Source organism: Arachis stenosperma, chromosome 6 (genome assembly GCF_014773155.1).
Source record: "Arachis stenosperma cultivar V10309 chromosome 6, arast.V10309.gnm1.PFL2, whole genome shotgun sequence".
NCBI lineage: Eukaryota > Viridiplantae > Streptophyta > Magnoliopsida > Fabales > Fabaceae > Arachis > Arachis stenosperma.
The window spans coordinates 138990146-139062234 of NC_080382.1; the positions used below are offsets into that span (position 1 = coordinate 138990146).

General features: G+C 31.7%; 4 protein-coding genes across 8 annotated transcripts; all 4 read left to right on the forward strand.

Moving 5' to 3' along the window:
* The first annotated feature begins 38082 nt into the window (after positions 1-38082).
* On the forward strand, positions 38083-40783 carry LOC130934795 (wall-associated receptor kinase 2-like). The gene is made up of 4 exons (XM_057864329.1): positions 38083-38518; positions 38686-39120; positions 39191-39352; positions 39582-40783. The coding sequence occupies exons 1-4, from the start codon at positions 38083-38085 to the stop codon at positions 40781-40783; spliced, it is 2235 nt and encodes a 744-aa protein (XP_057720312.1).
* A 5245-nt stretch (positions 40784-46028) lies between these two features.
* LOC130934796 (wall-associated receptor kinase 2-like) lies at positions 46029-49078 on the forward strand. The gene is made up of 3 exons (XM_057864330.1): positions 46029-46896; positions 47436-47597; positions 47868-49078. Exons 1-3 carry the CDS (start codon positions 46029-46031, stop codon positions 49076-49078), a joined length of 2241 nt encoding a protein of 746 aa, XP_057720313.1.
* A 5937-nt stretch (positions 49079-55015) lies between these two features.
* Positions 55016-57556, forward strand: LOC130936315 (cell division topological specificity factor homolog, chloroplastic-like). Of its 3 annotated transcripts, XR_009068089.1 has the most exons (3): positions 55016-55259; positions 56434-56628; positions 57110-57321. XR_009068089.1 is itself a non-coding variant. In XM_057866365.1 (2 exons), the coding sequence occupies exons 1-2, from the start codon at positions 55107-55109 to the stop codon at positions 57404-57406; spliced, it is 450 nt and encodes a 149-aa protein (XP_057722348.1). In that variant the 5' UTR covers positions 55016-55106; the 3' UTR covers positions 57407-57532. The 3 variants fall into 3 exon arrangements, 2 of the variants coding, with proteins under 2 accessions (XP_057722348.1, XP_057722349.1); XM_057866365.1 differs by lacking the exon at positions 56434-56628 and having other exon boundaries at positions 57110-57532; XM_057866366.1 differs by lacking the exons at positions 55016-55259; positions 56434-56628 and adding an exon at positions 55629-55810 and having other exon boundaries at positions 57110-57556.
* A 5796-nt stretch (positions 57557-63352) lies between these two features.
* LOC130935979 (cell division topological specificity factor homolog, chloroplastic-like) lies at positions 63353-66235 on the forward strand. 3 transcript variants are annotated; one of them, XM_057865929.1, is made up of 3 exons: positions 63353-63596; positions 64772-64966; positions 65448-66235. In XM_057865929.1, the coding sequence occupies exons 2-3, from the start codon at positions 64910-64912 to the stop codon at positions 65922-65924; spliced, it is 534 nt and encodes a 177-aa protein (XP_057721912.1). In that variant the 5' UTR covers positions 63353-63596; positions 64772-64909; the 3' UTR covers positions 65925-66235. The 3 variants fall into 3 exon arrangements, with proteins under 3 accessions (XP_057721912.1, XP_057721911.1, XP_057721913.1); XM_057865928.1 differs by lacking the exon at positions 64772-64966; XM_057865930.1 differs by lacking the exons at positions 63353-63596; positions 64772-64966 and adding an exon at positions 63968-64147.
* The last annotated feature ends 5854 nt before the right edge of the window (positions 66236-72089 follow it).

The following is a 72089-nucleotide window of genomic DNA, read 5'->3' on the forward strand; positions in this document are numbered from 1 at the left end:
AACAAACAGGTTCCTCGCTTGGAAGTAACCCATGTTTCTCTTATAATATCTATTGTTTATCGTTTTGCAGATTACACTTTGGTATCCACAATTTCTTCTCTGCTTAGTTGTTGTAGGTGTAAAACGTTGGGTTCAACACTACAATGTTTATTTGGCACACTTGCATAGTTGCATCTCGTCTTATCAGTTCATAGAGCATTAAGCAACAGCAATTTTATGTTCTTTTTTCGCAACACATGATTTCAATCAACGATCTTCTAATCAGAAAATTTTTCGGGAAAAACTAATACACCAGTAATTACCGTTGCACACCATTATCGTTTCACAATCTAAGCACTCTAAGCACGGGAAATCATTAGCAGATTAACCATAACGTACTGTGTATCTCAATGCCATGCTTCAACAGGACATAGAAGATACACCATGATATACAAAATATCTCAAACATAAAAGTCTTGACAACCCTACATAAACCTCCTCTTAGAGACACGAAAATAACAAAGTTTTAGGTTACCAAGGGATTAGCAGGAATAAAGCAACCTTTATGACTGGGTTGTTGCCATGATTTTAACTTCGATCTATGGGGTCATACAATCAAGGCTATTGTCGCAAATAGATTCAAGCATGTGTATCTTAGACTCCAGCCTCGTGATCTCTTCCCGAAGATCCGCGTTTTCCCTCTCCAGAGACTTAGCACGAAGATAGTTGAAGTCTCTGACGTCATTACCCGTGTATGCTAAAAGAACCCACAACATGCTGAACGCAGCGTCCTCCCTCGCGTCATCCTCCAGTACCGTGTAACGACCCTTCGCCCGTAGGTTTGGCCCAAACGGGTTTCCAGGGATTATAACATTGAAAGCATAAATTGGTCCCAGCTCCCGGTGGAATTTTTCCTCACGAAAGAAACAGGGGCTGGGTATTTTAGTGTCGTAGCAATACATTGATAGCCAGAGCTCCATGCTGTTGCTTAGGGCGAAGTTATGCGACGCACACTCATCCGCCGGGATCATTGGTGCTCCTGTAAGTAAAAAAAAAAAATTAGCCTGAGTTTGGAATTGTTTGCAGTTCAATAATAAGCTAATTGTGAATATAGTGACATTCATGGAAAGGTCATTCCGAACTTTACCACCAACAACACAGGCAACGCGCCCTTCGAATGTTGGTAGGGTTCGGGGCGTCCGCATCGGTGATTCGACTGTGCCCGTCTCGGACATCATTTCCGCAGTTGCCTCCTTGTCCCCCTGCAGCGTTTCCATCCTTGATTCGTAGGCGTGAAGTGCCATGACGTAACTGTTGAATCCTGTGTACTCCGGTTCGGGGTGGCTGAGAATCTGCTTGTTGGCTTCTTCAAAGGAGATGTATACTCCCGTGTTGTGACCCTTCGTGACAACGAAAAAGGTGAATTGCTTCATGGTCTCCTCCATTGGGTCAGGACAAGCTAAGGGAGGCTGACTTAGTATTTGGGTTTTTACGGTGGGAGGATTTGGGGATTCAAATTTTGATTGGTTTTGCTTCTGCCCCTATCATCAGAAATAATGTCTTTGTAGGGTTAAGCAGTCTTCCTGGGGAAGCTTTGAAAATGATATTTTGGGTAACAACACCCTCGAAAGCATGAAATCAGCGCCTCCTCTCTTCAATCGCGTCACATCAAAATCTTTAGCTGATTGATGTGTCACTGGTAATTCGACACACGTACCCTTCCCGGATCATGTAGGTTTTGGGCAAGTTGATACAAGTGTATTTGCTGACGTGTAATCAAACTTTTAATGCCTACTTCTCCTGCTCCCCTAAAACTACCGGCTTGCGTTCAGGCCTTGGCCACTAGGTTGGTAAAGGCTATCAGAGTTAATTTCCCTGAAAGGGAACTACGGTACGTGAGTGCAGACGATGTTTGCTTGCAAATCCATGCTTTTTGATGCGCCACAGACTCGTGAGAGGTGGAGGGATTTCGGTTCAAATCCGGTTATTTGTATTGAAGAAAGTAGCCACTTAAACACGGGAAATATAAGGATGTCACAGGATTAAAAAACCAATTCGAGATTTATATACATTGGTAGAAACTTAAATTATACAGAATTTCAAATAATTTGGTGACAACAAATTGCATATTGATATTTACTAATGATATTTACTTGTAACTTGTAGGTAACGATGATGGTAATTTATATTAATTCCCATTTCAAACCTTAGATATTACTTTCTGTTTTCTGTTTGTCCTTGTTTTATTGTTTTAAACGTTATATCTACACTGAACAGATATGACCACCGAAAGAAAAATTAAAGGTTAGCAACGATTTTTTTAAAGTAATATTTTTTATTTTCAGATTGGTTCTTTGAATATCAATGTGTTTAGTTTTATTAAATTGTATCGCCGAAAAAGACAATTTTTTTCCAATTGTAACACATCTAAACTAATGAAGCCGGTACTTAAATTCTCACCTAAAATAATCAGTATGTATAATTTGTATTCGAATAAAAACACAGCTTAAAATTTTTTATTTATTATATTATGTATTTCTTTATTGCAGTGAATCATGAAGCCAAATTCGATAGATTTCATTCAATAAATGTGTATCGAACATATTAGTTTTATAACGTATATGTTTGACGGACTTTACATGTGTGTGTTATTATTTAAAACCCTTCAAAATTATTAATTGATTGTAAATTTTTAAGTTCCTTAAATTAACCTTCTTTTTATTTACTCTGATTTAGGATGTATACATAAATTTAAAACGACAGTAGATCTAGTTGGATATGTTTCTTTTTGTTTCTGTGTAAATTTTTTTAATAAATGGGTGATTAAAGTACCACTTACAAATGATACTTAAGCGGACCGTAATTTTTATGACGAGAATGTTGGCATTAACTTTTTGTTACGGTAACAAATGTTATCTTCGCTACTGTAACGAAAGCAAATTTCAATTTTAACCTAAAAAAACCAGATAATGTAAGCATGATAGTAAAATGGTTATGATGGAAACTTATTTATAACGAGGCCTGCAATATTATTTTGTTGGAAACTGGCAAGGCTTCCTGCCAGGGAGCTGCAGCATGGCCTGTGTTTGGCCTGGCGTGTTTCGGTCTGTTATAAAAAACGTACTGGGCCCGAGACTTTTAAATGCTTTAAAACGTTAATGGCCCAGACCCAGCACAAGTAACTGTATAACAAGCCAGAAGTGTTAATAAATATCTCGGCTGGCATCTTCATAATGTGGGTCGTACATAGCGCTTCAACGTCGATCATAAACTACTCATCAAATATAACTTTTTTAATTTAAAGTATCACTTCTTTTATCTTACTATGTATAACAAGTAGAGTCAGCAAGGAACACAAGATGAAAAAATAATTTTAAGATGTTAAACACGACTTACGTTCAAAAGTAAAGTTCGGCAAACGTGAACAAACAATTAGTAACGTTTCGCTGTTAGTGTAGATATATGACATATATGGTTACGGTTTTTGGCCGTTTAGAGTAAGATATTATTGGGTGATTATGTTGGTTTGTAGCGCATTGCCCACCAATTAAGGGTTAAATTTGAAAATATCCCAACCGTACTGACAACCCGACTGAAATATTGATATGTGAATCGAGTCTCTGTTCTATAATGTTCCTCCGAAAGTTGCCAAACCAAACCTGTTATTGAACCGGTCTGGTGACTGGGTCACTGGCTCAATGCTTAAAGCAGTTGTGTTATATAATATATATCAAATTATTTTCAAATATAATCACAGAATAGAACCCGAACATGGTGGCGTAAATTATTCGAACGACCCAAGCAGAGCCGCGTTCAACAATGCGAACATTCATTTTTTGAAATTGGAAACAACATAGCGCCGGCAGGTTTCATCGAGTTAGTCACGTGCTGCCAGAGTTTAAGCGGTTTGAGTATTTATTATAATAACAGAGGCAACCGAACCGAGGAGACCAAACGTGCTTTGGTCTTTTCTAGCCCAATAGGGCGATCCGGTCCAGTTATTACAAATGTTGTTTCATTTCTGTCGTTGCGTTTTTGAAATTATCTTTAATTAACTCTACAACCCTAAACCGATGACATGTATGCTGAATTATTTTAAGCTGTGCTTAGGGGTGGAAATAGGCAAGGCGGCCTGCCAGGGGCCTGCAGCCTGGCCTGTGTTTGGCCTGGTCTAGTCTGGCCTGATAGGAAATAGTTTAAGGCTCAACCTATTAAATAAGTCTATATTATTTAAAAGGCCATGCCAAGTCATTTGAAATAGGCTCTTGGGCCTGTCAGGCCGGCATGTGCCTGCATATATATATATAGAGACTTATATTGTACTAGTTGCAATGCTAGTAAAAAGATTTGATCTTGGGTTTGCTTTCTTATAATAATACCTTTGTCCACTAAGCCATTTGTCTCTTTAATTAGATATGTGTACTTTGCATCAATGTTATCCATATATTTATTATTTTATGTTCTGTAACTTTAAACATTAAAATATTTTTTAAATTTAATTATGATAAAAAAACAGGCCTATTGACATGCTTCAGGCCAGGCCAGACTTAATAACAGGCCAGGCACAATATTCATAAAAAAAGCTGTACCAGGCAACAGGTCAGGCTATGGCCAATATACTTTAATACAGGCCTGGCCTGTTAAGAGTAAACTCTGACCTGGCCCGGCCTGTTTCCACGCCCATGTGCAATTGATATTATAGGCAGTTCGTCCATAGAGTTGTCACTTTCAGTTTATTTTTCCACACATTTAGTTGCCGGTCGAACCAGTCCGCCCCGTTTGTCCAGATTGTATTCGCGTGGCTGCATGGGTTGGGATGGGTTGGCCCACTAAGGCACTCCTTGTTAGCAGTGTTCTTAACTTCTCACTCAAGTTGTTGCTATCCTCTGTGAGAGCCAGGTTGGCGGAGGGAATAGTTGAATAACACACACGTCCAGAGTTTAAGTTGTTGTGAAATGTATATACTTTGTTCGGTTAACAAAAGTTCAATCAAATTGAAAATATAAATTACAATTTACTTTTATTTGAAAATTTAATTATATTAAGGCTTGTTAGTGTTCAATACGAACCGAATGAAATTGTAGTATTTATCCACGCTTATATTGAATTTACTACACCGAATAAAATGATAGCGATGTTTTTGTTAAAATGTGACTTTGGATAAAATTAATTCCCTTTTTGAACAAGTTAAGTATTTAACAAAAAGTAAATATATATTTCAAAATATTTATTTGTCTACGATGTTGCTGCACCTTCAGCCATAAATTAATATTATCGTTGCATGGAAAACATCTTATCATCCATCCAATACTCATTTAAACAGAATTGCGTCAAAAATTCTCTTTATTTCAATAATTGGGCCCAAATAGCTTTCCAACAAAATCATCTTTTTGTTATTAATTGGTGAATAACCGATGAAATTCAATACAATGAAACTGCGAAAAGTTTTTTTATAAGTACAGTTAAAAGCTTTGCTCGAAGGTGTTAAAATCAAAGTCGAGCCAAATGAAACCGATATTACAATTCCACCCATACCAGAACCGATTTAAACCGAAATAGTCTAGATTTGATCTGATTGGATTTTTTTACATACGGGTGAATTGGAGCGGATTTCGGATCGACTATCCATAACAATTCCAATCCAATCCAAACCTAACAATAGCTGATTATATTATTATATTAACACGTTACTTAAGATTTTAATTATTAAATGTTTAGCTTAGTAAACATGTGTTTGACATTATGCATATATAAGAATTACTGAATTTAAATTTAATGTTAAAATTGTTATTTAATATTTAGTTTTACAATTATATGTTTTTGATCTTATGTTATGTTATCGTTGGAAATGGCAACCTGTGGAACGCAAGACTGTTCAAACTCTACACAAAGTTGCATGTGAATCAAGAAATATATTGTGAAGGGGTGGGTAGCACAGAAATAGGTGGGTCAACCTGAAAGGGTCACATCAATCAATGTTGGCACAAACGCTTCAGTCATGGGATCTGTATAAAATCTTAGCTTAAGCAAGAGTGGAACACACAACCAAAAAGAAAGCCTAACCACGGTAATCCAGGCCATTACCAAAGGCAGACATTACCCTAAACGAACAAATGGCGATAATGGACGACGGGGAGAATCAGCCGGAGGAGTCCCAGGAGACTGAGACCAATGATGCGTAAGTTAAATGTTGCTTCGTCCATGTTGCTTCTCCCCTGTGGGTCTTCAGAAGCTTACACCTTCTTCGGCCTAAAGGGTTTCTCAAAATACTGTGTTTGTTCTCCGGTTAAGCACTTTGTTTAATTTACTAACAATTTTGACCTTGTTTTGCCAGAGTTGTTCCCGCGATAGATATGGAAACCCTTCCCAAGGTCTCGGTCGCAGATGGAACGTCGACCCTTAATCTAGAGCTAACGATGAACGTGGTACGACTGAACCGTCTTCCTAACATTGGTCTACCCTCTTACCTTTGTGCGAAACCGGAGTGTGTTATAATGTTGGTGTAACATTTTTTTTTGGTACAGAGCCCTAATGGTGGTCAGGGAGAAAACCTAACTGAAGATCCCAAGACCCAACATGATGGACTACTGCTCCTCGCAGTGAGGCTGCTCGAGGTACGTGACCCGTTTTTTTTCGTCCAAGAAATCTTAGTCCAACTATGTTCGAAGAGATATTTATGAAATGTGCCTGGGTTTGGAACAAAGACACCACCTTTCGTAACATATATTTGACATGCCCTGTTTTAATGAACATGTGGTGATCCATTTATCGTCCAAAATTTTTTAATGTCTATTGTTTGACCCGAGCAAAATAACCTTTCCCACGTGACCATGTCTTACCAAGACCACATTTGACTCATTCTAACATGGTGGTTAGGTCCAAAATGGTATTCAAATGCGATGTTGTTTGATGTTTGTGTTTTTTGCTTTTTTGACTGAGTACACAGAAGATCGATGCGCGGACAGTTGCTTTGGAGGGTCGCATGTCGGCGCTGGAACGACCAACGTACCAGACGGGGAAGTCCGTTACTGAGATCCATTCACTACTAACCACCCAAGGGGTGAGTCCAACTTCAGCAGCCGCTATACCATCCACAGATAAGACCACAATGGCAGCTGATCGTTACCCGGAGATTGAACCCAACATAATAGGGCAAACACAAGGTTTAACAGCTGTTACTAAGGATATTGGATCACCAGCAGAACAAGTGAAAAGCTTGGAGAAAGGAAAGGGGTTGGCCATGTCAACTGTTACTCCGTCGCTAGACATAATCGTGCCAAACTCTCCTGGTTTTGACGACGACGTCATCATAGACGAGGCACTTTCAACTCCTCGCCCTATTAAGGACGTTGACAGTTCAGGAAAGCCAAAGCGACCACTTGCGCAGTACTGGTGCTCTAGTGTGCCTAAAAGGACCACCCACTCTGGGACCATTACACTCGACTCAGTTGACGGAGTCTGTGAAAAAGTTAGTTACACACGTGCTAGCTTACCTAACTGCCTTTCTTTGTATTATAAACAAACGACTAACAAAACAAACGGGGGCTGTACAGATTTACAGGGACCTACCGAGCATGTCTAAGCTTGAGTGCACAACAAAAGTATGTGAGTTGTTCTCTCCCCTAGAAACATGTGGCATTCCACTGAAAATTCCAAAACTGGAGCCAATTGATTCTAACCATATCGTTGGGGAAGAACAGCCTGACTGTAGGAAGCTCGCAACGACTCAGCAGAATAGCCAGGCGAATGTTAATGTCTCTTCTGTAGGGGTTGGGAGTGCATTCAAACCGTATGGAATGATGAACGTAATGGAGTCTCCCGTTCTATTAATTCCACTGGCAAGAATCCCCACCGTTGAATGCTCAGTATACTACTAATTACGCATTTAATTTATTAGAACATCGTATCCTCTGGCTAACTAACATTATATTGCCTCTTCTTAAGGGATTCCAAATGGTTTTTAGGCCAACCGTTCACATGGACCTGACACTTGACGAATGCAAGATGGCCGCTTACATTTTTGGAAAAAATGATCAATATTTGTAGGGATAATCTGTGGTTATTAGAATCTTTATAATGTATCTAATATATTTTTTGTAGATAACGTTGTAATGGAACTGAATGTTGTTCCCCAAATTCCAGGGAAATGCTGTTCAAGTTCTCAACATTGGAAGTTCCTAGAGCAGGATTCCATTCGTTATCGCCGGTTTATATGCCCAATGTTGACGTGAGTACAACCCGACGGTGCCGTTAATATCAGAAAGATGAGATGGATAAGAAGACTGACACAGTTGTTTTCCTTTGTGCACAGATTATGAACATAATCCTCATGAGCGCCTCCATGCGAGCCTGCTGCGTTCTGCCACCTCGTGTTTGGTACACACCTTCGGTGTTTGCCGATGACGTCATAGCAATGAGGCCATTCAAGTTCATTAGGAGAAAATACATGAACAGATGGATGCCGGCAACTAGTCGTCTCGAACACGTTGTTAACGTAACCTTTAACTCCAAATTTTACCATTTTTCATTCAACTTATAGCCTAGCATTCATTTTTTCTGTGTTGACAGGTTTTGGTCCCGGTGTGCGAAAAAACATACACCTGGTACCTGATGGTGGTGGACGTTAAGCATGGGAGGGTATACTGCCTAGATGTGACAAGAGCTCCAGAGCACAAGGAGCGGAGGGAACGCAACATGCGAACCATTGTTAGTCTAATAGAATTTGCACAACATTCTACCTCACTGCAAATTTTCCATAACATTTACAGACGTGAATGCGGTTATCATTCCGTGCCGTCTTACCCCCCTCTGCTTTTCTTGAATGCAGCTACTATTGCTCGCCCAGTTTTTCATGCTGGAATGTAACATGCTGAGCTTTTCCCATGTTAATGCTGATCCGACCACTTGGGGACCAATTAAGTATCCCGATGGAGTCCCAAGTTACCAGGAATGGTAATGATTTATTTTATAACCTGTCATCTCTACATGGCCGAAGGAATTCGTGATTGAAATGACATGTTCCGAATTTGCAGCGATGACTCATGTTTGTGGATTTTGAACTGGATCCAAAAAGAAGGCAAATTCAAAGTTTCAAACCTTCCCTGGCAGGTTCGTCCTCCATTATGTTAGCATGTTTTGTCTCTACGAAGGAGTACATGCATTTTGACCCTATATTTTCGTTACTAGCAGATGGACCCGTTGAAATTAAGGATGAAAACTGCAACAAAGATTGTCCTTTTGGATTGTAACGAGGTGAAGGCAACAGTGGTGTCCAAGGCAGATGCAGCGTGGAGGAAGGTTATTCGCATGAAGGACTGAAAAATTTTCGAAATCTGGTCGAAACACAAATGACTACTGCATTTTGTTATAGATTAACGTTTGATTACAAGCAGGAAACTGTGATCTAAGTAGAAATCGTATTAGTTATTTGGCTAACTTATATTTCGTACTGTGTGGTATATGTATGTCTGGTTCTATATGTGTTTGATGGCTACTTTTGAGTGTGGATACTAGTAGTCCTGTCGACAGACTAGAGCACAACATCCACACCCCCCGAGGTACACCTACTGGTATTGAATGGGGATCTATGGCCAAAACGTATTTGTACGTAGGTTATGGCAATTTCATTGCCCTTGATGTTATATATGGCTGCTGCCTGCTTTTGTAAGGAAAACTATGTGAACCGTATGGAGTTTATTAATGAATGAAGTTATAGCTATTTTAGAAGCAATAGCAGGACCTGTGTCATTTTGCATTTGTTACATCGTAGTCGAACAAGAAAAGAGATCAAAATCTGACAGTCGATTTTACTCCCCTTCATTAAGAAAAGGTATAACGATGATATCTTGGTGTTGCTGTATCCAGTATGAAGCAATATTACGGTATGGTATGAAATGATAATCATAAAAATAGTTTTGGAATAAATTTTAGATCTAATTAAAAAGACACAACACTCGCTCATCCATACGACTATTGATTATATGAATAACACTTAGGAAACAATCAATGTTGGTTCACTATTAATAATCATAGCTAAATCTGTTTAGAGTAATACTACCGTAAATGCAAGCTGTGGTAGATTAAAGGTTTTTATTCTTCTAAGGTTTTAATATTCTTACATTTCAATTTCATTGCTTTGAAACTGTAACCTATTATGATATTTAACAATAACAATCAGCTCTTTTAGGCTAAAGCTTCTTTATTTTTGAATGTTATAGATATAAAATTTTTTAAGCCAATTAAAATAAAATTTCAGATTATATATGTTTGCAACAACAAAAAATAAGCCATATTAGAATATCTGCATTTAATGAATTGTTCACATGATTTTTTTTTTTAACCATTAGGCTATGAATGCATATAGTTAAAATACTGAATCTGGATCGGTGTACTCGTGGACCAATGAAACACCGATCATTAGGTAACTGGACAAACCCCATCTGAATAGGTTTACCGGTTATGCCGTTGAATATATAAATATTAATAAACCCAAATGGGTGAAAGGGCAAACCTTCATGCACGATTTATGTCACTTTTGGGGCCATATGGGAACACATCACGGTTTACATTACCTAAATCAATACCTTCATGCATGAATCCTCAACGCAGAACGTCAAAATCATGGGTAATACAGCACATAAAATACAACTAATCCGCATAATCCCGTCCATTATGGAATTTATAATAAGAAACCACAACTGACCTAGTGTTCATATGAATAAACGTCAGTACGAGCAGAGTCTAACATTGTAGCCACCAAATAACATAGAAATTAGATTTACCAGTTTATTATTAACAACATCCTTATATGCAAACAGAAGAAATCAGATAATAATCGGTTTCAGGCTAACATGTCGTCCTTAACATCGTAGTTGGAATAACAGCTCACAACTAAGTCGACCGTCGTCATGGGTTTGCAAGCGAAAATTGTTCCCATAAGTCGCATCCAGCTTGACATGCATTTTCAGGCGGACAATTATCTGGGACAACGACGGGTACCTGTTGCATATTAACAAGCATGTCAAACCACATAGCTGTTAACACACTAATTAGGCAATGATAAGGGAACGCCTTGCAGCATGAACATTGTAGTGGCTAAATCATACTTATGCACACAATGATTAGCATGAACGATTTGTAAAGACGCTGCCTTAATAAAAGCCCAGTAGTTTTAATTTGTGAGTTTAATCTTATTAAAACGAGGACTGCCTCTTCACCATCGTCGGGCATTGTATATACCGGCAAAACAGGTAACATGTTAACACACAGTTCAATGAGAATCAAAAAATTTACACATAGAGAATGGCCTGCGTGCATTAATCACTAACTGTATTTTATTTACGCACACACTAATTTTCTAAAATTTTTAGAAAAAATATGTGCAGGAACATAATAATGAAATAACTACTGCTGCTCCAAAAACACCGTTTAGTTGAGTTCAGAGATTTAAATGGCATTAATATTAAACCGTTCCATAGAGTTAGTTTTATTGGTAGCGTCGTATACTAAATAGACCATGCAGGAATAAGTTAGGTGGTAACCTTCGTTCGCTTGCGTTTATTTCTCCCAGCAAGTGATTCTTTGTTCCTCGTTGAAGGTTGCGCGCCTCCGTTGGGGCATCTAGTCCTCCGGTGCCCGAGCTTCCCGCATGTGCTGCACTTTCTTTTCGTTTTCGGCGCAGAACCGCCTGCTTGACTCATCCAAGCCGTGCCTTTTGTCCTGACACGAATGGGGTCCTTCACCCCGCAATCATTTGCTGTTGTCATATTATCCGTTAATGGTCTTAAGCCGTACTTTATTTCAAGGAACAGAGCATCGCTCATAAGCTTGTTTGAGTAAAGCTTGAAGTCTTCATCGCTCATGCAAGCAACGCGCCCTAAACGCTTACACAGCTGGGAGAAAGCACCCAATCGTGTCCTATAGGTCACACTTGGTTCAGCAGTATGTTGCTCACCACATTGGTTATGTATCTCCAATTTGGCTGCCTTAGACCACCTACGCAGCACCAGGCTTTCAGGGATTTCCACCAAGTCTAGCCTTACACAAACGGAAAGGATATGCACACAAGGAATGCCAAACGACTCCATACGCATGCAGCTGCAAGTAAATCTGTTCGAGATATGGTCCCTATAAACCTTCCAATTCATCTCAGGCCTCCGATACTTCTGAAGAGTATATGCATGAGGGTTGTCACTGTCATCAAATTCACATATTCTAACACGAACACACCGTTTCAGGCTATCCCGGTATCTGAGAAACATTTCGCGGGTGAACATAATCCATCCAGACTTTTCCAGCTCAACGAACTCCGTTTGTAGCACAGGTGTTCCGTACCATGAACGAAAGTCTAGCTCATCCTCGGTGTCACGCAGAAAATCCACACACCTTTGAAAATTTCTGACAAATTCTAACACCCCGTACCTGCTCTCAACAAACCTCCCTAGTTTGGCGTGTAGTGACTCGCACCTAGAGGTTGTCCGTACTCCAGCAAAAAATCTACCACGAATGTATGCGGTTGCCCAAGCGTGCTTTTTGGTGTACAAGTCCTTAACCCACTCAACCTCCCTGACACCGCACTCATTGACCATTGACTCCCAATACGCTTCGAACTCTTCGATTTCCATATCTGCCAGCATGCAGTGTCTAAACATTTGTGTGAATCTCGGGTCGCTTATGTTAGCAGTCGAGTTCCTCAGCAGATGCCAGGCACACAACCGATGATGTGCGTCAGGAAAAACGGTGCGGATTGCTATACGCATGGCCGGGTCGCCATCCGTGATGACTGATTGCGGTGCCTTACCTTGCATGCATTCCAGAAACTGGCGAAGAACCCAAATATATGACTCCTGCGATTCGCATGACACCATTGCTGTTCCGAATACGCATGTCTGGTTGTGGTGGTTTACTCCGGAAAATACTACAACATGTAGGTTGTACTTGTTGCGGCCATAGGTAGCGTCGAATGCTAGCACATCGCCGAATATCGCATAATCTTCATGACAACGACCATCGCTCCAAAACAGGTTGCATAGGTGTTGCCGTGATCCCAACTTGTAGCGCCAAAACATTTTCCCATCCATGCGTGCCAGACCTTCCAAGTACCTAACAGCTGCACTTACGTCTCCGCCTTGCAGACCTCTCTGTTTCCGTATCTCATTATACATATCTTGCTTTGTGAATGTTACCAGGCTAAAACCCCCTAGTTGTGCTGCGAAGGACTCATAAATCTTAGGTATGCTAATCCCAATCTCTCTCATGCTTGTTAGCTGAGCAACTTCTACCTCAGATATCTTCCTGTGTGACCGCAGATAATCAACAAGCTTCCCATACGCAAGTTCGTGGTTATGCTCCTCGACAAAACGCGACACATACCACCTCCCACTACCCTCTTTCCTCTTTATCCTCATCTCCGCCAAACATCCACATCGGGTTACAGCCTTATGCTCCCTTTTGCGATCAACCTTTTCCAACCATTTCTTCTCTCGAAATCCTTGCCTATTACAAACAAACGTGTACCGCACTATCTCTCCGGCAGTGTTTCTAACCGTCTTGCCTCGCCTTGATGCAAAGCCCTTTAGTCGGCTGTAATTGTTATAGAAGCCGCTAGCCTCCTGAGGTGAAGAGAACTCCATTTCAAGAACATCTTCAGCTCGCAACCCATCCAAACCCAAAAAAACGGGCAACATTGAAGCCCCCCTACCTTCCCAATCGGATGACTCAGCATCTTCCTCCACTCTGGTATCATACATTGTGTCCTGAAATAAGAAGACAAACATTATGCTACCAGCTGGCATTATGTGGAATGCATTCTGTTTAAATATTGCATATCCATGCATATTAACACTAAATAACATCAAAGCCTTGCATTTTAAATTAGTCTCAATGTATATTTTGCAGATGCAATGTTATACGCATCAGACTCGTCACATCATAGTCACCACATAGAATATAACTTCTCACAGCATAACCCTCACCCCTGCTAAGAGTAAAACCAACTCCATGAACAATACCACCCAGCTGGTGTAACAGACCGTTCCCATCCAATTCGAATCCACTCACACACTATACAGATTGGCACGTATACCCGTCGTACCTGTGGATTCGACACACCAGCATTGCCCTCCATCCAGTTGTCCACAAGAGGCTCATTCCACATACACGCATCCTTGCAAAACTTGCTACTTGATGCCATTATTACCTGAAAGCCAAACATGTCAAACTATAACAAACAATAAACTAGGGATTGCACAAACTTCTTTGCCACAGTTACTATAATCAACTTGCCCGAATCAAAACTGACTCAGCCTATCAATGAAAAATTATGACACTTACATACATCAAAAACCCTTACTTTACCACCACATCTACTATCCAACATGCTTCCAACATCCTCACAGCCTCCACTTCCCTACTACATACACAAACTTCCAAAAACACCACATGCATTACAACTACAACACAAAGAAGCAAACACGTTCACCGTTAACTCCTAACATTACTAACAATACAGGTAGGTACAAAGCAATTTGTCAAAAAATAAATGCCGACGGCTTTTTCTTAAAAAAACAGAGTACAATAACGCATTCTTTGGAACAGCAAATTCAAGGGTTTGTAACCGGATTAAGCAACAAAATCAATTACCTCAACTTTTTTCAGACGACAATTTTTGCTCAATCATCTCATTAGATCAAGAATGGGGTTAAAACAACATTAACACATCACACAAATTTTCAACAACATCATACAATATCTTTTCATAATTATCAAGAACAACAACAACATCAAATTAGGGTAGTAAAAACTCAATTATTTCAGAGACATGTTAAACTTTCAGCAACAATGTCACAGTGGAGAAATTAAATTGAAAACAAAACGGAAAATGGCAGAATGAGTTCCACGCATCGACGGACTTACACAGGGCGATCGGACCCACGCGTCGACGAACAAAATTGCGCGATCTCCACCGCCTTTAATTAACACGACCCGCGATCTATGGTGAGAACTCGTGCGATCGGGCGGGTGAGATAAACAACGCCTCCGCTGCGATGACCATTTACTTACATTCCAACCTCCGCCGTTATCACCGATCCACAAGTCGAAGGCCACCGTCACTTTAACTACATACACAAACAGCACAAACGATGAGGGATGAAGACGGCCTCGAAGCATCCATGGGTGAGACCACACTATCAGATTAGGGCATATGGGGTTTTCCAAAACGACAGCGTATTACAGCCCAAGCACTCTACCTCTTACGCCAGCTTGCTGAGGGGCTACTCGGCTTCACTTTTCCTTTGAGCTGAGCACTCCTCCTGTCGTCATTTTTGCCTTTCTTCAGGGACATTAACGTAATTTTACAAACCGCTACAGGACAAACTAAACAAACGTTACCGGCCGTACATGGATCATCAGAGATCCAAAAAAGTGGTCTGGACCACTTGAAAACTTTCCTAAAAATTATAACATTTTTTTTAATATATTTTTAAAATAGTATTTATTTTTTAGTATAATAATTATATACTAATACATGATAGTGATTAATTGTGATCGAGAAAACAAAATAGACGAAAAATAACGAAAATAGGCAAAAACAGAGAACAAGCCGGTCATAGTAAGACAATGAAACAGTACTTTTATGGAGAATAATAATTCAAAAACAATAAGAAAGAACACTAAAATATATTGGCAAAATAATTAATCAAACGATGACTTAAGCTACTGGATATAAAAGTAAAAAAGTAAATAATTCTTGGCAGTTAAATTTATGCAACAAAAAGAGTCCTATAGCTTTAATTTTTTATAAGTGCTTGAAATTAAATAAGACTGATAAAATAAATAAATCTATAAACATTTATATATTATCACCCTTTTTTTTTTTTTACTAAAGATAGGAGACTCGAACCCGCAACCTCTTAATTGAGTATGAGAAAACTATGCCATTTGAGCTATTACTCATTGGTTTATATATTATCACCTTGCTACTTATACAAAATAACAACGTCATGAATTTGGTGTTATACCTGATGGTAAATATTTATTTATTTTTTATTATTTAAAATCGTCCATCTTTTTAAAATATTCTATTTGTAAGAGTTTGGTCTAATTTAAATTATTAATATTTTTTATTATTTTTAAAAATTATATTTAATTATTTATGAATACATATATCTTGTTTACCACGTGCAAAATTATCTCATTTGTCGTGTAAACGAAATAAGAAAAAATATTTATTTTGGTAAATATTTTTTAAATTATTTATTTCAGTAATTATTATAATTATTTTATTTATTAAAATAAAAAAATTGTTTCTTTTAAGAGAGAAGATTATTATTTTGTTAAAAACTTGGTACGATCAGAAGAGGAGTAGAGGAAAGACCTGCGTTTCATCTTTATTTTTTGATTCGTCAAAACCAATTCCAACAACCAATAAGGCCCAACACCTGAAGTTGGACGAACGGAATCCAACACAACGTCATCCCATTTGTTGTTTACACAATCGACTCGATTCAGAAACTCTCTCTCCATAAACGTCCACAAACTGTTGACCTCCTGTCTTATTCTGCAAAAGTCAGGTAAACGTGTTAGCAAGATATATAACTAGAGAAAATATCTATATATCTGTATGATAATTGATCTGTATCGGAGAGCGTATTTTTTTTTTCTAATAATTTATCTACTATTGTAAAAATTTGTAAATTAAATTATTATAAAAAATATGTTGTATTCTAAAAATTTATTATTATATATTATATATATATTAGTTAATAATTATTTTATTATTTAAGTTAATTAAATACTAATTCTATATCTTACTATTTTAGTTAACATCTATAATATACTTAACGGTTTTTCATTATTTTTGTGTTATGTCCTACAACGCACGGGTCAATGTGCTAATTTAACCTTATGGTTTAGTTACTTTGTAAGCTTTTATAGTTTCACTAAATTTTCAATTAGATTTCTATACTTTTTTTCTTTTTAATTGGGTCTCTATATATATATTTTTTTCAATTTAGTCTCTATTAACGTTAAACGTCAAAAAAAAATTAGTGAATTGTGAAATTATTTGTATACCCTTAGGGACCTAATTGAAAAGAAAAAAGTATAAGGACCTAATTGAAAATTCCGTAAAACTATAAATATTCAATGAAAGATATTACTATAATCCCTATTCAATAATTCTACGACATGAGAAATATTCCTATAATTCCTTTTATTTTGTCACTATTATTCTTTTGCTTATTGATATACAAATTGTACCAAAAATACCTTCTCTTTTTCTTGACTTTTAAAATATCTTATCTTAAAAATATACAAAAAAATGGATAAAAAATAAAACAGAAATAATAGTAATAAGTATATATAAAATTCAGCTTTTATCATTCAAGTATTTATTATGATCGTGTAACATTTTACATCTGTGTAGATTTATGAAATATAGTTTGTGTCTTTATCATATCATGGTAAACCATAGAAAACCACAAGGCTATGTATGTGTTATTGAAATTTAAAATCTAAAAACGAAAACCATAGAAAATATAATTTTAGTATAATACAAATAATATGAAAATCAATTCTTGTGTTGCAGCCTCCCACTCTTTGAACCAGCAAAGGAATCAACAATAATATTGATAACGGCCCGTATCTGAGCCGAGAAAGATTCTAAAAGAGCATACTTAAGTTCATCAGGTGTCCCAACAAAATAGCCCTTTCCACCAAAAGCTTCAATCAAAGCATAGTAGCTAGCCTGCTTTCGGAACAAAAGAAGTCAGAGCAGGATCATCTTTGTGAAAGAGTAATAACTAAAATTGTTTAACAAAACAATTTCTATATAATTTTTCAAACAAGAGAACTAATTTTTTCTTTACATAATTTTCTCAAACAAGACATATGGCAACAGTCCAAAAATTTTTCCACACATTTATGGATTAAACCATGTCAAACAATATCACCAAGTGAATATCATTGGACCAAATATAATCATGCATGTTTATTTAACAATCAACTATCAAATTAATAATAATACAAGATGAGAAAGCAAACATGTAAAATTTCAAAAATTCGTTCCACAAGTTAAACAATTGATGTCCTAATAAATTCAAACACTTCAAAAGTTCTTTTTGAATAAGAAATTTGAGGTTTTCAGCATTCAAAAAATCAATACTAAATCCCTGTACAAATTTGGTACTAATTTGGACGAATTAACTGTAGTTATTTTAAAACGGAAATAGTAATTCATATATAAGTTGAAAATGAAAGAAAAAAAACAACCTCTTGGCCATTTTGTGATTTTCCTTGTGGCAAAACTTAATTTGCTGGAAGTATGGAATTTAATGAATTCATCTTGTTCATATTTAACAGAAATTCAAATTCTGAAATATCAAGAACTTGATCAATTGTTTTACTAAGTCTTTGAAGTTCTTCAAGTAATATATCACAAACAGTTAATAATGCTTTAATAAACATTTTCTTTTTTACATCTAAATAAGGATTGCATAAAATGTTACCTTCGCATGGCTTCAATATCTTCACCAATGAGGGTTTGTGCAGTGTTATTGTCAACCAATTCGCGATTATCCTTGGATTCAAGATTCGGTTGACCATTATCTTTTATTTTCTCATTATTAGTAGCATCAGCTGTAAGTTTATTTCATCCGTATGATTAATAAAATTACTTCTGAAGGTTATTATAAATTAGGAATAGTTTCTGAATTGAAACTAGAAACTAGAACTTACATCAGCACTAAGCTATTATAATATGCAATGATGCATAAGTATAGATACCTTAAGGGGAAGATATAAAAGGAGAGAGAGAAGTGCTATCGAGCTGAAAGAGAGAACTGAAGCGAGTGCCGATTAACGGTTGGAGAGAGCAGTTCTTATTCCCAATCTTTAATTTCTTGCGTAACGAAAACATTATTGTTATTATTGTTAAGTTAGTTAATTAATTAAAGAAGAAGAAGAAGAACTTAGACAGCGGGGGAGAGGCGATCGAAGACGAGACGATCACCGTCGTTGATGTCAAGCAAGACGCTGCATCCTTCCCACGTCACTCTTCCGTTATTACTTTTATTGCCAGGTGAGGCACGACGACAAGAGGTGCGGCGACAGAACGCGATGAACAGAGCAAACACAGTGCATCACAGTACAGATCAAAGATGAACAAAGCAGAGTAGTGCAGCACAGACCAAAGCGACTCTCACGCCGCCAAGAATGAACGGTGGAAAAATGCCACTGGATTCAAAGAGCAAGTGCTGCCTACAATTCTTTAATTTTGGGACAAAATGTGAAGGGTTGTTTTGACATTTTAAAAAAATAGAAGTGGGTTTAATTAGTTTTTTTCAGTGTTATCAAAATCGAATCGAACCGACTGGTTCGATCAAAAAACTGGTGAACCGGAATCTATACTGGTCCGGTCCGCTATTTGGACCGTGTAAGAAAGAAAACCGATACGAACCAGTTAAATTTGGAATGAACCGTTAAAAATCGGTCAAACCCGGTGAAGATCGGTCCGATCGAACCGCTTGGTATTGAAAATTTATGCAAAATTCTTGAGGCAGGGTTCGAACCCTCACCCTCATAAATGGAAGTGCCTTGCACAGCCACTAGGCTGCTGTTGCCCTTACCATTATATAAAACCGAATCGGACCGGTCGGTTCGACCAAAAATCTGGTGAACCAGAATATATTGGTCCGGTCACTATTTGGACCGTGTAAGAAAGAAAACCGATACGAACCGGTCAAATCCGAAATGAACCGTTAAAAATCGGTCAAACCCGATGAAGACCGGTCCAATCGAACCGCTTGGTATTGAAAATTTATGCAAAATTTTTGAGGCAATGTTCGAACCCTCACCCTCATAAATGGGAGTGCCTTGCACAGCCACTAGGCTGCTGTTGCCCTTACCATTATATATTGCAAATTTAAATATATATAAATATCTTTCATGAGTTTTATCAAATAATTTACTTTTATTTAATTTATTTTAATTTTAGTTATAAATTCCTTATTTTTTCTTTTCATAATTATTTAATATCTATTAATATTATTTTTTAATAAATACTTGTAGTATATAATAGTATGATAAATATAAATTAATTAATAAATTATTGAAAATTAAAAATAATAGTTATTTTAATATAAAAATAAAATAAAAATATCTATAATAGAATAAAAATAATAAAATATTTATTATTCTTGTTCCATATTATTTTAAAATAATTTAAAATTCTTAAAATATTAGTGAAAATATGTATTTTATATTTTAATTTTAAATTTTTAATTATTTTTTATTTTTATTTACATAGGATCGAGTCAACTGGTTCAACTAGTGACTCATCAATTAAACCAATGACCCAGTAACTCAGTAGCCTGATCGGTTCGATCACCGATTTGATTCTGACAACTATAATTTTTTAACTCAAATTTAAGAATATTTGATTACTATAGAGTCGGTACGAATCTTGGTCTAATCCTATTTTTCTTATCCCTATTTTTGATATATTATAATATATAATTAAAAATTATTATACATATATAATAAAATTGTGGATATTGAATTTATATCTTTTTTATTTTATAATTTTAATATAGGTTTTATTATGATTTTATTATTTTTAATTTTAAAATAGACTTAATTTTATATTTTTATTTTCTTAGTATGTTTATAAAATATAGGATAAAACACACAATTAAACTAAACCCAACTCAATATTACACAATTTATCTAAATAAAAAAATATTACATGAATCTTTTCGATCACTTTTTTATATAAATCGAATAAGTCATACTAAATTTAGCTTTTTATATAAATCTAATCACCTATTTGATTTATGCATGTATGCTATCCTAATAAATTTAATCATTCTATTTCAATTTATGTATGTATGTATGCTCTTAATAAATCTATACATAGTGATTAGATTTATATTTTATATGAATAATTAATTTAGTAATTGATTTTTTGTATATACATTATATGGTTATTTTTATAATGTATTTTTTATTTTATAATAATAATTTTTTAAAGATAAAAAATTAGCTAAAATAATCTAAAATATCTTTTATTTTATTTAACATTCATTTAATTTTGATTGTTTTAACTGATTTTTTATTATTTTTCAAATATTATCTTAAAATTTATCACTAAAATTAAGTAAATTAAACTGCTATTTAATTAGTCACAAAAAAAAACTGCTATTTAATTTGTTAGATATCATTTCCTTATTTATATTGGTCAAGTCTTAATCACGTTCATATCATTTCCTTATTTACTGATCAAATATTAACCCCTCATAGTGACTCTAACAAAAAAGATAAAAAAAAAAGGGTGACCTAATAAGAGTAATAAAATGTCCACGTAAACATTTGGTCTTACTAAAATTATTGGTATATATCAAGGATGGACTTTATCTATTATCATATTATTACATTAAGATAATAATTTTTATGTTATATATATGAGTCCTGCTAGAGAAATAATAAGATATCTATACAGTAAGAAATTCTAATTTGATTCTATAAATGACAGAATTCATGATTTGATTCAAATTTTAAATTGGAAACTATTTAAAATTAATTAATTGTCATAACTGACGGAAATCATGATTTGATTCAAATTTTAAATTGAAAACTACTCAAAATTAATTAATTATCTCTAATTTAATTCTAATTTTGATTTAACCCCATTGTACACATTGTATAAAACATACATTGACTTCTCATACTTTTCATATATATATATATATATATATATAAAAAGCAACCAAACCAGCAATTATATCAAAACCATGGTTCATTTCTTTGTGAATAATGTTAGACTTTATCCCTTGATCTGGTCACTAGTACTAGCTTTTCTTTTCCTTGATGCAACCCCTTACGCAGCAAAAATTGTGACAGTTGAAGAAATTTGCAAAAATCCTAATCCTGCATATGCGTTAACGTTTGCTTATTGTTCAAATCTTCTAAATTCAATTCCCGGTGGTGCTAAAGGAGAAAACGTTGATTCCTTAGCACAATACACACTTGAAGTTCTTCAGTCCAATCTTACAAACACAGTAAACCTTCTCAAATCTTTGATTGCAAATTCTAGTACTAGCCCTGACTTGCTAGATGTCTACGGTCTACCATATTTGTTTGAACAACCTTGATGATATTGGTGGTCGTGGCCAGCAAGGTGCACTAGCTGAAATTAAAGCCATAAAAAATGGTTTGAAGCAACATGCTTACGGTCTTGTCATATCTGGTCTTCACGATACGCTTTTTTACCTTCGTAGTTGTACGTCTGTAGATCATGGAACCCCAAATCGAGAGTTCTATGATCCATCACTGCTTCCACAATATACTGGTGATATCCTGAAAGTTATTGGTATACTTGATGCCATCTCTGGTTATTTGTTCTCTTAGTATATTCTATGAATAAAGCCTAATAAACAAATCACTAATATATTGTAATATAATTCAACTACATTACTTGTGAGATAGAATCATCCATGTTGATTTGGTCTACAATAATTTTATTGATTTCTCATATTTTAAAATTCTGTCTCTTTTATATATTTGCATGCAATGTATGTGTCCAAGTAGGTTATTATGAAATACTGAAATGACACTATATATTGTATTATTATTGTTCGAACGATATTTTAACGAAGGATAGTGAATAAGGCGTAAATAAAATTGAGAACGTCAAACAAAATTTTCCTTTTACAAAAAACAAAAATTAAATTACTCGCCCTTAACTAAGGGGATAAAGAGAGGAGAGAACTTATCTTTTTTTTTTTTTGGTCGAAATTGTATTCTTCGCGTTAGAAAGCTTCTCATTTTTGAAGCTATGTTTGTGAATATGACACGGGGATCTTCTCAAACTTTTTTCTCAATTATTATGCTAAGATGTAATCTTTTATCATATATTTTATATGCGAAAAAAAATATAAAAAATATTAAATAATAAAAAAATTATATTTGACAAAACAAATGAAAAAAAATGAGAAGATTTAATTTATTTTCCCATAAAAAGTATTTTCATGAATTTTAGATTATATTTGGTTTTAAATACAGAATAAGATATAATATTAAGAATAATACACAAAAGACAATGACACAAAAATAAGTATTTTATATTTTGTTTGGTAATAAATTAAATATAAAAAAATAAATTATAAAAATTTAATTTACTCTATTTTTTCATACAAGAAATTTTAAAAAAATATAATTATTTGATAAAAATAATAAAAGAAAAATAAAAAATAAGTTAAAATTTGTGTTAGTATTTTTATATCCTTATAAAAAATATAAAATACTCTAATTTAATATTTTTTGACATAATATTTATACTGATATTTTATTTATCAAATATAATTTTATGTCTTATACACTATATAAAAATTAAAATGATCTTATCTATTAAATTTAAAAAAATAAAAGAAAAAAAGTGACAAATAAAAAGAAAAGATAGATAAATAATATGAAAAAGAAAAATATTTCGTGTATGGAATAAATAAGAATTTCTCTTTCATAGCTTATAAATGTAATAATGATACACACATTTTTTTTAGAAAATTTGTCCCATCTAATAAAAATTGTCACTTTCTTCATGTTTGGTCTTTCCTTCCCTTTTAAGTCTCAAACACTTTGCTATAACATTAGTAACTTTCACCATCTCTTGCTTGTTTTCTTCATTCTAGCAACTTGAAGGACTTCAAACAAACACTCATTTTCAAAGCAAGATAGAAAGTAGATAGTAAGATTTGTTTTCTCTTCTGACTTGACAAATAAAAAAGTTTTTTTTGTAAAAAATTATTAGAATTAATTATTTTTTGTCATTAATTAATTATAAATATTTAAAAGTATAAGATAAAATATATGTATGATTAAATTACTAAATTAAAGAATCAATATCTATGATCGAGAAAACAAAATTGAAGTTGTCGAACAAAAGATAACTATATATAAAGATATAGATGAATGTTTAATGGAATTAGTTAACTATATACCTGTGCAACCATGAAGGTATGGAATTTTAAATTTTTATTTTTAAATATTAAAATAACTTTTAATAGTTTTATTATAAATAAAAGGTATACTAGAAACACGTCTAGTTGTCTAAATCTCACTCATTATAAAAATATTATATATTTGTCTTTATCGTATATATTTTGACTTGTACGGAAGTGAAATCTAAAAGTTATATGACTTAAATCTATTTTATATTTATACATTGACTACATTGACTTGTGTAAAGAAGACTAGCCTAAAATTTATATCTAATATTTTGCTTTTATGAAAATATTTTCATTTTAACTGATTTTTTCATGTAATATGTTAAATTTATATTTTATATATGGGTAAAAGATTATATTACGTAACGGTTTTGTTTATTACTTTGTTTTATGTGTCTAATAATGCAGCTTTTCATAAAGTTATAAGTCAAATTATCTCATCCTCTAAAAAATCCATGGGTATATAACAATTCTTTTAGATTTATATTTGATTTTTTTTTAAAGAAATCTATAAATCTATTGTAGAATTCTTTGTAGGGTACTCTTATCAAATGCTCATAGATATTTGTTAAAGTATGTGTGGCTGAAAATGTCAAATTTAGTGCTAATTAAAATTCTTTTAATAATCTTTTAAAATATTTTTAAATCTTATTTAAAACATAATTAAGCTGAAAATATTAAGAGATTAGTACATGTTTAGTGAAAAAAGAGTGAGTTAGCATTGACTTAAATACAACAGATAAATATAAAAAAATATTGAACACCTAATATTTCTTATTGCAATTTTTAATTATACATAAAATACTGCTAACGTCATTGTAAGAACGAGAGAATTGTAACAAAGAATTATTTGGTTCTTTTTTTAGACTAAATAATAATGATTATGCTACGTGTATATTAAAATTAATTATTAAAATTAATTATTAGTGTAAAATATATATTAAAATATAAATAATTAAAAATAAATTAAATTACACATATATTTATACATAAATACATTAATAGTTAATTTTAATAGTTAATTTTAGTATACGATGTAAACTAATTTGAGTTGGTCGAATAGTTAACTCACTTGTATATTTAAATAAGTATAAAGAGTTCGTATTTTGCTTTTTAAAAAATACCGTAAATAATAAAAAAAATACTAGAGACACAATATCTAAAATTATTTTATATAATATAATATTTATACTTTTATACATATAACATTCATAATTATATATTTATTATTTCTAAAATTATATAATTATTTTAACAATAATTAATAAATATTAAATAAGATAATTTAAAAAAATTTAAATCAATTTTTTATAAACAATTGCTATGAATTTATTTAAGCTAAGCAAGTCAAGTAAACAAGGTTGAGCGACGACTTCACATCCGACAGTGTTAAGTCTGAACGTGTTTTATACTTTAATGGAAAATGATCACATGTCCCAGTGTACAAAGAAGGCTAAGGATTTGGTGACCTCTCCAAGACAGGAGCACGCACTAATTGCCTTCTCAAAATAAATAATAAATTTATCGCATTCTTCTCTTTTTAAAATTAAAATTCTTCTATTTATTTTTTGTTTTTAAATTTTAAACCCATTGCAAAATAATTGGGCTGTTAACAAAACAACTCTATATTTTCTCTTCCTTTCATACGTCCTTTCTTATTGCTAATATTGGATTGAGAGCCTGCCTTGGTTGACTCGGCTTGCATTGTCATTGGATCCCAACAAATCATTTTGCCCGAAACATACATAAAAAGACAATAGATTTATGACTTTTTAGTACTAACTTGATACTGTTGTAGATCCTATGAGACGTGATCATTTTTTCTTGATACGGGTACATTTCATAAAATAAAAAATATATAGAAGAATTTTAATTCATGCATTGTTACACAATATCATCAATACAACTCATGCATTATTATTACAACTCTATTCACGTTTAGCGAGTTAAACCCAAAATGGTCCTGAGATTAGCGTCGTGCACTAAAATCGTCCCTAAGATTTCAATTGCATCAATTACGTCGCTGAGATTGAAAAAAGTGCATCATATTAATTTCTGACCCATTTTCCATTAACGACGTGATGACATGGCATGATGACGTGGACTATAAGTGACACGTATCACTTCATGATTTGGTCACGTGTAATGGTATGATGATGTGGTGACCAATGACACGTGGTATGCTGACGTGAATGGTTGTGCCACGTGTCACAATGTTATTTGACCACGTGTCCGTTTGTATCACGTGTCGCAACAGTATTCGTCCACGTGTCATCCATTATGTCATCATTGTATATGCACCAAATTAGTCCCTCACTTTGCATTAAGTGACTCATTTTAGTCCCCGAAATTGAATGTCGTGCACCAAATTAGTCTTTTCACCAGTTTTTTCTCATTTTTTTATATAAATTCAAAATTATCAATATTTTTGAATGCATTAATTTTAATTCTATTTTTCACATGTTTTTCAAATAAAAGTGCTTTTATAAAATATTTTTTCTCTTGCGAATAGAGGTGTCCACGGATCGGATCGGATGGGATATGGCCAAAAATTCGATCCGATCTGCACAATTCTCATCGGATCGGATCGGATACAATATCCGCATTTTTCAGTGTCGGATCCGATCCGATCCGATCCGCACATTTGCGGATCGGATCGGATCGGATTGCGGATATATCCGCAAGATTAAGCTCATTTTTTAATTATCTTTTTAGGTAAAAAATTCAATAAAAAATGTTTCTTTCACACTTTTAAACCTACTTGTTCCTAAAATAATTTTAATCAAATTTTTTCTAAATAACAAAAATAAAATAATTCAATATATAAATAACATGTTTAACAACTACTAACTAAATTACTAAAACATACAAACTATCAGATAAGTAAATATAATAACAAAGATTCCAACAAACACTTCCAATAAGTGAAAACAACAAGCACTAAAATACTAAAAGCCTCATTTAAAATAAAACAGCAACATAGTACCCCACTAAAATCTAAACAATCTGAATCTGCAAATGCTTTTCAACTATCAGCAGAAACAAAACAACTTGATCCAAGATTATTTAAAATAAAACAGCAACATAGTACCCCACTAAAATCTAAACAATCTGAATCTGCAAATGTTTATCAACTATCAGCAGAAACAAAACAACTTGATCCAAGATTATTTAAAATAAAACAGCAACATAGTACCCCACTAAAATCTAAACAATCTGAATCTGCAAATGCTTATCAAGTTATCAACTATCAGCAGAAACAAAACAACTTGATCCAAGATTATTTAAAGTAAAACAGCAACATAGTACCCCACTAAAATCTAAACAATCTGAATCTGCAAATGCTTATCAACTATCAGCAGAAACAAAACAACTTGATCCAAGATTATAAGACACTAAAATCTAAGATTGTTGAAAGAACATTGAGAATGAAGTTTCTTGCTACTTAAAAATTAAACTTGAGCCATCCCTTCTTAAATCAGCAGGCAGCAGCCATCAGCAGCAAACATGAATAGTGTATTCCTATTAAAATAATACATATTGAAAAATTAGTAAAGCATGTTAGAATAAATTGAACAAAAAATAGTCTAAGTTATTATACACTAATACAAGTATTTAGTTATAAACTTATAATACCTAAGATGGTTCAAGAGGATGTAATTGACTTTGAACTTCAGGATCTCCAGCACTAGTAACTCCAGAAAATTCTTTTCAATTAAACAACCAAATATGTCAAAGCCAATGGGATAAAATAAAGAATAAAAAAGAGCGAAAAATAAATGAACCAATTCATTATATACCTGAATCAACCGCAGCATCTCCTTCATCAAGCTCAACCAAAATCTTAGCAGGTTTTGACCAATTTTGAGTACAAATTAAAGCTTCTACAGTGGTGGGATTCAAAGCACTACGATAAGGGTCAAGGACACGACCTCCGGTGCTAAAAACTGACTCGGACGCCACAGTAGAAACAGGAATAGCTAATATATCTCTAGCCATGCAAGACAGAACTCGATACCTCAGAGTCTTTCCTCTCCACCACCTCAGTATGTCAAATCCACTAAAATCTTCCGCCACTTCATCTTCCAAATACCTATCCATCTCATTCTTCTTGAGCTCACTTAACTTTATCCTTTGTGTTTGTTTCCACTTGCTCATAGGGTCTTCAATCATAATGCTATCAATGTCACTCGTGTCTAAACTAAGATTTGGTGTAGTATCGAAAGAAAAACTAGTATCTTGAGTATCTTCAGGGGGGTGAGGATTCCATATGGTATATTGCTCAAACAATTTAGCAATAATATCATTCAATTTATTGAAGATCCTTGAAGACTTTTCACCTTCACCATACATCTCAGACAAAGTGAACTGAATATATTCCAACTTATAACGGGGATCAAGGAACACAGCAACAAGCACTAGATAATTTAAAGATGGTTTATTGGCTTTGTCACTTGAAGTGAAAGAGGAAGAAGAGTAACGGTGATCAGAATCATCCCAATACTTATCAAACTTAGCTTTCATAGCTGATGCCATCTCACGCAACACCAAATCATCACTTACAATCCATTTATTCAAAGTGAATAATATCTTACACAATACATGAAAAAAAGTATTTGAGGTGACATTCAAAGAACTAGAGAATGAAAGAGTTGCATGATAGAAAATTTGCAAAAATCGCATGAAAATTCGAGCTCTACTCCAATCTTCATCACTAGGAGGCCCCCTTCATCGTCAACATATCTCTCAAAATGAGCATCTTCTCTCGTAAGCCGAGCAAATGCCCTTTCAAATTTTTCAGCCACTTCCAACATCATATAGGTAGAATTCCACCTAGTTGGCACATCAAGAATAATCATTTGACGACTAGTAATGTTTGCCTCAAGTGCGCACCTCCTAAAGGTTGCTAATCTAGATGGGGAGGACTTCACAAACTTACAAGAAGTTCTTATCCTAGCAATAGAAGAGCTTAAATCTTTTAAACCGTCGCAAACAATTAAGTTCAAAATATGGGCAGCACATCTCAGATGGACAAATTCCCCACCCAACATAGTACAACCATTCCATTCTCGCATAATTCTAACCAAAGTATTCACAGCAACAAAGTTAGCACTAGCATTATCTACAGTTACAGTACAAAGCTTCCGAATACCCCAATCTTTCAGGCACTTCTCTAACGCTTTTCCTATGGTAGGACCAGTATGATCAGCAATCAAGTTAAAAGACAATATTTTCTTATTCAACGTCCATCCATCATCAATGTAATGAGCAGTTACACACATATAGTTCATGTTTTGAACAGACATCTAAGTATCAGTGGTTAGGGAAATCATCTGATGGTTCAACTCTAAGAGGGATTTAAGTTTGGTCTTTTCCTTTACATATAATTGCATACAATCTCTAGCAACTGTCTGACGACTTGGGATTTTAAATTGAGGTTGCATCTCACCACAAAAGTCCCTAAATCTAGTATTTTCTACAAACTTAAATGGGAGTTCATCAATTATTATCATCTTACAAAGTGAAAGCCTACACCGCTCTTGGTTAAAGTCTACTGCCTTTAATGTTGGTGGCTCATCTAAATTAGAATTTGTGAACACAAGGGTTTTTTGTTTTTTATCAACTTGATTATCTGGATTCTTCGCACAAGTTCCAATGTGTTTTTTTAGATTAGAAGTGCCATCCCTACGACTATGACATTGTAACCATTTCAAGCAATGTTTACATTGAGCTTTAGTTTCTTCCGCATTTTTTTAAAGTGATCCCAAACAATAGAAGGGGGCCTGCTAGCCTTTCGTTTACCTGGCTGGCCTGTCTGTGTCTCTGTCCTAGCAGTAGGAGCATCACTTGAGGCTGGATTAGTCACTGATTCCCCTCCCCTTGCTGACTCAGAAGGTGTCGATGCAGCAACATTTGGTGGAGTAGGAATGCTCCCTACCTCAGATCCACTTGTATTGTTTGTAACTGCTTGCCTATCAGCCATTTCAAGCAACACAATCCTGCAAGAAACATCTCACATAATTACATAAATCATATAAACATAGAATAGAACACCAGCATCTCACATAATTCATATAAACAATAACATGAGCAGAATTCTTTAAAAAACACAATAACAGTAAGGGTAATTACAACAGGTTACTATTATGTATTGAAAATAAGTCAAAAAATCGAGTCCAAACACAGAATAGAGAAATAGAGCATTTCAATTCAGCAGGTTACTCATGAAAATTACCTGAAGACTGAAGTCCTGACTCCTGAACGCGGCGATGAGATTAGGGCCTAGGGGTGAGAGATTGGGGGCTTTCAACCAGAGAGGCAGAGAATCCAAGCAGCTGCTGCTAGTGTTGCTCTGAACAGCCTGCTGGTGTTGCTCCGACCAGCACAGGCAGGAACGGCGGGGGTGAACGGCGACCTGAACGGAAGAATAGGTGAGACCTTCAGAGATTGGGAGTCACGGGGTGAACGGCGGGGTGAACGACAAAATAGGTGAGAGTCTGAGAGATTGGGAGTCAGGGGGTGAACGGCGTGGTGAACGGCGAGGTCAACGGTTTCAAAAATTGGGGGTGAATGGGTGAGAGTGACTGACTGAGATTAGGGTCTGGAGATTTGGGTTTCACTTTGTCTCAGGCTTTCAGCGCCGTGAAGGAAGGAAGCAAGGAACAAGGAAGGGAAGGGTCTGAAGGGAGTCACTAGTCAGGGACGAAGGGTGAACTGTGGAGTGTGGTCTGTGTCTGAGTGTCTCTGTGAAGTGTGAAGTGCAAAATGAAATTAGGGTTAGGTTAGGTGGTGGCTGCAACACAAAGTATCTAACATATATATATTTTTATTTTTTATTTTTTAATTATTTTGTGCGGATCCGCGGATCTGCGGATCGGATCTGCGGATACAGCACATAAATCCACAATCCGATCCTTAATAGGTGTGGATCGGATCCTATCCGATCCGATCAGTCTGCGGATCGGATCATATCCGCAATTATCGGATCGGATGCGGATAAATACCCCGGATCTGCGGATATGATCCGATCCATGGACACCCCTACTTGCGAATACCCTAATCGTGGACTTGGAGTTGACGTCAAGGCATTTCAAGTACCTTCACTACCATCTCCAACCTCTTTCAGTGTTTTTATAAAATATTTTTTTCTTGCGGATACCCCTAACCGCCGTCTTGGAGTTGACGTGAAGGCATTTCAAGCTTCCCTCATTACCATCTCCGACCTCTTTCGTCTAGATTGCAGAGGTCGGAGATGATAGTGAGGATGCTTGAAGTGCCTTCAATCTAGCTCATTTACACATAAGGAAAGTATTTCATAAGAAAAAATGTTTATCTTAATTATTAATTTCTTGTTAAAAACACATGTCTTTTTCTGAAAAAATATGTCTAATCAATCATATAATTATTTTTTTATAATAACATACTTATATATTACAAATTTTACCAATATTAAACTATTAAAAAATTATATAATTAAAACTAAAATCTTAAATTTTTTATGAAAACACTTGTATTTAAACGATATATGAAAAAATAGAATTGAAATTAGTGTATTCAAGATATTAAAAATTTTTAATTTAAAAAAATGAGAAAAATTGGTGAAGGGACTAGTTTGGTGCACGGCATTCAATTTCAGGGACTAAAATGAGTCACTTAATGCAAAGTGAGGGACTAATTTGGTGCATATACAACGATGACATAATGGATGACACGTTGACGAATACTGTTGCGATACGTGGCACAAACGGACATGTGGTCAAATAACATTGTGACACGTGACGCAACCAGTGACGAATCCAGAAAATTTTGTTAGTGGGCAATGTATATATAATATGACCATAATTTTTATAATTATTTTTTGTTATTGTAAAATATAATTAATTTTTAAATTGTCTAACGAATAAATTTAAACATTAAAATAGTAAGTTAAATAGGTTTTAATTTTCTTTCGATTGTCAATACAATCAAATTTTTTCTTTCTATATATGTTATTAAATAATTTTTTAAAAATTTATTTTTCATATAATTACGAAATCGACTCTTTATAATATTTATAGCTAAAGAAGCTTCAACTATTGTTGTTGTTATTGGCAAACTTAAAACTAATTTTAAAAAAAAACACTAATAAAAAAATAATATTCTTTCGAATATCTGTAATAATATTTTTTTGTTTTAGAAACTAAACCATTTGATTTTAGACAATATTTTTTTATTTTCAATTTATTCTTTTTTTTTTCTTTCTTCAACAATTGATTAGATAAACATACCAAAAATCTTAATTATTTTTAAATATTCAAACAATTTAGATATTAATTTTTTATTAATATTAAGCAAACTAAATATATTTTTTATGGATAAATTTTTAATCTTTTATAATAAAAAATATTTAATAGAGTCAAATTTTGGCTCTTCATTACATTTATTTAATTTTTTTAATTTGTTAAACACCAAATTAATAAATAAAAACTAATTTTATTTTAACATCATTCATAGTGTATCAACTTTTAATGATAATAGATTTATCTATTAAAATTAAATTGATATACTTTGAATTGGTGTTTTTATATATTTATTATTGATTAATATTTATGTTTTGAATTTTTTTTCCCATTCTTATACATTGAGAAGTGTGTGAACTAAAAAAAGAATTTAGTGGGGTCAAATTTATTTTTTGGATAGGGGCAAATATATATTTTTATATATTTAACATGAAACTTTATAAAAATTCAATGGGGCACTTGCTCCCACATGCTTAAATGTAAATCCGTCCCTGGGCGTAACCATCCACGTCAGCATGCCACGTGTCACTGGTTACCATATCATTATACCATTACACGTAATCAAATCATGAAGTGACACGTATTACTTACAATTCATGTCATCACGTTGTTGATGGAAAATGGGTCAGAGACTAATATGGTGCACTTTTTTCAATCTCAAAAACGTAATTGATGCAATTAAAATCTCAGAAACGATTTTAGTGCACGACGCCAATCTTCGGACCATTTTGGGTTTAACTCCACGTTTAGCTCTAGTTGTTGCAATAATCTATTCTTCTCCTTACCTTAGCTTACTCTTACAAATAGTCACCATATATAACATGTATCATTCTAATAATGCACAACTATTTCGTAACAATCCTTTTCAATAATACACCATAAAGACATATCTATTATTCATGATTTTACTTAGTATTTTCTTCCGCTTCTTGAAAACTTCTTCAGACCAAAAAAAGAATAGAGTCAACCGCACAAAACTTTTTTGGTCTAGTTTTCTATCACCACATACTTTTCTCTGCAATACCTGGTCTTTTCTAACAAGATGCTTGATCTTTCACCATCTCAAGCAAATAAAACACTTCGTACATTTGTTGTCGAATGTGGTGAAAGTCAATTAGTCATGGTCTTCTCCGAACTCATCATTACAACTCGGAGTTATTGAATTGGCTTGACTTGGGTAGGTTTTAAACTTGGTTGCGGTCAACGATATACATGCCTAAGGGCTCTTGTTCTCTGTGGGGGGAACCAAAAGTTTCATGAGAGTGGGTGGCATCAAATGAATACAAAATTAAAAAAAGATAAACCCTAAGTCTTTAGCTAAAATATTAATATTTTTTTATCTCTTCAAAGCTTCAATCTTTAAATCTTATTATTTGTTATATTAAAATTCAAACTTTAAATTCGTTAAAATAAAAAATATAAAAGAAAAGAAATTTTAAACTCTTCAAAAATTATACTTGTCTAAATTATACAAAAGAAAAAATTATTCAAACGCATATATATAGCATAATTAACCTCGTCTAAATTTTATACTCTGGTCGAATGTTGAATTGTTTATTATTATTATTATTATTATTATTATTATTATTATTATTATTATTATTATTATTATTATTATTATTATTATTTTCTTTCGTTTGCTTTTTCTATTTGCTAAAATACTACAGAAAATATTTAAAATGGAAACGAAGAAACTTGTTGGTAGCTACAGCTTTCTTTTTATTTCATGTCAATAAAAATTGTAAGTTTGAAATAAAACCTAATAATAAATGTGGTTGGAATAATATTTTTAGTATATCTGCAATCCATGGTAAATCAGATAATATAATATATTGATTGAAAAAAAATTATACTATGTATATTAAAAAAATAATTACCAATTCACCATCATATTTATAAATGCGTATTTAATATCTCATAATTTTTTATTATATTTTCACATAGACATTATATACAGAATATTTTATTTACAGTTCATAAATATATGTTCTGCAATCAATGTTTTTTGTCGTATTTTTTAATTCTACTTTAAATATTTCGTATAATATATATATATATATATATATATATATATATATATATATATATATATCTTCGTTTTAGAATTTCATTATTTTTTTATTAATTCACCCATACTTTTATTTCTTTAATTATATAATGCTTGTCTATAATCAAATTTGAATTTTTCTTTTGGTCTTGCATTGTGATTGTCTTTTGCCATAGTCTTTTATTACCATATTGTATCACATTTATGAAGTTTCTTCTTGGGTGGTATTCATGCATGGATCCAAGTGATAATTTTATGATGTGAGATTTTAACGTATGTAGATTGTAGAGATAGTAAGCTATAGTTTATCAAATGATGGTTGAATCTACCTAGATACTATGATTCGTAAAATGAAATGCGAATAAATTTAGCTTTTTTGAAGAAGTTTATTTTATAATTCAACAATTGCAAATCGAAATTTTCTAAGCCAAATTTAATTTTTAGCGTGTCCAAACTTTCTATGTCTGGCTGATGATGATAATTTTTGAAATAAAATATACAATAATGGAATTGAATTTTCTCAATTTAATTAGTTCAACTTTCAAAAATTTACATATTATTCATCGACCATAATAACTTTTTTTTTTACAAAAGGCATTCTAAAATTTAGAATAACCTTAATGACAATTTTAATTTTTGAAAAAAACCACTTAAAAATTAAATAATACTTTATCCTACATATTCTTGAACATTATATATATATATATATAGTTATTGTTACAATTATTAACCATCAAGAATATTAAATATTTTTTTATAACAATTAAGTGGCACTGAAAATACATTTAAACAAAAAACAAATATTTATTATAAAAAATACTTTATCAAAATAATTATTTTTAATGACCATCAAAATTTGACATTTTTTTGTAGATGTAAAATGGTCATTAATGTGAGATTACTTGAGACGGCAAAATCAATAGTTGGTTTTGAGTATCATTCTATTACAAGAAAAGAGAAGAGACTGAGAAAGAAGAGACTGAGAAGGAAGTAGTGGAGTCTATAAGGAAGACTAGTTGGATCCAAGTTCAATGTTAAAAGAGAAAAGTATCGTTTTTGTCCCTAACGTTTGGGGTAAATTCTATTTATGTTTCGAACGTTTAAATTGTCCTATTTGTATTTTTAACGTTTGTAAAAGTGATTCAATGTTATCCTACCGTCAATTACACATCATGAACGCTTTAGTTTGAGTTTTAAAAATTTTTTCTTGACATTAGAATACAAATGTCTGGGATAGAATCAATGATCCATTCCGAAAAATAGCTCATCATCAAAAGTTAAAACTAATTCTTACAATATTTACATAATTCACTTTTCTAGGGACATAATTGAATCTAAACACAAATAGTTGGTATAATATTAAAATCGAACCCATCCATGTGAGACCTAATTGAAAATGAATACATCCAAGTAAGAATAATTGAAAAATATAATCTGATTTGTTAGTATAATTGATAATAGGATAACATTGAATCACTTTTATAAACGTTAGGGATATAAATAAGACGATTTAAATGTTAGAGACACAAATAAGCCTTACCCCAAACGTTAAGGACAAAAACGATACTTTACTCATGTTAAAATCAACTTAAATTATAGTAGAAATTTTAAGGTATATAATATAAGAGAAAGTGAACGTGGTCTAAAATTATTATAAAAATGTTTAGGATTAATATTTTTTATTAATTTTAGTTAATATTTTTTATTAATACTTTATTTTCGTACTATTAAAATTTAAATTTTAATATAAAAATATTTTTATTAGTCAAATATTAAAAAATAATATTTTTTGTTAATGAGGTAATCTTTTTCAAATTATTATTAGAGAATGCCCAACAGTTGATTCCCAATATTAGCCCAATTACCTAGCACCCAATAATTTTCACTCACAAGCCACTCTCAAAAAGCTGGTCATTTGTAACAAAATACTTCTTCATCAAGGGTATAAATCGTCCTTCAATTACTCACTGCAAGACAAAATTGTTTAGAAAAATTATTGTTTTACATAGAACATCAGTGTTCCAGTTTTGTACCGGGAACATATGGTAATTTTTCAAAAGTATAAAACACGTTTAGACGTACCATTGTCGGATTTGAAGTCATCGTTTGCGCTTGTTGACTTGACTTGCTTTGCTTAAACACATTCATAGACATGCTAATTGCTATATAATCCCAAGAGTCCAGGTTCTTTCAACGTGTTTGTTACAGTACTCTTGTTCCTACAATGGTGTTAATATTTTATGTATATTTAATAATTGTAATAAAAAATGTCAGCTGATTAATATTTTTTAATTATTTTGTATTTAAGTCGATATTAAAACTTTTTTTCACTAAAAATGTTAATCTCTTCATATTTTCCATTTAATTATAAGTTTTCAATAAGATTGAAAAATATTTTAAAAGATTAAAAGAATTTTAAATAGCTGGAAATTTGACATTTTCAGCCTATACTTAACAACAATCTAGGAGCATTTGATAAGAGTACCCTACAAAGAATTTAAATTTTATAATAGATTTATAGATTTTTCAAAAAGAAATAAAATAAGTCTAAAAAAAATATGATAGATCCATAGATTTTTTAGAGGATAAAAGAAATAATTTTACAAAGAAATAATTTGACTTATAAGTTCATGAAAAATTGCTTTGTTACAAATATAAAACAAAGTAATAGCTTAAACTGTAATGGAAATCTTTTACTCTTATAAAAAATATAGACTTAACATATTACATAAGAAAATCAGTTAAAATGAAAATATTTTCATAAAAGTAAAATATTAGATATAAATTCTGGGTTAGTCTTCTCTACACAAGTCAATGTAATCAATGTATATATAAAAAATATTAGATTTAAATTACTGATTAGATATTCAAGTAGAGCTCGTGACTTGGCTCATTTTAAAGTCGGCTTGGTTTATTTTATTAAACAGGTCATGTTTGAATTTTTCTGAAAAGTCTATCAGTTAAAAATGTCAGGTCATAAATTTTAAAAAAATTTACAAAATTCATTGAGTCAACTCATCAAAATATTTTGTTTGTAAAAATAAATTACAACTATTCACTTATATTGAACAAAAAAATCAATAATCAAGATTAATTAAGATGGTAGCTTTTTTGTTAAAAGAAAAAGTTTATAAATTATAAATATGGTTATAATATGTGACTAACGATTAATATATAAATAAATTATGCTTTACAAACTATGAATTATAAATTTTTGAATATATTTAATGTCAATTTAGATCTTTTAAATGTATTGTTTTGAACTCTAATTCACCAATAGACTTTTTAAATAGGCTCGTAGACTTGTCGACCTTTAAACAAGTCAAACTCGAGCCTGAGCCTATAAGAGATAATAGACTTAGACTTGGACCATCAACTTATAATATAGACCACGCTCGTCAAAACTTAAATTTAGCTTAACTTACTTATTTTTACCCCTACATACAAGTTAATATATAATCCATAAACACAAATATATAATATTTTTATAACGAGTAAGATTTAGATGTGTTATTAGTGTATTTTTTTTCTAATAAATTTATCAGTTATTTTAATATTTAAAAATAAAAGTTTAAGTAAGGAATTAATTTTTCCTTAGCAACTTGGTCTAATAATATGTTGAACATTTCAACACCCTTGTTTGAGATCTATAAAAGAAAGAACTCGTGAGAGCCATTTTCTATTCACAATTAATACTTGAAATTCCTAATACTTTTGTTTAGGTTGTGAGAGTTGAAGCTTGATTTTTCATATTGATGTTAATCTAGTTGTGGGGAGAATGGAAGTGAAATTGTTATTTGTTATTGTTGTTGCATTAGTAGCTATAGATCACAGTGATAGTAATGAAATAATCCTTGATGGATGTCGAGGCGAGTGTTATGGTGTTGAAGTTCCATATCCATTTGGCATAGGAAATTCAAATGTAGGTACTCCCTGTTTTTTGGAAAAATCGTTTGAACTTACTTGCAATAATACTATTTCCAGTTTAACATTGGGCAATATCCCAGTCATAAGCATAAACATCTACCAAGGTCAAGCAGATATGTTGAGTTATGTCTCCAAATATTGTTATAATAGTAGTGGCGTCAGCTCTACAACTACTGACATCACACTCACAAGTATTCGTTCTTTCACCATTTCAAGCAAAGACAACAAGTTTATAAGTGTTGGCTGCAATACTTACGGCTATCTTAATAGCTTCTACAACAATACAGGTTATTCAAATTATATATAGATGTTTTGTGTTTTATGATTACAAATTATAATTATCTTGTTAAATTTGATTTCTGGCATAGAAATTGAAAAAAATAAATAAATCAATTCAATAAAAAATAATAAATAGTGATAGTTAACTTTTAAATATTTTTTGGTCTTGACACAGAAGGTTATTCAACCGGGTGCTTAACAAGATGTTATGGCAACAATATGGAAATCCATGACGGATATTGTTCCGGCATTGGGTGCTGTGAGGTGGATATTCCTCCCAGAATGAGAGAGATCTCAACTATAGCAGGTACCTTTGACTTTGAGAATTTCACAGGGCCTCTGGACTTCAACAACAACTGTAGCTATTCCTTTGTTGTCAAAAATGGCAACTACACGTTTTCGAAGGAACACTTGGTGAATCTACCATTTGACACCTCGACTGTGGTGTTCGATTGGAGTGTTGGAAACGAGACATGTGAAGAATCTCGAAGCAAAGGTACTATCACATGCAAGGGAAATAGTACATGTGTGGATGCAGACACTGGATATGGTTATCGGTGTCAATGCAAGAAAGGCTTTGAAGGAAATCCATACCTTCATGGTTGCACAGGTAATTAACTAATTCCATTCAACATTCATCTATCTTTATACAGTTTAATTTGTTTTCTCTGAACGTGCAGACATTGATGAATGCAAGACAGGACAAAATTCATGTGTAAGTGACCATAATTGTCACAATACAAATGGATCCTACATATGCTTCTGTCCTAAGGGGCAATCTGGAAATGGTACCAAGGAAGATGGTTGCCACAAGAAAAATGTCCTTCCACATATTTTCATTGGTAAGAAATTTAATGGCGTTAATAAATAATTATTCAGATATTTATATTTAAATACTTAAATTATTTAGTACTTTTATTCTATATTAGTAAAATTGTAGATATCAATTGGTATTTCATTAATAGAGAGCTATTATTCTATTCTAACGTATATATAGCATTAGATAAAATAAGATAATATTTTATTTTGTAAAAGAAAATTAAGGAATTGTGCCCAACACATTATATGTAGGTGCAAGTGCAGGATTCATAGCTATTTTGGTGGGGACTTGTCTGCTATACTTAACTTATCAAAAGAGAAAATTCTTCAAATTAAAACAGAAGTTTTTTGAACAAAACGGTGGTCTTATTTTGCTACAAAAAGGAAAAGAGTCCTCCCATACTAAAATTTTCACCGCCAACAAATTGAAGAAAGCAACCAACAACTATGATGAGAAGTTAATTATTGGCAGGGGAGGATATGGCACAGTTTTTAAAGGAGTTCTAGAGAATGACACAGTTGTTGCTATCAAGAAGTCCAAAATAGTTGATGCTGGCCAATTACAAGTTGAGCAATTTATAAATGAGGTGATTGTTTTGTCCCAAATTAACCATAGAAATGTGGTGAAGCTTTTGGGTTGTTGTTTAGAAACAGAAGTCCCTTTGCTAGTTTATGAGTTTGTAAGTAATGGCATCCATAATGAAAACAAGAGAAATAATTTCAATTGGGAAAATCGTCTCAGAATCGCAACGGAGGCAGCAGAAGCTTTATCATATCTTCACTCGTCTGCTTCTATACCAATTGTCCACCGAGATGTTAAAAGTGCCAATATTCTCTTAGACGAAGATTACACTGCAAAAGTGTCTGACTTTGGAGCTTCAAGATTTGTTCCAGTGGATCAAAATGCATTAGCTACAATGGTACAAGGAACTATTGGTTACTTGGATCCGGAATACATGCAGACTAACCAACTAACTGAGAAAAGTGATGTGTATAGCTTTGGTGTTGTGCTTGCTGAGCTTCTAACAGGAAAGAAACCTTTTTCATTTGTGAAGTTGGAAGAGAATACAAATCTTGCTACGTATTTTCTATCTTGCCTGAAAGAGGATTGCTTGTTTGAGGCTCTTCAAGTTGGAATCTTGAATGAAGGAAACAAGCAGGAGATTGTGGAAGTTGCTATTGTTGCAGCAAAGTGTTTGAGACTTAAAGGCGAAGAAAGACCAAGCATGAAGGAAGTGGCAATAGAATTGGAGGGAATAAGGCTAATGTCAAAGTGCCACTGGGTTAATAATGGAGACAAGAATTTTGAAGAAATCCAGCACTTACTTCCGATGTCATCATCGTCAGAAAAATATGAGCATGGTGATAGCAGCAGTGGTAGTCATCAAAATACCAAATATGATAGTATCATCAAGGATCAAGAAGTGCTAATTGCCTTACCAAGTGGAAGGTGATGATGCTAACTTACCACACACATACTAAAGAGTATTGTGGTAGGTGAAGATAACGCTGGAAAATCTTTATGGTGTTTGTTTTATCTGTGATTGTGTTAGCCTGTTTTTTTTTTTTTTTTTTGAGAATTGTATTTTAGATCGTTCTACTGGGCTCTCTTTTTTAAATAAAATAAAAAAATAGGTGAAATTTAGGGTGATAATTTTGATAACATTTAAAAGGTATGACTAAAATTAAGATTATCCTTTTTATTTTTATTTTTTAAATGAAAAAATATTTTTAAATATTATTTTAATTTTAATAATTTTTGAAACATTATTAAAATTATATAATCTTCTTAGCTATCATCATAATAATAACCACAAAAACATGTACCATTATAATGATACATAGATATATATTTTGTAACAATCCTTATTAATAGGGACACTTCGATAAAGGCGTCTAAAATGTTTTTTTTTAAATATTTTTTAATAATTAAAATTTAACACGTATAATAGATTAAATTGTGTTATTTTTGTTAAAATTAGGTCAGACAAATTAATTTGATCAAAAAATGATTAATCAAATTTTGAGTTGATCTAAATTAATATTATCTTTATAAAAAATGACTACAATACCCTTATTATAGAAAATGACTAAAATATTCTTATTATATATATTAATTTTGAGAATTCTAAATTCTAACCATTTTCTTTTCTGTCGTCATAGGATTAGAATTTAGAATTTTTAAAATTAATATATATAAGGGGTATTTTAGTTTTTTTTTATAATAGAGATATTGGAGTTATTTTTTATAAAAAAATATTAATTTATATCGGTTCAAAATTTAATTTATTAATTTTTTTACTAAACTTATTTGTCTGATCTAATTTTAATAAAAATAACATAATTTAATTGATTATATATATTAAATTTTAATTTTTAAAAAATATCTTTAAAAAAAAACTTTTTAATATCTTTATTTAAGTACCTCCCTATCAATAATAGTACGCCATATCTTCCTGAAAACTTCTTCAGACCAAAAAGAGTAAGGAAGTGTCAACCGCAACAAAAAATTTTTGGTCTAGTTTTCTACGACCACACATTTTTTATTTTTCCATGCAATGCGCCAATACCTGGTCTTTCTCCCGCAAGTCAATCAAATAAAACACTTGGTCATGTCCAAAAAAATAAAATAATCACTTCGTACACTTATTGTCGAATGTGACAGTCATGGCCATCTCCAAATCAATTACAACTCGGAGTTATTGACTTGACTTGCGTAGTCTTTAAACTCTCCGTAGGGACTTCATGGGTCCGAGCCCGGTCGGATTTGAGTTAATTGGGTTCGGTCCTAAAAAATTATCGAATCTATTTTAATACAATTCGAAGTGATCTAAATAAATTGGATTAAATAGGATAAATTAAATATATACAAATTCGTAAATTTTATATATTAAAATAATTTTATTTTTAAATTTGAATTTAATAAATATTATATTATATTTTTATTAAAATAAATCATTTTAAAACAAAAATAATATTATATAACATAAAAAATATTAATTAAAGTATAAAGTATAAATATAATATTATTAGTTCTATTCTAAAATATATATTTTTACTGTAAAAATTAGCTTCGAATCAGGTCACTTGACCTGAAACACAGCCCAAAAATAACACAGAATAAAAATTGCAAACTCAACTCCGGTAAAATATGCTTCGTTTTCGGGATACTAGTCGCGGTGAATGAGATATATATGCGTAACCACCTTTGTTCTCTCTGAAGGAACCAAAAATTCCATAAGAGGGGATAAACGAATACAAAATAAAAAAGGAAAAGTATGAGGAGCCAATGAAATATTTATACAATATATACAATGGAGGTTTATGAAGTATTAGAGATATAATTATTAGTGTTACATTTTTCTATCAGCTGAAGTTTTTGGAATGAGTGGTATCATGACATGATATTAAAGTGCTAGATCTGAAAGGTCAAGAGTTCGATCCTTGGTGAAGAGTTCGAGAAGATGTTTATTATCCCTTGTACTCGGATGGTTATTCTAAATAGTATAGGGATGTTCATTTCATAACTTAATAGCCAGTGTACAAATAGTCCATTGTCTCCCTAGCGGGATCCAATAAAAAAATATTCAAAACATGATTTCTTTTTTTTTTTTCTGGGTCAAGATTCAAAACATGACTTCGAACCAGTTCAAATCTAAAATATGATCTCAATGTGTTTCAAAAATGTCTAGATAAAAATAGACAAATCCGATCTAAACAATATGCTTAGGCCCGGATCAGATTCAGGCCGGTCTGTACTTTGAATTCCCCTACCTATTAATAGTTCCAGCTCTATTTCTTTTTTATTTCATGTCAATAAATATTGCATTGTATGTTTGAAAAAAAAAAACTAATTATAAATATGGTTGGACTAAATATTTTTACTATATCTACAATAATTCAAGTTAAATCATATAATATAATATATATTAAATTAAAAAAATAAATATGCTAAGTATAAACTAAAAATTAATCATCATTAATTATCGTATATAAAAATATAAATTTGACATTTTATTATTTTTATTATATTATTATAAATAAGTTTATTTATTTATTATTAATTTTATTATTTTATTATATTAGATTTGATTATTATTTAATAGCTAATTATTTAATTGAAATAGAATACGTGAATCAATATATATAAATATAAAAATATTTATATATCAAAATTAATTACTAAAATCAATTATTAATATATTTATGTATAACTACATGTATGATTTAATTTATTTTTAATATATATTTTATATTAATAACTGAATTTAATGATTAATTTTGGTATACACATACCATAATTTATATAAATATATAATAGTGAACGACTTAATTTAGTACGTATTGAAACATTTATTTTATATTATTTATCTTGAATATAAAGTGGAGGAGTGCTTCTCAAGGAGAGCAAGTAGGAGCAAATGGCAACGGATAAGCTTGAAGCATGGGAAAACATTGAGGAATGTCTAACTTCGATGCATTGCTTCACTTGAATTATATTATGTGAACTTCTTATGCCTTGGATATATGTATATATGTTGTAGTGCAGTTATCTATGGAAGAGGTTGAATTTATAACACAAAGGATCGATAAAAAAAAAAAGAAGATAACTGTACTGCATGTAAATTTTTATTTTTTAATTTTATTTTTACTATTTTAGATAGAGTTAATTAATATCTACAAATAATTTTGATACAAATTAAATTACGATAAAATTAAATAAAATTAAATATTTAAAATATTTTTGAATAAAAATATAAATATTAAAATAAAAAATATATTTTATTCTATATATATATATATATATTAAAAATAATTAATGAAAAAAATATATATCATAAAAGAATATAAAAAATATTTAAAAATTTGCATAAAAGATATATACTACAAAAACATTATTTTCTATAGAAGAAATCTATTGCACCATAAACTGCTTGTTTCACATTATTATCTCTGATGAGCTCATCGCATGACTTGATGAAAATGTGACATGTTCATGAGGTATACGTAGCAATTTCTTCACTAAGCATTACTGGATTTTACGGGTTATACTTGAGTTAGTTAGACTTGTTCTAAAATTAAGTAGTAATTTAAAATATTTTTAGCAAAATTAATTATAAATGGTTATACTTTTTGCTTTAATCAATATATTTTATAATACATGTTATTAAAAGATGACTATAATTAAACCAAATAAAAAAGAAAAGAATAAACGAATAATACTATCCGATCCGTTACCCCGCCAATATTTGATTGTTGTAATTTTGTAGGTTGAGAATCATTATATTTTTTTTTCTCTTCTTTCCCACCTGGAACATGTTATGTTTATTATAAAAGATCGATAATGCTATAATACATTAAAAGAAAGGAATGCAATAATTACCTATGATGGATATAATACCTTTACTCTTTTAATATTCATCCCTTTGTGCATGTTTTCTCCAGGAACTATTTTAACATTTCTTTAATTCTCACCCACTACTTATTATAGTTATAGTTATATCCCCTCTCCGATCACATTCGAGTATAAAATGTAAAATTTCCTTGTTATTAGTCTTCTTAACAAGTCAACAAATGTGTGTAATAACTTCTTTTTCAAAAAGAAGAAACAAAAAACTAATTAACTAACCTTGGCTACTGGCTTGTGTGCATGTGTGCTAGACTATAGGGAACGTTTTCTTTTTGGGGTTGAAATTTGAGAGGAGGGACCTTCCAGCACCTTGGCTTTATTTTATTTTAAATTATAAAAAATTATATCCAAATTATTCATGCATTGACAAAAAAACTTTAAAAATAATAAAGAACAAAAAAAGTCTTTGAAAACATATTTAATAATGCCACTTTTAGTTTAATAAATACTGGTAGTCTACTAGTCTTGATACAAATCATCACCTGTATATTAAAATCTTATCAAATTGAGAATGATATTATTAATTTAAGAATAACAATACTTATTGCTCCTTTTATATAAATTATTATATCAATAGGTATTAATATCCGCTAAAGATGGTGACCACCAAGTCTTGGATCAAGCCGTAAGACAGAATGGTAAAAATATATTTTCTATGAATTATATATAATAAAAATATTTTAAAAGTAAAATTTGTATTCTAAAGAGTATTTGAGAAACAATAAAAAACTAACTCAAAGTAATTTAAATTTATTTTTTTATTATATATACATTCTTTAATTATTACTTACTTTGTCTTGTATTTATTAATTATCACTAAAACAATTAAATAATATTAGATTTAATAAATTTATAATTATAAATATTATTTATGTAAAATTATAGATGTTAAGCCAAATAATATAATTTTAATTCTTGTATATTTAATTAGTTTTCTAACATTATTTTTTTACATAGAAAGATATATAAATAATATTATGTATATATTAATATATAAATATATGTGTTATTTAATTTATTTTAAATATTTATTTTATATTTTAATATATATTTTATACTAGATAGTTATATAAAAATAGATTTTTTTAAAAATATATTTTGAGATTTTAACGCACAAGTACGACTTTGCTGGCACTTGCCGCGCCTAACTTGATCATATGTTCATATTCCTTTGGGCACCTATATAAGATAAATTTACCGAGACTAATTTTCGAAGTATACTTGATATTGCAAATAAATGACATATATATTGATATTTGATATTTGATATACACACTAATATTGTGACAATGGAACTAAAGGTCATGATGCTAATTGTTGCACTAGTCCCTCTTGGAGTTGTAGCTGCAAATCGTGACCATAATCAAGCTCTTGATGGGTGCCAAAGAGAGTGTGGAGGTGTTCAAATTCCATATCCATTTAGAATTGGAAAATCAAACACAACCGGCGGGAATTGTTCCATGGAAGAACCATTCGTACTCACTTGCGAAGAACAAGATTCCATTTTGAAATCCGGAGATTTCCAAGTCACATCCATAAACATCACCAAAGGCCAAGTTGAAATGACGGCACCAGTTTCCAAATCTTGCAGAGACACAAGCAGTGACGAAACAACGTACCTCCTCACTTTTCCTTCTTTCACGGTTTCTAGAAACGACAACAAGTTCGTTAGTGTCGGTTGCGACACTTTCGGCTACCTTAACAGCTCCTATGACGATGGTGGGAGAACATATTCAACTGGGTGTTTATCAAGATGCTATGGCAATATGTTTGATATCGTTGATGAAAGTTGTTCCGGATTCGGGTGTTGTCAGATGGATATTCCTCCTAACATGGTGAATATCTCTATCCAAGCAGCAAGCTTTGATAATTTCGAAGAATCTTTGAGTTTCAACAATTGCAGCTACTCTTTCGTTGTCAAAAATGGAAACTATACGTTTTATAAGGAGGATTTGAAGAAGCTGCGTTTTGATGATGTCGCTGTGATCTATGATTGGAGTGTTGGAAATGAAACATGCGAGGCTTCTAAAAACAGAGGTACCAATGCTTGCAAAAGAAATAGCGAGTGTGTGAGATCTAATGGCGCTGAAAATGGTTACCAATGTCGATGCAACTTTGGTTTTGAGGGAAACCCATACCATCCTGATGGTTGTTCAGGTAGGTAATTATTCATCATATTCTTTCAACATTATATTGAATCCATTTTATTTTACAATAATACTCAGTGTGAACCAAAATTAATTACCAAAATTAGTCAATAATATAAAATACACATTAAAAATAAGTTAAACAATATATGTATTTATATATAAATATATTAGTAGTTAATTTTATTGTATGAGTAATATTTTTGATATATATCATATTTCGTAAATATAAAAAATTAGCTATCAATCAAAAAATTCTAATGTATACATGGTGTATTTTACACATGTTTTAATAAACAAAAAAAATTGAATATATAGGCACTTTTTGCCAATTAATACACTAGTGGTTATAAGAAGGTTAATTAGCATGTTCTACCTGCATTTTATTCTTGCCAAAAAATCTTCCCCTATCTTTATGTTGTTGCATTTTATTTATTATGATTTGCTTCAATTTTAAAAGCTAGAAAAAATGAAAATAGTGGAAAGAATTGTAAAATAAGTGAACTTTAGTATTAATTTTGTTTGAACTTGTGTGAAATGTTGTTGCAGACATTGATGAATGTAAGATAGGAAGACATGATTGCATAAGTGATGATAACTGCCATAATATGAATGGAACATACCGATGTTTTTGTCCCAAGGGACAACATGGAAATGGAACAAGGGAAGGAAGGTGCCAAGAGAATAATACACTTCCCAAGTTTGTCATTGGTAAGAAAATCAAGCCCATTATTAACCTCTTTTAAACTCAAGTGCAGTTAACCTCGTGTGAAATTGATAGTTGAGAGTCATTAAATGATTTGACATGTTGGACGAAATTATTATTTAACGACTCTCAACTAACTATACCTGAATTTATACCGTATTTTTTTAACAAAATTCGTTTATTATTTATTCCCTCTTAAAACCATAAGTGTAACTTTTCATTCACTTTAAAGGATATTTTCACAATTATGTTCCAACATTTTTTTTAATGTATAGGTGGAGGTGCAGGATTCATTGCTCTTTTTGCGGTGATTTTCTTTCTATACTGGATGTATCAAAAAAGAAAACTCAGCAAACTAAAAGAGAAATTTTTCAAACAAAATGGTGGTTATATTCTGCTACAACAGATCTCTACAAGAGGAGAATCCTCTCAAACAGTTCAACTCTTTACAGAAGATGAACTGAAGAAGGCCACAAAGAACTATGATGATAAGCTAATCATCGGCAGAGGAGGATATGGCACAGTTTTCAAAGGAGTTCTAACGAATAACAGAATTGTCGCAATAAAAAAATCTAAAATAGTTGATGAAAGCCAAATCGAACAATTCATTAACGAGGTGGTTGTTCTGTCTCGAATCAATCATCGTAACGTAGTGAAACTTTTAGGTTGTTGTTTAGAGACAGAGGTTCCTTTACTAGTTTACGAATTCATTAACAATGGTACACTTTTCAATTTCATCCACAAGGGTAGAAATGCAAATAATTTGGTTTGGGAGACCCGTTTGAGAATAGCAACAGAAGCAGCAGGAGCTTTATCATATTTGCACTCAGCAGTCTCAATTCCAATTATCCATAGAGATATCAAAAGTTCCAATATTCTATTAGATAGCACTTACACTGCTAAAGTATCTGATTTTGGAGCTTCAAGATTTGTTCCACAAGATCAAATTGCATTAGCCACCATGGTGCAAGGAACTATTGGATATTTGGACCCTGAGTACATGCAAACAAGCCAATTGACTGAGAAAAGTGATGTTTATAGCTTCGGAGTGGTGCTTGCAGAGCTTCTAACAGGAGAAGAGCCTCTTTCTTTTGATAGATCGGAAGAGAAAAGAAGTCTTGCTATCTACTTCCTTTCTTGCTTGAAAGCGAATCGCGTGTTCGACGCGATTCAGGATGGAATTCTGAATGAGAAAAATGAGCAAGAGATCAAGGAGGTTGCTATTCTTGCTGCAAAATGTTTAAGCCTTAAAGGGGAAGATAGACCAAGTATGAAGGAAGTGGCAATGGAATTGGAAGGAATTAGAGTATTGCAAAAGCACCCTTGGAGCAATAATAATGGAGACAACAATCTAGCAGAAACTCAATGCTTGGTTCTTGATGAGTCTTCATCAAGAATACACATGCATAGTGAACGTTGTAGCCATCAAAATTATAGGTATGATAGTATCAATGATCAACTGTCAAGCTCCTTAGATGGAAGATGATTAACATAGGGAAGCATATAGAGTTTTGTAATAATAATTTTTAGAGTTTAAATTTAATATAATGACTCGGTAAAAAAATTTTAATAATCATCTAATCACATTTATCTTTTAGATAATCATCTACGCAAAGAATAAGTAAGGAATCAAGTTAAGTTTTAACTAGTAAATATTAGACAATTTTTTATTGAAAAAATATTTTTTTTAATTCTTATTCTTTTGGAGAGTTTAGAATTTAGAATTAAAATTCAGAATTTATAATTTATTATTTATGATTTAAAATTTATAATTTAGAATAAAAATAAAATTTATTTATTTTGTGTCCTAAAAATATATGTCAAAATTATAAATTAAAAATTTTTATTAAAAATACACAAATTTTAAGTTTTTAATGCATTTGTTTTGTATTTATTAAAAAAAATAAATCTTCCATTAATAATAAGTTTATTATGTATCCTAAAAACACATATTAGCTAAATTTTAAAAAATAATTTCAAAAAAGTTATTTAATTGATATTAACAAAAATTAGTTCCTTTACTGTTTGTTTGAGATCACTGCAAATAAAATAGTAGTATACAACTTGATAGTTATTCACATAAAAAAATGTCTAGAAATAATGTGCTTATTATTACTAATATTTATAGGTAAAATCTGTTAAAATTAGAGTATAAATGGTAATGACAGAAAGATAATAATCTAAAATTATCTTATTTGATTTTCTTTTTCCAAAATTAGTAGATTTTATTCAAGGCTACAAATAAAATCATTATAGCTAGGAACGGATCTAGAAAATTTAATATGGAGGGGCCGAATTTTAGATAAAATTTTTTATTCCATAAAAATAATTAATATATAATTATTAGAGTTAGTTTTTTAAAAGATTTATCAATATATATATATATATATATAATTATAATTTTATTTTTAATATGATAGTTACATAAAAGAAATATAACAATATCAATAGTACATTATAAAATTATAAAATACCAATAATTTATAGCGTGTTTAGTTAAAAATTGTCACATATCTTATTAATTAAAATTAGGGGCCTGCTACACATACAAGTAAAAAGGCCGTACAAGTTTTACAAGTTATCAGCCCAAACTTCATTAACACGCGCATTAACTCATTTTGAATGGAGCGTAACTACACGCGCCCCACTCAAACGGTTCCTCTTCGTCTTCTTCTTCTTCTTCTTCTCTTCTTCTTCTTCTTCGTCTTCGTCTTCTTCTTCGTCTTCGTCTTCTTCTTCCTCTTCCTCTTCTTCTTCTTCTTCGTTTTTTTTTTCGATTTTCATGGTTTCTGAAATTCTTCTTCTTCTTCTTGCTGCACGTTCTTCTTCCTCTTACTTTTCTTCTTCTCCTTTTCTTTCGTTTCTGCACGTTCTTCTTCCTCGTTTTCCTCTTCTTCTTCTTCTTCATTTACGCCTTTTCTCTCTGTTTTCTCGTTTTTTTTTCGATTTTTCATGGTAAAATCGTTTTTGAAGAAGAAGAAGCAGCAGAAGATGAGGAGGAGAAAGAGAAAGAGTTCTGAATTATGCATAAGATGTACTTCAACGAATTTTGGGTGTATTTTCTTAAATCCTTTGGGTGTATTTTCTGTAACCCTTTGGGTGTATTCCTATAATCGTTTGGGTGAATTCTTGTAACCGTTTTGGGTGTATTTCTGTAATCATTTGGGTGTATTTGAGTGATATTTGACTGATATCTATGGGTGTATCTGACTCATATCTATGGGTGTATCTTACTGATATCTATGGGTGTATTTTTCATTTCAGAAAAAATGGCAAGCATTACAGAAATACACCCAAACGATTACATAAAATACACCCAAGAGATTACAGACCCAAACGGTTACAGGAATTCACCCAAACGATTATAGAAATACACCCAAAAGATTACAGAAAATACACCCAAAGGATTTAAGAAATACACCCAAAATCATGCATAATTTAGAACTCTTTCTCTTTCTCCTCCTCATCTTCTGCTACTTCTTCTTCTTCAAAAATGATTTCAGAGCTTGATGTCAAAAAACAATAGAAATCGAGAATAACGAAAAAAGAAAACAGAGAGAAAAGCACGTAAATGAAAAAGGAGAAAGAGAAGGCAAGAAACAAAAGAAAAGAAGAAGAAGAAGAGGAAGAGGAAGAAGAACGTGCAGCAAGAAGAAGAAGAAGGTGCAATGAAAACGTGCCGTAACAGTATGTGGAGGAACTAACGTCAACGACGAAGAACAAACCAGTGAGAAAGGAGGAGAAAAGAACGATCGAAAAAGAAGGAGAAGAAGAAGGGATGTAGCGCGTGTAAGGGATGTAGCACTTGCAGCGAATTTTAGGGGTTAGAGTTTAATTGACTTGTAATACTTACAAGCTCTAATCGCTTGTACGCATAGTTTTTCTCTATTTAATTCTTTCAAAAATTTTAAAAAATTTGAAAATAAATAATAAATTATTAATTATTTGAAAGACACAATACTTTTATAGAATACAAGATATAAGATATTTTTATAAAAAATTTTCTTTCAACAACGTAAATTTAGAATAAAAATAAGTATTTTTTATAAGAAAAGAATATTTAAAGTACATAATGTGATTACCAAAATATAACTACGTAAGTTATTATTAATATAATAATATAAATTTTAAATATGTTAATATAAAATAAATAAATGATTTCTTTTAAATAAATATAGAAATTATTATATAAAAACTAATTTGAAAGTTACAAAAACTTGAGGGTATGATATTAAATTAGGTAAGTGAAAAATATTAGTGAATTAAATAATTAAGACATAAATCTATCACATAATAAAAAATAATACATATAAAAATACTAAATTATATAATATTTTTTTATTTTTTTAAATACATATCTCATATATAAATATAGTTTCTAAAATTTTTAGGGGGTGCCGAGGCCACTACTCGCCCCCCTTTAGGTCCGTCCCTGATTATAGCTGTCCAAGTTTTAGGACCGAATGATAAGAAATGAGGGGTTCTCTCAAATAAGGGTGGCAACAGAGCGGGTAAGGGCAGGTTTTTGCTCTATCCGACCCCACTCCGTCGTACAACAAGCCGCATAGAATCCGCTTCGCTTTTACCTGCGGATAGTAAAACGTTGAACCCTAACCCGCCTCTGCGGGTACCCGTCCCACCTCTATAATTATTAAAATCCAATAAATAAAATTAAATTTCAAAATTTATATAACCATCATCACATACATAACATAAATTAAAGTAAAAATTTAAGAGCAATGCTAGGGGCCAGCAATTTTTGTGATTATTAGCCATCAACTAGCCATCAATGATGATTTGATGGTGTGAGATTGGTGTGAGATTTCATCCAATGGCTCACCTTTCTCTGCTGGTTACATGCTGGCCAAAATTCAATAAAACTGCTGGCCCCTAGACTTTTCCAAAATTTAAATATAATACAATATTATTAATCATTTATTAATTATTTTACATATATTATACATATTATATATTAAAATTATATATATTATATGAGGAGTGCTAGGGGACCAGTAACTTTTGTGTTTTATAATCATCAATTGGCTATCAATAGTGTTTTTAATGGTGTGAGATTACATCTAATGATAGGAAATCACTCACTTTTTTTGTGATGGTTAAGTGCTGTCCACAAAATACAAAAGTTGCTAGCCCCTAGACTTTATACAGCGGAGCGGGTATTACCTAAACCCGATTTCGCCCCACCCCTCCCAAGAACCTGCCCCGCTAAAAACTTGTCTTAGTGCGGAACAGATAATTACCCGCCCCAAACAGATAGAGATGAGGTGGATACCCGCAAGTTTAAATGGTATTGTCATCCCTATTCAAAGTCACTTTATGTTGTTTTATGCTGATTTTCTATTTCTTTCCAAGCATTATTGGTGCATAAATTTCAAATCTAAAAATTAAAACACTTGAAAAGTAAGAGCAAAATCGACCAAATAACTTACGACCAACTGATTTTTTTATAGAAATAAGTATAGTGGGATTGTATTTTTAACGTTTGTAGTAAGTTTTAATTTTAGTTTTAGTTCTTTTTTCTTACGTGATCTCAATTTTATCCGTTTTAGAATAGTTTCTGATATCTAATATGCTATAGCATTAATAACTTAGCTCTATGTAACTCAATAAAATAAAATTGATATTGGGAGAGAGTGTGTGAGAATTCCAAAAATATGGTAGCTTTTCGATTTTTTCTAAAATATAGGGGAATAATTTATAAAAAGTCAAAATGGCAGGAGCGATTTTTGTTTTTACAAAAATAAAAAGATAATTGTCGGAGCTATTTTTGTGTTTTTTAAAATAAAAAATTATAAAAGTGTAATTGTCGAAGGCAATTTGTGTTTTTTCAAAAAATAAAAATATGTAATTATTAGGAGGATTTGTATTTTTTAAAAAAATAAGAAATAAAAACAATACAATTGCCGGAGGTGTTTTGTTGTTTTTTTTTTAAAAAAAGCAATCACTATTATGCTTTTTCATATTTTAGCACTTTACCTTTTCTGTTTTTTTTATAAAAATTTAATTACAAAATTTAAAATTGAATAGAAACTAAAATATAAAATGTTAAACTATAAGAATTTAATTATAAATTTTATAAAATTATAGATTTGGTAGAGTAATTTAACCAAAAAAATTAAGGCAATATAGTAAGACAACCTTAATTTTATGTTTCATAGCCTGCACAACATATACATGATATCTCATCTTTTCTAATATTTTTTTTGTTATATTATATATTTTCACATGCAGAAAACATTCACAACCCATCTAAAATACTAATCAAAACAAACCTTATGAAGAAGTCTTTTAAGTTGAGACAACCAAAGAATCACACCCCTTCAATTCCCCTTCCTCCCACACTCTTCTATCCATGAAAACATATCTATCATATTTATCTTCTCATATATAATCTATAACATATTCATATGGCATCAAAATACATTCAAATTAAAATTATTGTGCATAATGTAAGCTTTGGCTTTGTCTATAATCCTTCTATACCTAACATGAAATAATTCCCTTACCAAGGAGCTAAAACTTTGTATAGTATGGCATAGTAAAGAAATCTTGTGACAAAACTTATTATACAAAGATAGGAAGGGTCTCGCCCCCAAAATTTTAAGAAACTATATTTATATATGAGATATGTGTTTAAAAATAAAAAAATATTATGTAATTTAATAGTTTTATATGTATTATTTTTTATTATGTGATAGATTTATGTTTTAATTGTTTAATTCACTAATATTTTTTATTTAACTAATTTAATATCATACCCTTAAATCTTTGTATTTTTTAAATTAGTTTTTATATAATAATTTTTATATTTATTTTAAAAAATTATTTATTTTTTTATATTAATATATTTAATATTTATATTATTATATTAATAATGATTTACATAGTTATATTTTGATAAACACATTATGTATTTTAAATATTATTTTTTTTTGTAAAAAAATACTCATTTTTCTTCTAAATTTATGTAATTAAAAGAAAAATTTTTATAAAAATATTTTATATCTTGTATTCTATAAAGGTACTATGTCTTTTAAATAATTAATAATTTTTAATTTATTTTTAAATTTTTTAAAATTTTTGAAAGAATTAATTTTAATTAATAAGATATGTAATAATTTTTAACTAAACACGCTATAAGTTGTTGGTATTTTATAATTTTATAATGTACTATTGATAGTTATATTTCTTTTATGTCATTATCATATTAAAAATAAAATTGTGAAAAAAAATTATAATTATATATATTTTAATAAATCTTTTAAAAAATTAACTCCAATAACTATATGTTAATTATTTTTATAAAATGAAAAAAATAATCTAAAATTCCACCCTCCATATTAAAATTTCTAGATCCCTCGGTAAAGTATAATCTATATATTTTAAATCACAACTCCAACAAGAAATCCGTTACCTTATTTTCTCTCTCTCTAAAATAAGGAGCGCAAGTTCACTTGCATAACTGAGTCAGTGTGTGTTAAAGCTCTGAATTTTGAATGCAGAGGCAAAGGAACACTTCAAGGTCAAAGCTGTTTCTTTTTCTTTTTGGGTTAACAATGGCGATTTCCGGTGATCTTAGAGTTTATGCTACTGTTCCTCTCTATCACTCTCGTTCACAACCACTAATCTCCTCTTTCCCTCCTCCAAAGGTTTTATCCTCTCTGTTTTTTTCTCTTTCTCCTGTTATTCTCTTGTTCTTTTTTTCACCTGTCGGAATTAGATGATTGGTTTATTCCTGAATGAAATTCGGTTAAATGTTTCTTTCCATGGTGAATTGAAATCCCAATTGCATGATATATCTTACAAATCAAGGCATATCAGGTGGTATTTGATGAGGGGTATTTTACTTTATTTTATTTTATTATTATTTTTAGGAATGGAAGCCTTTTGGGTCGTCAATGTATCTCTTATGATTTTGAAATTTTAGGTCATACAAATTCACATTTCTAATTTCAATATTCCCTCTTTTTATTTTATTTATTTTTTCACTTCTGCATTTCGCTGTCAAGTTTGTAAAAAATCATGGAGTTGATTTGCTTGGTCTAACATGCTTCTGTGAACCTGGTTTTAAAGCTTGCACCCATAATAAACTTCTTGCTACTGTGTACAGTATGTCGAAATAAGAATAAATTTCTCGTAGCTCTCAGTTACAAATATTGGGTGTACAATGACAGAGGCACACGTCTCCGTTGGTCTAATGGTTAGAATTCATTTTCTTTATTATTGTTCTTGTTACTATTATTAGTATTATAAGGTACAAATTCATTATGTTTGGGATGTTTCGGAGGCTATGTTCCGTCTGTCTACATTCTGCAGCAATAGTGTTTTGGCCTTTGTTGTTGTTAAATTATATTATTTTTTATCTTTATTTAAAGTTGATTGAAACTAACAAGAAATCTCACTAGGCCAAGATAATGTGGACTATGTGGCAACCTGCAATCCTGCATCCATAAGTTGTAAAGTTATAATACTATGTAATTGCTCACCAGCACGAGTACCACTAGAAGACATAAACTGCTTTTCAACCTTATTTCATTTGCTTGGAAGTATGAGTTGTATCTAGTATTTGTTGATAGTTAATAGTTATTGATGGATTAAGATATTATTGATTAGAATAATATATTAAGATACAAGTTTTGCATGAGAAAATAGTGAATTATCAGAGAAGCAAGTTGCTATTCTTCCTGATGACCTAAGTCATCTCATTGTCTCCAATCAACCGAATGTCCCCCACACTGTCCTTTGCCCTTCCATATTCACATTCTCTTCAATGGTTCCCACAACCATCTCATCACTTTGCTGTTGTTGATATCTATTTTGCAGGGTCTTCTCCCATCTGCAAAATTGAATCCCCCTTACCTGCTCCATTTCATTCCCATTTCTGCACTTGATCCTGTAATCTTGCAGCCTGTTAGGGACGTGTATTATGGGGTGCCCAAAGTCCGCATCAAGTAGTCTGGGATGTTTGATATTATATTTAAGGAGACTGATTCCTTCCCCTTAATACTAGCTTTTAAGGTGTGGTTCCTCATTTTCCTTAGGTATTTAACACAGCTTCTTTTGTTTGTATGGGTTAGAGGTCCCTTTGCTGATTGTCTTATTGGCAAATAAAAACCTGCATTTAATTGGGTGGATTATTATGATTAAAGAGTTTGTGAGACTGCAGTTTTCAATATAGTTTTAATAAAATGCTGTTGTTTAATCTTTGTGTTTGGATATTTCTATTCTGATGCCTGTGTCTTGCTGCCTTTTGACCTGGACAAGGGTACAAATAACGTAGAAAACCTCTCTAGTTGTGGGGATAAGGTTTTATATACTGTGCTCAAACCCAGAGCGTCATGCACTAGGCCACATGTCTTAATAGATGTTTAATTTTTCATTGTTGATGACTGCTATTCAAAAATGCTCATGGTTTGTTATATATTATGCATATCTCACAAAAAGAATTAGCAAGAATCTGAATGCCTTATCACTAATACCCTAGTTTTCTGCCTAATAGGTGGATTTCAGTGGTTACTCAAATGGAGCGTCTAGCATCTCTGAATTCACCCCAAGATGTCCCAGCCTGACAATTGTACGTCGCAGCAATATGCGTGGCTTCTGCAAGCCAGTTTCTGGAGTCCTTGAAGGTCCCAAGTTTTCATCAAAATCTGTTAGTCGTGAAGCTGAGAACTTCTTCCTTGATGCTGTTAACATGAGTTTCTTTGAGCGATTAAATTTAGCTTGGAAGATAGTTTTTCCATCAGCAGTATCTAGAAAAAGTTCAAATGCTAGAATTGCCAAGCAACGCTGTTAACATGCATAGTGAACGTTGTAGCCATCAAAATTATAGGTATGATAGTATCAATGATCAACTGTCAAGCTCCTTAGATGGAAGATGATTAACATAGGGAAGCATAATGAGTTTTGTAATAATAATTTTTAGAGTTTAAATTTAATATAATGACTCGGTAAAAAAATTTTAATAATCATCTAATCACATTTATCTTTTAGATAATCATCTACGCAAAGAATAAGTAAGGAATCAAGTTAAGTTTTAACTAGTAAATATTAGACAATTTTTTATTGAAAAAATATTTTTTTTAATTCTTATTCTTTTGGAGAGTTTAGAATTTAGAATTAAAATTCAGAATTTATAATTTATTATTTATGATTTAAAATTTATAATTTAGAATAAAAATAAAATTTATTTATTTTGTGTCCTAAAAATATATGTCAAAATTATAAATTAAAAATTTTTATTAAAAATACACAAATTTTAAGTTTTTAATGCATTTGTTTTGTATTTATTAAAAAAAATAAATCTTCCATTAATAATAAGTTTATTATGTATCCTAAAAACACATATTAGCTAAATTTTAAAAAATAATTTCAAAAAAGTTATTTAATTGATATTAACAAAAATTAGTTCCTTTACTGTTTGTTTGAGATCACTGCAAATAAAATAGTAGTATACAACTTGATAGTTATTCACATAAAAAATGTCTAGAAATAATGTGCTTATTATTACTAATATTTATAGGTAAAATCTGTTAAAATTAGAGTATAAATGGTAATGACAGAAAGATAATAATCTAAAATTATCTTATTTGATTTTCTTTTTCCAAAATTAGTAGATTTTATTCAAGGCTACAAATAAAATCATTATAGCTAGGGACGGATCTAGAAAATTTAATATGGAGGGGCCGAATTTTAGATAAAATTTTTTATTCCATAAAAATAATTAATATATAATTATTAGAGTTAGTTTTTTAAAAGATTTATCAATATATATATATATATATATAATAATTATAATTTTATTTTTAATATGATAGTTACATAAAAGAAATATAACAATATCAATAGTACATTATAAAATTATAAAATACCAATAATTTATAGCGTGTTTAGTTAAAAATTGTCACATATCTTATTAATTAAAATTAGGGGCCTGCTACACATACAAGTAAAAAGGCCGTACAAGTTTTACAAGTTATCAGCCCAAACTTCATTAACACGCGCATTAACTCATTTTGAATGGAGCGTAACTACACGCGCCCCACTCAAACGGTTCCTCTTCGTCTTCTTCTTCTTCTTCTTCTCTTCTTCTTCTTCTTCGTCTTCGTCTTCTTCTTCGTCTTCGTCTTCTTCTTCCTCTTCCTCTTCTTCTTCTTCTTCGTTTTTTTTTTTCGATTTTCATGGTTTCTGAAATTCTTCTTCTTCTTCTTGCTGCACGTTCTTCTTCCTCTTACTTTTCTTCTTCTCCTTTTCTTTCGTTTCTGCACGTTCTTCTTCCTCGTTTTCCTCTTCTTCTTCTTCTTCATTTACGCCTTTTCTCTCTGTTTTCTCGTTTTTTTTTCGATTTTTCATGGTAAAATCGTTTTTGAAGAAGAAGAAGCAGCAGAAGATGAGGAGGAGAAAGAGAAAGAGTTCTGAATTATGCATAAGATGTACTTCAACGAATTTTGGGTGTATTTTCTTAAATCCTTTGGGTGTATTTTCTGTAACCCTTTGGGTGTATTCCTATAATCGTTTGGGTGAATTCTTGTAACCGTTTTGGGTGTATTTCTGTAATCATTTGGGTGTATTTGAGTGATATTTGACTGATATCTATGGGTGTATCTGACTCATATCTATGGGTGTATCTTACTGATATCTATGGGTGTATTTTTCATTTCAGAAAAAATGGCAAGCATTACAGAAATACACCCAAACGATTACATAAAATACACCCAAGAGATTACAGACCCAAACGGTTACAGGAATTCACCCAAACGATTATAGAAATACACCCAAAAGATTACAGAAAATACACCCAAAGGATTTAAGAAATACACCCAAAATCATGCATAATTTAGAACTCTTTCTCTTTCTCCTCCTCATCTTCTGCTACTTCTTCTTCTTCAAAAATGATTTCAGAGCTTGATGTCAAAAAACAATAGAAATCGAGAATAACGAAAAAAGAAAACAGAGAGAAAAGCACGTAAATGAAAAAGGAGAAAGAGAAGGCAAGAAACAAAAGAAAAGAAGAAGAAGAAGAGGAAGAGGAAGAAGAACGTGCAGCAAGAAGAAGAAGAAGGTGCAATGAAAACGTGCCGTAACAGTATGTGGAGGAACTAACGTCAACGACGCGTGTAAGGGATGTAGCACTTGCAGCGAATTTTAGGGGTTAGAGTTTAATTGACTTGTAATACTTACAAGCTCTAATCGCTTGTACGCATAGTTTTTCTCTATTTAATTCTTTCAAAAATTTTAAAAAATTTGAAAATAAATAATAAATTATTAATTATTTGAAAGACACAATACTTTTATAGAATACAAGATATAAGATATTTTTATAAAAAATTTTCTTTCAACAACGTAAATTTAGAATAAAAATAAGTATTTTTTATAAGAAAAGAATATTTAAAGTACATAATGTGATTACCAAAATATAACTACGTAAGTTATTATTAATATAATAATATAAATTTTAAATATGTTAATATAAATAAATAAATGATTTCTTTTAAATAAATATAGAAATTATTATATAAAAACTAATTTGAAAGTTACAAAAACTTGAGGGTATGATATTAAATTAGGTAAGTGAAAAATATTAGTGAATTAAATAATTAAGACATAAATCTATCACATAATAAAAAATAATACATATAAAAATACTAAATTATATATTTTTTTTATTTTTTAAATACATATCTCATATATAAATATAGTTTCTAAAATTTTTAGGGGGTGCCGAGGCCACTACTCGCCCCCCTTTAGGTCCGTCCCTGATTATAGCTGTCCAAGTTTTAGGACCGAATGATAAGAAATGAGGGGTTCTCTCAAATAAGGGTGGCAACAGAGCGGGTAAGGGCAGGTTTTTGCTCTATCCGACCCCACTCCGTCGTACAACAAGCCGCATAGAATCCGCTTCGCTTTTACCTGCGGATAGTAAAACGTTGAACCCTAACCCGCCTCTGCGGGTACCCGTCCCACCTCTATAATTATTAAAATCCAATAAATAAAATTAAATTTCAAAATTTATATAACCATCATCACATACATAACATAAATTAAAGTAAAAATTTAAGAGCAATGCTAGGGGCCAGCAATTTTTGTGATTATTAGCCATCAACTAGCCATCAATGATGATTTGATGGTGTGAGATTGGTGTGAGATTTCATCCAATGGCTCACCTTTCTCTGCTGGTTACATGCTGGCCAAAATTCAATAAAACTGCTGGCCCCTAGACTTTTCCAAAATTTAAATATAATACAATATTATTAATCATTTATTAATTATTTTACATATATTATACATATTATATATTAAAATTATATATATTATATGAGGAGTGCTAGGGGACCAGTAACTTTTGTGTTTTATAATCATCAATTGGCTATCAATAGTGTTTTTAATGGTGTGAGATTACATCTAATGATAGGAAATCACTCACTTTTTTTGATGGTTAAGTGCTGTCCACAAAATACAAAAGTTGCTAGCCCCTAGACTTTATACAGCGGAGCGGGTATTACCTAAACCCGATTTCGCCCCACCCCTCCCAAGAACCTGCCCCGCTAAAAACTTGTCTTAGTGCGGAACAGATAATTACCCGCCCCAAACAGATAGAGATGAGGTGGATACCCGCAAGTTTAAATGGTATTGTCATCCCTATTCAAAGTCACTTTATGTTGTTTTATGCTGATTTTCTATTTCTTTCCAAGCATTATTGGTGCATAAATTTCAAATCTAAAAATTAAAACACTTGAAAAGTAAGAGCAAAATCGACCAAATAACTTACGACCAACTGATTTTTTTATAGAAATAAGTATAGTGGGATTGTATTTTTAACGTTTGTAGTAAGTTTTAATTTTAGTTTTAGTTCTTTTTTCTTACGTGATCTCAATTTTATCCGTTTTAGAATAGTTTCTGATATCTAATATGCTATAGCATTAATAACTTAGCTCTATGTAACTCAATAAAATAAAATTGATATTGGGAGAGAGTGTGTGAGAATTCCAAAAATATGGTAGCTTTTCGATTTTTTCTAAAATATAGGGGAATAATTTATAAAAAGTCAAAATGGCAGGAGCGATTTTTGTTTTTACAAAAATAAAAAGATAATTGTCGGAGCTATTTTTGTGTTTTTTAAAATAAAAAATTATAAAAGTGTAATTGTCGAAGGCAATTTGTGTTTTTTCAAAAAATAAAAATATGTAATTATTAGGAGGATTTGTATTTTTTAAAAAAATAAGAAATAAAAACAATACAATTGCCGGAGGTGTTTTGTTGTTTTTTTTTTAAAAAAGCAATCACTATTATGCTTTTTCATATTTTAGCACTTTACCTTTTCTGTTTTTTTTATAAAAATTTAATTACAAAATTTAAAATTGAATAGAAACTAAAATATAAAATGTTAAACTATAAGAATTTAATTATAAATTTTATAAAATTATAGATTTGGTAGAGTAATTTAACCAAAAAAATTAAGGCAATATAGTAAGACAACCTTAATTTTATGTTTCATAGCCTGCACAACATATACATGATATCTCATCTTTTCTAATATTTTTTTTGTTATATTATATATTTTCACATGCAGAAAACATTCACAACCCATCTAAAATACTAATCAAAACAAACCTTATGAAGAAGTCTTTTAAGTTGAGACAACCAAAGAATCACACCCCTTCAATTCCCCTTCCTCCCACACTCTTCTATCCATGAAAACATATCTATCATATTTATCTTCTCATATATAATCTATAACATATTCATATGGCATCAAAATACATTCAAATTAAAATTATTGTGCATAATGTAAGCTTTGGCTTTGTCTATAATCCTTCTATACCTAACATGAAATAATTCCCTTACCAAGGAGCTAAAAACTTTGTATAGTATGGCATAGTAAAGAAATCTTGTGACAAAACTTATTATACAAAGATAGGAAGGGTCTCGCCCCCAAAATTTTAAGAAACTATATTTATATATGAGATATGTGTTTAAAAATAAAAAAATATTATGTAATTTAATAGTTTTATATGTATTATTTTTTATTATGTGATAGATTTATGTTTTAATTGTTTAATTCACTAATATTTTTTATTTAACTAATTTAATATCATACCCTTAAATCTTTGTATTTTTTAAATTAGTTTTTATATAATAATTTTTATATTTATTTTAAAAAATTATTTATTTTTTTATATTAATATATTTAATATTTATATTATTATATTAATAATGATTTACATAGTTATATTTTGATAAACACATTATGTATTTTAAATATTATTTTTTTTGTAAAAAAATACTCATTTTTCTTCTAAATTTATGTAATTAAAAGAAAAATTTTTATAAAAATATTTTATATCTTGTATTCTATAAAGGTACTATGTCTTTTAAATAATTAATAATTTTTAATTTATTTTTAAATTTTTTAAAATTTTTGAAAGAATTAATTTTAATTAATAAGATATGTAATAATTTTTAACTAAACACGCTATAAGTTGTTGGTATTTTATAATTTTATAATGTACTATTGATAGTTATATTTCTTTTATGTCATTATCATATTAAAAATAAAATTGTGAAAAAAATTATAATTATATATATTTTAATAAATCTTTTAAAAAATTAACTCCAATAACTATATGTTAATTATTTTTATAAAATGAAAAAAATAATCTAAAATTCCACCCTCCATATTAAAATTTCTAGATCCCTCGGTAAAGTATAATCTATATATTTTAAATCACAACTCCAACAAGAAATCCGTTACCTTATTTTCTCTCTCTCTAAAATAAGGAGCGCAAGTTCACTTGCATAACTGAGTCAGTGTGTGTTAAAGCTCTGAATTTTGAATGCAGAGGCAAAGGAACACTTCAAGGTCAAAGCTGTTTCTTTTTCTTTTTGGGTTAACAATGGCGATTTCCGGTGATCTTAGAGTTTATGCTACTGTTCCTCTCTATCACTCTCGTTCACAACCACTAATCTCCTCTTTCCCTCCTCCAAAGGTTTTATCCTCTCTGTTTTTTTCTCTTTCTCCTGTTATTCTCTTGTTCTTTTTTTCACCTGTCGGAATTAGATGATTGGTTTATTCCTGAATGAAATTCGGTTAAATGTTTCTTTCCATGGTGAATTGAAATCCCAATTGCATGATATATCTTACAAATCAAGGCATATCAGGTGGTATTTGATGAGGGGTATTTTACTTTATTTTATTTTATTATTATTTTTAGGAATGGAAGCCTTTTGGGTCGTCAATGTATCTCTTATGATTTTGAAATTTTAGGTCATACAAATTCACATTTCTAATTTCAATATTCCCTCTTTTTATTTTATTTATTTTTTCACTTCTGCATTTCGCTGTCAAGTTTGTAAAAAATCATGGAGTTGATTTGCTTGGTCTAACATGCTTCTGTGAACCTGGTTTTAAAGCTTGCACCCATAATAAACTTCTTGCTACTGTGTACAGTATGTCGAAATAAGAATAAATTTCTCGTAGCTCTCAGTTACAAATATTGGGTGTACAATGACAGAGGCACACGTCTCCGTTGGTCTAATGGTTAGAATTCATTTTCTTTATTATTGTTCTTGTTACTATTATTAGTATTATAAGGTACAAATTCATTATGTTTGGGATGTTTCGGAGGCTATGTTCCGTCTGTCTACATTCTGCAGCAATAGTGTTTTTGGCCTTTGTTGTTGTTAAATTATATTATTTTTTATCTTTATTTAAAGTTGATTGAAACTAACAAGAAATCTCACTAGGCCAAGATAATGTGGACTATGTGGCAACCTGCAATCCTGCATCCATAAGTTGTAAAGTTATAATACTATGTAATTGCTCACCAGCACGAGTACCACTAGAAGACATAAACTGCTTTTCAACCTTATTTCATTTGCTTGGAAGTATGAGTTGTATCTAGTATTTGTTGATAGTTAATAGTTATTGATGGATTAAGATATTATTGATTAGAATAATATATTAAGATACAAGTTTTGCATGAGAAAATAGTGAATTATCAGAGAAGCAAGTTGCTATTCTTCCTGATGACCTAAGTCATCTCATTGTCTCCAATCAACCGAATGTCCCCCACACTGTCCTTTGCCCTTCCATATTCACATTCTCTTCAATGGTTCCCACAACCATCTCATCACTTTGCTGTTGTTGATATCTATTTTGCAGGGTCTTCTCCCATCTGCAAAATTGAATCCCCCTTACCTGCTCCATTTCATTCCCATTTCTGCACTTGATCCTGTAATCTTGCAGCCTGTTAGGGACGTGTATTATGGGGTGCCCAAAGTCCGCATCAAGTAGTCTGGGATGTTTGATATTATATTTAAGGAGACTGATTCCTTCCCCTTAATACTAGCTTTTAAGGTGTGGTTCCTCATTTTCCTTAGGTATTTAACACAGCTTCTTTTGTTTGTATGGGTTAGAGGTCCCTTTGCTGATTGTCTTATTGGCAAATAAAAACCTGCATTTAATTGGGTGGATTATTATGATTAAAGAGTTTGTGAGACTGCAGTTTTCAATATAGTTTTAATAAAATGCTGTTGTTTAATCTTTGTGTTTGGATATTTCTATTCTGATGCCTGTGTCTTGCTGCCTTTTGACCTGGACAAGGGTACAAATAACGTAGAAAACCTCTCTAGTTGTGGGGATAAGGTTTTATATACTGTGCTCAAACCCAGAGCGTCATGCACTAGGCCACATGTCTTAATAGATGTTTAATTTTTCATTGTTGATGACTGCTATTCAAAAATGCTCATGGTTTGTTATATATTATGCATATCTCACAAAAAGAATTAGCAAGAATCTGAATGCCTTATCACTAATACCCTAGTTTTCTGCCTAATAGGTGGATTTCAGTGGTTACTCAAATGGAGCGTCTAGCATCTCTGAATTCACCCCAAGATGTCCCAGCCTGACAATTGTACGTCGCAGCAATATGCGTGGCTTCTGCAAGCCAGTTTCTGGAGTCCTTGAAGGTCCCAAGTTTTCATCAAAATCTGTTAGTCGTGAAGCTGAGAACTTCTTCCTTGATGCTGTTAACATGAGTTTCTTTGAGCGATTAAATTTAGCTTGGAAGATAGTTTTTCCATCAGCAGTATCTAGAAAAAGTTCAAATGCTAGAATTGCCAAGCAACGCTTGAAGATGATCTTGTTCTCTGATCGATGTGAAGTAAGTGACGAGGCAAAGCGAAAAATTGTTAACAACATTGTGCGTGCTCTATCAGATTTTGTGGAAATAGAGTCACAGGACAAAGTTCAGCTGAGTGTCTCTTCTGACACAGATATTGGAACTATTTATTCTGTCACTGTTCCTGTGTGTTAAGCTTAGATTTGATTTCTTTGTTCCGGATGAAAGGTCTTGAGGGTTGATTTCTTTGTCAAGAGCTTATGGCTTTGAATCCTCTAGCAGCGAAACCACTTCGAAGTTCTGTATATATTTATTTGATTGTTGACAATTGCTGTAGCGTGTCTGAAGCATTTGTTGAGAAATTTTGTGCCTCCTCTGTTACTGTTAGTTTATCTTGATTATTTTGTTGTAGTTAATGTTATGTTTTCTGTACTTAACATAGATAATAGGGTTTTCTTACTTGAGTGTATGAATTATTATCTTTTCATTAAGGATGCTTGTTCTTATTGGTCTTTGCAAATAAGTTTTGACGAGATTAGTTAAACCTAATTCATCCATAATTGTTACTCTCGATTATAACCATGTGTCAGACTCAGACATGGTTCTCATTCATATTCATAAGTCAACCAAATTATTTGCTCCTCAACCTTCTGATCTGGAGTCAGACGTGCTACCATTGCGCCACGGATCCACCGGTTGCAAGGACTTGCATGTTTAACTAAATTAAAGTAGCCTAAGTAGTTTCATTTGTTTCGTGGGCGGGAGTTCATGAATTTGAAAGGTCACCATTGTCACATCCCAGAGCACCACATCTCCTTGTTCTCATGCGCTGAAATTGAAAATGAAGGGAGATAACAGTGATTCGTTGCCCACTCCAACAACCTCCTCAGCTGTTCTTGGGACTCCGTAATCCTCATCTCTCTCTCTCTCATCTTTTGAGAAAGTTATTTTAGTTGCTTATTGAGTGGTGAAATTGCAGAGTCTTCGGTTGTACGATGTGGACGCTTCATTGCTCAGACTTGAAGCTCCTTCCGAAGCTCCCCTCCTCGATTGTTACTTCCATGACGAAGCCGTTGCTTTCTCCGCCGCCTCCGATGGCTTAATTCGAAGGTCCCATTTTTTGTTTAATTAAATATCTCCTAATATTTATTGTTTAATTCAAAGAGAACTTAGGTCTCATGATGTATAGTGTATACTTGTTTAAACTTTGAAGTATTCCAGGATCCCGGCATGTGGTTTCGGAATCACTTAGTTGCCATAGTTAGTTAGTGAGCTTCGAAATTGAGATTGGTTACTTAGTTAGTTGACGCAATTTGCATTTGGAGTTCTAGTGTGTGTTTATTGATTATGTCAGAATTGATTTTGAAATAAAATGATCTATGTTTGATATATTTTGTTTTGTTGCTTTTTTTTTTCACTAAATGATTTCAACTATCCATGATAAATAATTGAATCTGAGATTTTCACTTCTGTTATAATTAATTTTGGCTTCATAATCAATTATGAAATTTTGGTCCACACCATAATTGATTATGGGTGCATCAAACTGGTAATCCAAACATGCAAATAGTGGATCACATTCCTGACATCATTGTTTAAGAAACAATTTCAGTCTTCAAAAATTTAGTACCACGTATACTTGATTGAGCAACAAGTCAGTTTGCAAAATCGAAGGTTCACTGTTTGACTTAAAGTGAAATTGTAAATGGCATGCTGCATTATGCTGATAGTGATAGAGCAGGTACATTGAATAAATGCCCAAGGGAATGTGATGGTTTGTTTGATAGATTTTTCATACCTTCGTTTTGCTGTGGAAGGTTGAAAATATAAATACAGCTAAAGATGTTGGATGAATGTGTAAGAATGAGGGAGAAATGGGAAATGGGGTGCTCTGAATTTGAATTGTGAGCTGTTAAAATTCTTTATTGACTTTGGTTAATAAGCAATGAAGCATGTGATCTGTTGTATATTCCATGTTGTGGTTTTCTAGCATCCATGTTAGCCTTAAGAAAAAGGCTTAATGGCTTGACTTGTTTTGCAGTGGATGTGTTTGGCTTTATATTATTTCTTTAGCATGTTTTGTTTGACTCCTTTTGGCTAAACTTTATAGGTATGATCTGGATTCAGGAATTATCGATACAATGGGTGGTCATGATGATATAGCATCGTGCATTGGATATTCCAGTGAAACATGTAAGCTATTGACCAAATCTTTGATGCCCTTTTATAGTTGTAATCTTCACCTTTTAATTTTTCATTTATTGATAATGTTGGGCATATCGGCAACTAATTAATAATCCTTCATGTTGATACTGTTGCTCTCATGTTTAAGCATATATGAACGAATACGAATAATTCATACATGTTACTGAAAACCTCTGAGACAGGTTGTATAGCAAACTAAATGTTCATTTATCTTTTACAACAAACTTTCAACAATAAGCTTTTGACTGTTTCTGAACAGTCGAGTAGATATTCATACGTAGAGCTCAATAAATTATGGTTACGAAGAAGGTCCAAAATGCTTTTACAATATTTAGAGATAACATAAAACGTCAATTTAAAGGCAGATTACTTGCTTTTACTTAAAAACACAGTTGCAGTATCATAAATGTTTTGTATGCTAACTTTGCTTTTTCAATTGTAATTATGAACAACTATACATACTTGTGATGGTCATAAGCTTCATCATATGCTTAAACTTGTATTAGAAGTAAAACCATTGGGATGCTGGTATCAGCAGGAAAAAGGTCTACCGTGAAGTTCATATTGTTAGTCAACAAAGATAGAGCCACCAAAGACAGAATAAAAAATAAGGAAAGACGTGGATATTGCAGTGTTGGTCGCCAAAGTTGTTATGGCGGCAGATGGTGGTGACAGCAAAGGAAAGAGGGAGGGAGGGAAAGAAGGAGAAGAAATAGGGGTATCTGTAAAGGAATGACAACGACAGAGAGGAAGGGGCGACGGCGGTGCTCTCAGCGGCGATGAGAGGGGGCAGAGAACGAAAGTGGTGGTGGTGATGAGAGAGAGAGAGGGTGGTGTAAAGAGAGAGAATGAGAAATTTGAAATGGGGGAGACAACGTTCACGCTTTCATTTAGGGAACTATTACCGTCGGATTAATCCGACGATAACGTTTTTTGTGTACCCAAAACGTAGCGTTTCACTAAACAATGTTACTAACGGATCTTTCCGCCGGTAAATCTGATGGTAGTGGGCACGCCAAAATTTCTTTTTTTTCTTTCCCTCCAAATATTACCATTGACATTACCAACAGAAATGGTATTCCGACGATAATATTTTAGAGTTATGAATTTATTGCCTAATCCGATGGTAAATCCGCTCACCGCTAACGTCCGACAGTAAATTTGACGGTACTCAGCATTTTTCTTGTAGTGAATTTTGTTTTGTCTCGTCACGATTGACCAAGAACAGAGCAAACTCGTTATTTTCGAATATTCTGAGTTACTGTGACTTCTGTGAGATAGATTAAACAGGCGACAATTTCATTTTGTCTCATAACGAATGTAAATCAGAAACAGACCAAAGAAGAAAAATGACACATCTATATATCCTAGTTCAACCACCATGTGCAATGTGGCCTACGTCCAGTCTCTACCACAACTGTGGTGAAATTTTCACTATATTTTCACAAAGATTACAGTCACCAATTTTTTAGGATTTTACCCAATCCTATTTAGGACAAACCAAACTTCTATCCCAACTTGATTTGGCTAAGTTCACTCCCTAAACTTTCAACCACTGAGTGCTCACCTAACTTAGCATGGGAATTCCCTCCGAATTATGAATACAAAACAAAAATACATACAAAAGAGTTTGAAATAATTTTATGGCTTTTCTCCAAGATTACTCTCTTTGTCTTTTTTTTCAATGGATTTTTCTAATATACATAACTCCTTTTTTTCCATTGATAAGAAACGAAAAAAGATAAAAACTGAAGAATCGAAAATTTAATGTAAAGCTACGAAGGAGAAGAAGGTTAAGTTCGAAAGCTATGAAAAGCCAAACAGTGTGTTCACTCTCCTTACTTCAATTTCTAGCTGTTTATCCTTTTTAAAGAAGAGAAAAATTTCTAAAACTTAAGTTTCGTTGAATATCTTTGACTTGTTCTTCTTTTCCAAAATTTTATATCAGAGAGAAGAAGAGAGATAAGACTACAGTAGTGATTAGAGTTAGCATGCATCCTTACCTTACTGCTTTTCTTTTTTTTTTTCTTTTTCTTTTAGCTTCAAGGATCTGAGTCATTCATTCATTCTTAAGCTCAAAATTTTGTTTTTGACCTTTGATTTATAGCAGTGATACACAACCTTCATTTTCTTCATCTTACTCGAATGGTGCATGGAGAAAGAAAGCAACTTCAACAAGATAGAATGGTAGCACAAAAGTAAAAATTTGGCTTCTGTGATTTACCTCAATCAAATCAAATTTAATTTTGCTTCTTGACTCCGATCCAGATTTTGACTTTTTCTCTTTCTTTCTTACTTTTTCTTAAATCCTTGAACTCTATTTTAAATACTCTTTTTTGTTTACGAAAGTTTTCTTTCTTTCTTAACTTTGGGATTAATTATGTGAGTTGTAATAAAAAGAAAGAAGTAAGTGTTTAATTGGAGTGTTGGTCTCATTGAACATGAGTTTAAAAAGTGAATGAGTTGAATATTTCATGGACTTATTTTAAATATTTTATTTTTCGACATAAATCACGCGTATTATAAATATTTTTGGACTTTCAACTCAAAATCATAATATTCGTCATCATCAAATTATTATTGTTAGTTTTTTTCAAACTCAACAGACCCCGTTCTATTTATGAATTGTCATTGGACTATCTTAATGTTGATTTCTGACAAAACTCTGTTTAAACCTGCAGAGTTAAATGGTAAAATAGTAGAGCAAGCACCATATGAGAAGGAGGCTCTAAAAAGAAAGAAATAGGCAGCTGAAGAGTGAAAAGCTTTCTTACATTTTTCATTACTATTATCCATATATATACAAGGATATTAGACATCCTAACCCTAATAGATACACTCTATCTAACCATCTATGTACACCAGAGTACCTAAGAAGTACCTAATTAATAAGGTAAAATACTATTTAATATATAATCTTAATTACATCCCCCTCAATCTGGGGCACATGAAAATTGATGAGACCCAGTTTGTCATTACAAGAGAAGAAACTTTTAGGTGACAGTGACTTGGTTAGGATATCAGCAACTTGGTTTGTTGAAGAAACTGGAAGAAGCTTAATCAGTCCTTCCTGAACTCTATCACGAATAGTATGACAATCAATCTCTATATGCTTAGTTCTTTCGTGAAAGACTGGATTAGCAGCGATATGGAGAGTAGATTGATTGTCACAGTACATAACAATACGACGAGAGAGAGGTATTCTAAAGTCTTTCAACAAGTAAGAGAGCCACACTCCCTCACAAGTGGCAAGAGCCATGGCTCTATATTCAGCTTCAGCCGAGGAGCGAGCTACGGTGTGTTGCTTCTTACTTCGCCAAGAAATCAATGACTTTTCAACAAAGAAACAAAATTCAGATACTGAAAGTCTGGTGTCTGGACAAGCTCCCCAATCTGAGTCAGAGAAGGCAGTGAGTGTGAGATTGTTGGAGGTAGAAAATAGCACTCCCTTGGCCGGAGCACCTTTAAGATATCGAAGTACATGCAGAGCGGCTTGAAAATGTTTTGTTGTGGCACAATCTAAAAACTGACTGAGCTTACCAACTGCAAAGCATATATCTGGCCGTGTATTGGTGAGGTAAATTAAATGTCCAATTAGCCGTCTATAAGGTGCAACATCATCAAGAGGAGTTCCTGAAGATTTAGATAGATGAGTTGTATAATCTATTGGCGTGGAGGCTGGTTTTGCATTCGTCAACCCAAACTCATCAAGCAAGTCAAGTGTATATTTGCGTTGATACATGGCAATGCCTTGCTGACTTCTAGCAATTTCCAAACCAAGAAAAAATTTTAATTCGCCAAGATCCTTAATTTTAAATTTATTATCCAAGAGCTGTTTAATCCTTGCAATTTCTCTCCAATCATCTCCTGCTAAAACTAGGTCGTCCACATAAACAAGGATACATGTGAAGCCTGAATCAGATAATTTAGTGAACAAACAACTGTCTGATTTTGATTGAGTATATCCATCTTCAACGAGAACACAACATAACTTCTGATGCCACTGTCTACTAGCCTGTTTCAAGCCATATAACGATTTTTCCAACTTACAAACTGAACCAGGTGGCACTGCCAATCCTAATGGAGGTTTCATATACACCTCTTCTAGTAAATCTCCATGGACAAAAGTAGAATTGACGTCCAACTGGTGGACAT

Excerpts from the sequence above, each read along its gene's own strand:
- LOC130934795 (XM_057864329.1), top strand. The coding sequence starts at position 38,083 with ATGGAAGTGAAATTGTTATTTGTTATTGTTGTTGCATTAGTAGCTATA. Across the intron at positions 38,519-38,685 it reads TAGCTTCTACAACAATACAG|AAGGTTATTCAACCGGGTGC; the intron begins GTTATTCAAATT and ends GTCTTGACACAG. Across the intron at positions 39,121-39,190 it reads ATACCTTCATGGTTGCACAG|ACATTGATGAATGCAAGACA; the intron begins GTAATTAACTAA and ends CTGAACGTGCAG.
- LOC130934796 (XM_057864330.1), top strand. The coding sequence starts at position 46,029 with ATGGAACTAAAGGTCATGATGCTAATTGTTGCACTAGTCCCTCTTGGA. Across the intron at positions 46,897-47,435 it reads CCATCCTGATGGTTGTTCAG|ACATTGATGAATGTAAGATA; the intron begins GTAGGTAATTAT and ends ATGTTGTTGCAG. Across the intron at positions 47,598-47,867 it reads ACTTCCCAAGTTTGTCATTG|GTGGAGGTGCAGGATTCATT; the intron begins GTAAGAAAATCA and ends TTTAATGTATAG.
- LOC130936315 (XM_057866365.1), top strand. The coding sequence starts at position 55,107 with ATGCAGAGGCAAAGGAACACTTCAAGGTCAAAGCTGTTTCTTTTTCTT. Across the intron at positions 55,260-57,109 it reads CCTCTTTCCCTCCTCCAAAG|GTGGATTTCAGTGGTTACTC; the intron begins GTTTTATCCTCT and ends TCTGCCTAATAG.
- LOC130935979 (XM_057865928.1), top strand. The coding sequence starts at position 63,444 with ATGCAGAGGCAAAGGAACACTTCAAGGTCAAAGCTGTTTCTTTTTCTT. Across the intron at positions 63,597-65,447 it reads CCTCTTTCCCTCCTCCAAAG|GTGGATTTCAGTGGTTACTC; the intron begins GTTTTATCCTCT and ends TCTGCCTAATAG.